Genomic DNA, 72,089 nt, shown 5'->3' on the forward strand with positions numbered 1-72,089 from the left:
TCACATATTCATACTGCTGCGGCAGAGTTTATTCGAGCATTTGCCCGTTCTCTGCCGCAGCAGTAGCCTGGCGCGCGCCCGAGAGTGACGGGCGCACGCCGAAGCAGCGGAAGAGCGCCCTCCGATCGGGGCGCTCTCCCTACCGCTGCCGGGTCCGCCGGGTCCCCCGGAACCCCCTGCCGCTGTCCCGCGATCGCGGGACACCAGGGCTCCCTCGGGGAGCCCCTGGATGCGCCTGCAGGGGGCGCACGCTCCCGAAGACGCGTGACCGCGCGTCTATGACGCGCGGCACGCCGAGGGGCGGCCACTAGCAAGCCGGGAGATTTCCCGGCTTGCGGTACCGACCACACTCGAATAAAGTGTGTCGGTACTGTACACCCCTGAAGAAGTCCGGTTGTACCCAGATGAAACGCATAGGGATATTCATTATCACCCGTGGACCATTACCATTCTAGTGTCCTGCTGAGGTGCTGGTGCAAACTGCTGTTGGATATCTTGCGAGGCTAAGGTGTCCTCCGCTTGCCTACCCGTATCCCCGCTGTCGCTGCTAAGTCCAAGGAGATCCAGCTAAAGACACTGATTGGCGGAGAGGGCCTGTGACATCACCCGCCATTGAAACGCGGAAGTGAGCGCTCTGGAGGACACGAGGACTCATCCACTACACAGCTAAGCTGCACCCTACACTACAGGACCCAGAGTGGTCAATCTGCCTGTTATAAATCGTGAACATGTGAGTGTAATGAGCTCCTTGCTCTAGAAGTGTTTTTTGTAATAAATTATGTTGCACTATATCCTTCTTCTCTCTTTTGCACATTGAAAATTGAGAATACCAGCTGTATCTGACCAGATTCCTACCTGATTGACAACATACCACATTTGAGAAGAGTTCTTGCGTTTTGTGTGGTTTTTTTTGGAAATATATATATATATATTATACGTGAAATGACTGAAACTCAGAAAAACCAGCAAACAGCTAGCAAGCAATGGATTGCAAATGGAAAAATATGCAGGGCGGCTTTTCTATGGGCTGTCACTCTCTGTTAACTGCATCACCGACACCACTGCACTTTTTATTGGGATTCTGCCACTTTATCATGTTCGGTCTGTGTAAAAACAAAGGGCTATTAACTGGTGATATCCCACTCCGTGTATCCCTTTCATTTTTATTGTGCTGCTTGTTCTGTGGATCAAATTCCTCAGGGATTTACCCTGTACAGTAGGTAAGCGCAGTATGCAGTAGCATACCAATGCTACAAACACAGCTTTGCTCCCTCTGGAGAGTTTTTCTGCAGCCTGTCTGCAATCACAGCGCGGCTCACACACCTGGGGGAGCAGGAGTTTATATAACATCATACCTGCCACTCCACTCCTCTGTGAGTTCATAGTAGTCACATAGATCAGGGGGGCGCAAACTTTTTTCCCTGCGCCCCCCTGCCGGCTGTCCCCTCACTCCCGCGCCCCCCTCCCAACCCCAACTTACCCGCGCTCCGGCGTAATGACGTCACGTTGCCATAGCAACGTGACGTCACATGACCTCGCAGCGTCATTTTGACACCGCGTTGCCATGGCGACACAGGGAGGAAGCCGCCGGAGCCACGGTAAGTTAGGTTTTCAGAGGCCCTGCAGCTCCCCCGGCACTTAATTTAAGTGCCTTCGGGAAGCGCGCGGGGCCTCTGTAAACCCCGCGCCCCCCGTCGGCAGTGTCGCGCCCCCCTGGGGGTCGCGCCCCACAGTTTGTGCACCGCTGACATAGATCATTATATGCTCGGCTCTGTTTGGCTTCCTTAGAGTTCCTTGTGTTATACCCTCTCAATGATCACTCTGAGGAGGGTGCAGCCAAGTTGAATTTCCAGTGATCAACTACCAGTATGCACTCTATAATACATGCACTGATTGTATGTGTTAGTTCTAATCGACCTTTTATTTTAATTGTCAGTAAAACCCATTAAAGGTTTTCATTTGTTTCCCTTCATTCTGTCCTATGGCATATTCCTATTACGTGTCGGGGGCCTTCCACTCATGTCGTAGCAGTAATACCATTTGTTAAACCCATCCTGGCTAACCACCAGATTATAAATCCTTACAGTAGCTCCTCACATTATTTATCAGTTAGACTAGCGAGTGCAAATAATTGGGGTTCTACTCTTTGCCTACACTCCTCCTACAAGGAGACGATCAAGTGGGATTTGTCCAGAATCGCCAGGCCTCCGATAACACCCGCAAGATCATAAACATAGTCGACCATGTCCGCATCACGGGCTCCAAGGCAGTTTTGTTAAGTCTTGATGCAGAGAAGGCGTTTGACAGAATTGCCTGGCTTTTTCTTGACAATTTGGCTTCAATTACTGAATGCAGAATTTTGGCTTCAATTACTGATTCTTAGAAGGAGTCCGAGCACTTTATCGCAGCCTCACAGCGATGGTTAAACTCCCGGGGGGGGGGCGGCAAAGGCGTTCGAGATAAAAAATGGCATCAGACAGGGTTGCCCCCTGTCTCCTCTTCTTTTTGCCTTGACAATTAAACCACTGGCGGCAAGAATACGGGACAGCGTCAATATCCAAGGCATATTAATCAGTAAAACTAACTACAAAATCTCCCTATTTGCTGATGATGTCACCCTCACACTATCTCACCCCCATACCTTCCTCCCCAACCTACAAAAGGAACTATCTGATTTCGGCAAGATATCAGGTTACAAAATGAATAGTGATAAATCAGAAGCCTTGAATCTTAATCTTTCGGAATCAGAGATACAACTGCTAAAACTGAACTTCAACTACCGATGGAGCCCTTCATACATAAAATATCTGGGAGTAAATGTATCAAAGGACTACCGCTCCCTATACCAATGTAATTATCCACCTCTTTCTGATAAAATTAGAAAAGACTTGGATAAATGGGAAGAATATAAAATTTCCTGGATCGGGAGAATGGTATCAGTTAAAATGAACATACTCCCTAGATTATTATATTTTTTTCAGACACTCCCGATCCGGGTCCCTGGGTCGGAATTAAAAGATATTCAAAACAGAATATTTAAATTAATTTGGCAAGGAAAAAGACCCAGGGTCGCAAGATCAGTACTAATATCACCAAGAGCAAAGGGGGTATGTGGGTGCCAGATATCTCAAGGTACTACCATGCAGCTCAATTAAAACAAGTGGTTGAGTGGAACTCAGACCCAGACCAGCTCTGCTGGTTAAAGATCGAGTCTCATTATGCCAAAACGTCTTCTCTGCAAGCGAGCCTATGGACAACGGATAGAAGCGACAAGGGGGTCGGCAGATTCGAACTAGGAGCCATGGACCACACATGGAATATATGGCAAAAGTCTAAAAACAAATTCCAGTTGTCGGCCCCTGGCTCACAACTCACTCCACTGTACAATAACCCAGAGTTCCCTCCCGGATGCGAGAACCCAAGTACCCCCTCTCCCCCCCTCACCCCCTCCCTTCCCCCTCCCTTCCCCCCTCCCTCCTCCTTCCCCCCTCCCTCCTCCTTCCCCCCTCCCTCCTCCTTCCCCCCTCCCCTTTTTTTCTTTTTCGGGAGTCTAATCCCTGGGTCCACTGAGTGACCCGAGTGGTCAACCGCACCTCCGGGTTGGTATTCAGTGCCCCCTCCCACCCCTTTTCCACCTTTCTGTCAACAAAAAGGAAAAAAATATTATTATTATTATGGTATTATGTTACTATTATCCTACAATGTTTGTAATGTGATGTATCAATGCCTAATAAAAATGTTTGGGGAAAAAAAAAACTAATAGTACAGTATGTCCTCTAACTCAAAGGCAACTAGTTTGGCGAATTTGGGTCCCCCACTGATCGATTGGTTTCTTTAATAACGTTTTTTTATTCAAATCATTGCTGTGGAGATGGATTTTACTTAGGAACCTTGAGATTCAGTGAAGTAGAAAGCTGGAAGAAAGAATGTGCCTGCCTGTCCATGCAGACAGAAAGCAGGATTATCATGTGAGATGTTTGACACGTTGCAGCATTGAGGTTCAGGTTCCTGCTGGCACTAACGCTTATATTTACTTAAATACTGAGATATGACCAATCTATTTTTTTTTTTAATCTATAATATATCAACCTACAGGCTTTTGTGTTAGGTCAAATTCCATGATATCTCACTGAGCAACCATCAAGCTTTATCACACTTTTTAAAAGCTATTTAAACGTACTTGCACCTGCCTCATGCTTTACTCACTCATTCAGACCCAACTTTGAAAGCTTAAAACTCCTTCTCCTCCCATCTTCTGCCATGAAGTTTCTTCTCAGTCTGGTTTGTGTCCTATCTCCATTAATATCCACAGGTAAGAACGTGTGACCAATCATGTGCTACCCATCAACTGAACAGTTTCTAGTGCTGAAGGGTAATTAATATACATGTGTAATGATACTGTATGCTTGCAGAAGATGTCTAAAGTTTTTCTAGGACTGAGACTATTGCTTTGTATAAATATACATATCTGTCTTGTACATTTTACAACAATGTCTTCAACAGACTAACCGTGGGTTAAATTCCCCTATATGAGTTTAAAATGTTCTTAACTTCATAATAATAATAATAATAATAATAATAATAATAATAATAATAGCATGTTCTTGTATAGCGCGCTAGTATTACGTAGCGCTTTACAGAGACATTTTGTAGGCGCAGGTCCCTGCCCTGTGGAACTTACAATCTATGCTTTTTTGGGAGATAAAGTGACTTGCCCAAGGCAACCAGGAGCCCACACCAGGAACTGAACCAGGTTCCCCTGCTTGAAACTCAGTGTCAGTCAGTGTCTTTACTCACTGAGCCTCTCCTTCTCCCAGGTTCCCCTGCATGAAACTCAGTGTCAGTCAGTGTCTTTACTCACTGAGCCTCTCCTTCTCCCAGGTTCCCCTGCATGAAACTCAGTGTCAGTCAGTGTCTTTACTCACTGAGCCGCTCCTTCTCCCAGGTTCCCCTGCTTGAAACTCAGCGTCAGTCAGTGTCTTTACTCACTGAGCCTCTCCTTCTCCCAGGTTCCCCTGCATGAAACTCAGTGTCAGTCAGTGTCTTTACTCACTGAGCCTCTCCTTCTCCCAGGTTCCCCTGCTTGAAACTCAGCATCAGTCAGTGTCTCTACTCACTGAGCCTCTCCTCCCAGGTTCCCCTGCTTGAAACTCAGCGTCAGTCAGTGTCTTTACTCACTGAGCCGCTCCTTCTCACATCTGTGTCTTTCTTAGCCTACATTACTATAATCCCAGAAGCATACAGGTGCTATTTTTTAGAAAATCACTAAAAGTGGGCAAGTGAAAAATGTGCCGGTGTCACACTGGGCATCTTTATATCTGAGGCAACTTCTTTCATTCATTTTTTTACTTTGGAAATCTTTTGCCCCTTTCGCCAAAACTCACAAATAGTATTTTTGGTGCAAAATTGATTAAGGGAAATCTCAAAATGAATTGTGCCTGTGTGTGCCCACTGTACTGTATGTACCGACTTTATTTTATTCAATGTGGGCCTTAATCGGGAAAAAAGTCAAATATTTTGGTGCACAGATGTTAATCGTATTTCCTAAACAAAATTGAATCTGTAAAACAAAAAAGTAGACTGTGCATTAAAATAATTTCTCACCTAATGCCAATGTGATAATGACATAATTCTACAGAATGTTTATCCTTCACTTGAATTAAAAAAGCAAGACGCTCCCAAGATAAAGTTGGGACTCCCTTGAAAGTTGACAAATGCTCAACTTCAAATGGAATTAGAAGATTTTTTGTCTGGAATTAATTTTTCTATTTAAGGAAATAAACTTATTCAAGACTACAGTATGTCTTTGAGGGAGACTTCGACACTGTGTGTGTGTGTGTGTTTGTGTGTGTATGCGTGTGAGTGTGTGCCTGTGTGCCTGTGTGCGTGTGTGCGTGTGTGCGTGTGTGCGTGTGTGTGTGTGTGTGTGTGTGTGTGTGTGTGTGTGTGTGTGTGTGTGTGTGTGTGTGTGTGTGTGTGTGTGTGTGTGTGTGTGTGGGCATGTGGAAGACTGGAACTACAGTAATGATAATGTACGGTATGTACTGTTTGATGGTAGCAGATAATGTTCCAGAGGTATTCATGAAGCCACCTAATGTCTCCACCTATTTCTCCAGTCTCATGACAGCCTACAAAAGGATAACATGATTGTATTATCACTGAGTTACAGCGAGATAAAGAGAGGTGCGGGTGGGTAAGCCTCACACTTGTGTATAGAAGGCTGACACCTTATTCACTATACAATGCCACTGTGATAAGAACAGTGCTTAGAACTAGTTGATAGTTGTAATCAGGGACAGACTAAAATGCTTAATGTGAAAAACGCTTAATGGGGATAAATGTGCCAAGACATACACATATCGCCTTCAAACTTTGCACAGTACATGCTTTGCACTCCCCCTAGCTATCCTGAAAATTGCATGGCTTTTCATAACATGCACTGCTAAGCATTTTAGTCTGCCCCTTGTAATCATGGGATAGTCACTTAGTAATGTGTACAACATCAATTGCTGTGTTTTATGTGTGATGTGGTTGGGAAAAGTAAATACAGAAGAGTAAATACTGTACAGTGTTAGCATACACTACATGTACTATGTGTTATTTAAAACAAAGGGACATCCGTCTTATGACCATTCCTTCATTATTATTATTTTTATTATTTTAGCACATTTCTGGTGATATATTAGCTTACTTTGTGATTAATATTTCCAGTTTTCAATATTGTTCCCCAAGACACAGTCTGGATTTTCTGTTTTGAGTGGTGCAAATCGCATAATTGGCAATTTAAAACCTGTTTTAGTGCTCAAACTTTCACGAGAGAGAGACAGAGGGACAGAGGGACAGAGGGACAGAGGGACAGAGAAAGAGAGAGAGAGAGAGAGAGAGAGATATGGGGAGAGAGAGAGAGATGGGGAGAGAGAGAGAGATCTGCAGGTCAATAGGCTCATAAGTATAGTGTAGCGGTGCTAGTGAGGATCTCACACATTATGAGGTTACAATACAGACGGAACAGCTGAGGAATGTAACCCTCTGACCTTGCACTTAACAGTTAGTAGTCCTATTGGTCCTAGAGAAATGTAGATTTGTTTTAGGTTGGGATAGCTGTTAGGGGACCGACATTAGATTAATCAAAAATGAAATAATAATGTACAGGGCTTTCCATACCCCATCGGTTTCTTCTGTAAACTTCCTACAGTGTTTTTCTCCAGTCTCCACGACTCCACCACTATTTACAGCACAACAATTTGGTATATTTACTCCCTTCCCACTGTGCTGCCAAAGTATGATCGAAGAAGAGCCCTATGAGGTTTTGAAAGCTCAGTCCATCGTACTTTCATTTAAGAAGAACACAAATGTTTGTACCATAACAAGTATGAAAACCTAAAAGATGCTTTTAATACTGTAAGCCGAAAGTCTTTTATTTATTCCCTCAATGTTGCTATTATGGTTACTAGAGATGTATGAAGTTACGCAAATTAGATTTACAAATTATTATTTGAACTTAAAAAAATGTTTTTAAAGTTTTCAAAAACTTTTGTCAAAGTTGTCAAATGTCACCAGAGAATTGATAGTCTAGATACATAGACAACATCCAAAACGTAATTATGGCTTGTGCTGGACAAGAAAGCTGGAAACAGAGAGAGAATCACACAGTATTTAGTAGTGCACCCAATTACTAATATACATCCAAATTGAGCCACTTATACTCTTTGAGGTGATACCCGTGAGCATATCTGAGATACATGGGAAATGTGCTAATTTATATAGATTAATAGCTTAAATAGCTTACTGACAATGTATCTCACCCTGTGCCGTATACTGTACAGAGGCGGCACACTTTATTTGCACTGGGCTCGAGCCGCAAGCCGGGAGGTTTCCCGGCTTGCTCGTTTCTTTCCTTCGGCGTGCTGCACATCATCGATGCGCGGTCACGCTTCATCGGGAGCGTGCGCGCATGGCGCGCGTGCCCAGGGCTCCCCGAGGGAGCCCTGGGTTGCTGTAATGTGGGGGATGGCGGTGGGGGGCTCCGGGGGACCCGGCGGACCCGGAGAGGGGATTGGGAAGCCCCGATCGGAGGACCGATCCTCCGAGGCTCCGGCGCACCACGGGACACCTCGGCGCGCGCCCGGTTTCTGTCGCGGCCGAGACCGGGTAAAGGTTAGAATAAACTCGGCCGCGACAGTACGTGGCTCTATTTGGTGGTTCCTGCATATAAGTAAAGTATGTCTACTAAGAGAACACTATACTTATATACCTTCAAATAGACTTACCTATATGCCACCTGTAAAGGAAATTGAGATACATGTGAAAAAAAATAATTAATAAATGTCAAATTAGCATATCCCAGGTTTCTCAGGTTTTCTCACAGGTATTTCTCTATGTGACAATTTTGAATATATATATATATATATATATATATATATATATATATATATATATATATGTTAATGTGCCCCATCTCTTTCTCCCTCCGCTATCTCTTTCACGTTAAACTAACTGATGCTCACAGGGTCATCCTGAATAACATTCAAGTATCTTACTAATTTTGACCCCTGTTTCTTTGCTTGTGATATATTTTGGGAGTACCAGCGAGGCGTTAGTGAGTAGTTAACAAAGACATATACAGTATTGTCCTGTCATGTGGTACCTCACTGCCAGAGATCCCCAATCTGTGCCAAGACCAGTTAACATCTACTGTAGCTTCCACCAGAGCCTGTAGAGTATGTTCAACCCTTCTTTATTCTCTATGGGCTACCCCAAGACATAGGTCAAAATGAGCCAGACACAGAGAGCTAATAAATATTTGGTTTAATTGCAAGATGCAATAACAGGTTAATACAGCACCCCATGAATAAGAAAATCCTCACAAAACAAGATGGTCACCTTCCGCCAGGATGCTTGGCAATACTTTGCACTACAGTCTAAGTGGCTCCAACGAGCCCAAGTTATAGTCCAGAATAACAAGTAATCTGCTGTCCCTTTCCCCAGACTTCCATGGGGACAGTAGTTACTGTGACCAGTAGCCTCCTGGCTATTCAACCCAGTGTGGAGATGGATCACCATCGAGCAAAGCGCGATGCCCCAAGTCAATTGAAATCCTGAGGTTTTGAGCTCCAGGTTACTCTCTGCAGAGCCTTACCCCCAGCCGTTGTCACTTAGGGGGTCACCAACAAACTCTCCACATATGGACTCTCAAACATTCCCCCATCAGCTCTCTATAGTCCATCAGGTCTGGCCTGGTTATATTAGCTGGAGTTCCAAATCCCAAAATGGGAACACCAGGTGTAGCACTATCCATGGTGAGCTAATCACGGACAGGGGCAGAGTCCTCTCAGCAGGGAATCGACCCCACCTCAGGTCCCCAACAAAGTGCAGATAAAAACACACAGATAACAGGCCCATACCATGAGATTTGAACACAATGACATTCCCATACAATGGGTTTTCCTTCCCTGGCATACAACAATAAATGCTAATTACTGCTCCTTTTGTAAGAGCTATACATCACTGTCTCAAACACTTTACATATATACATTACATATGCATCGCCCCTGTGCCCAATCGTTACCGTTGGTTGCCTACTGGTGAGAATGGCCATCAAGTAACGGCTTCACATTTCGTTTGGGAACCCTGCTGCCCATATCGTCACAAGTATTATAACGTTTTTATTCAATGATCAGGTCTACGCACTGTCATGATGTCGTGTTTTTTGTATCAGAATGTAGTATTAAGTGTAGTTACAACCTTTAATCTAACCTTGCTAAATTGTATTTCGCAATTTATTACATGATGCGTAGCCTGGTGCCCGAAATCACGTCTGATACATTGTGTCATGTCCCATTCCTGCTCGACACATAGCTTAGTTTTACATAAACTGCTGAGGCAATTTGTCAATTAAAATACATTTAATTATAACTAGTAAATGACACGCAGATTGAGTGAACATTGTAATTAACACAATTATCTTTACTGTTATTTATATTTGATTATATTTCACAGCCCTTTCTCCATTACATATTTTAAATACATGCTATTTAGATTCAAAATAAATTAAAATTATTACAGTCAATATATTTTATTGTGGCTGTCATGATGTCTTTACATTTTATTTGTACTTCGTTTATAGTTAACTTTACAATAGAAAATCATTATTTAAACAGCATTTGAAAATGTCTAACGTAATGTGTATTTTTCGATGAGTGCGCAAACAAAGGGAAGACTTCCACTAGATTTTCTGGCCAATTTGGGTCTGTGCTTGTCTGGGTTTTTTGTTCATGTTTTCTCTCTCCACAGTTCAAACTCATTGACCCATTCTGATGAAATGTTGGGGGTACCCTTCTGCCGTTCTAACTTAGATACAGTATGCCAGAAGTTTCACCCAAACTGGTGCTGCTCCCATCTTGGAATGATTGTTTTGTTTTTTAAGCGATAAAAAAAAAAATGCTACATCCCACAGGTTGGATTCTTGATACAAAACATTAAATGTATTTATTTTCAACCAGTAGTACATTTTCAGACAATATATTGAACCATTTAAGGGAAATTAAATATTTAAAATGAGAATAAATTGGTAACCATGGTAACAAACCACACTGTTCAACAATAACTTGTAGCTTTACTGTGACATCAAGATAATTATTCATTGCCTATTTGTGATTTGTGATTGATTTTCACAATACAGTAGGCATGATGTCAGACCTTATCTTGCAATAAACAGGGAATGGATGGAAGGGAAGTAAACATCATAATGCCCCTCTGTAAAGCATTAGTAAGACCACATCTTGAATATGTAGTACAGGTTTGGGCACCACTCAATGAAAAAGACAGTATAAAGTAGAAAAAGTGCAGAGAAGAGCCACCAAATTAATGAAGGGAAAGGCAAATCTGATTTATGAGGATAGGCTAGCTAAATTATATTTGTTTACATTTAAAAAGTGGCATCTAAGAGGGGATATGATAACTATATACAGTATAAATATATTCAGGGTTAATACAAGGAGCTTTTAAATTAACTATTCCTCCCAAGGACAGTACAAAGGACTCGGGGCCATCCCTTAAAGTCGGAGGAAAGGAGATTTCACCAGTAACAAATAAAAGGGTTCTTTACAGTAAGGGCAGTTAAAACAGGGGCATTCATTACCCATGAGACTGTTATCGCAGATAAAAGTTAGACATCTTTTAGAAAGGAAAGATATAAAGGGAAATACCAAATAAGTAAACATGGAAAGGATATCGATCAAGGGTGAAATCTCATTGCCATTATCGGTGTAAGGAATTAATTTCTCCCCTTATGAAACATTGGATAATGTTTAATTTTTTTATAATTTTTTTTGGCTTTCTCTAGAACAATATATTGTACATACTGTAAACACAAATATAGGATTAATATCTTTTGTCTAAATTTAACATTAACATTACATATTCGTATTTCTGAACATATAAGACTAATTAAGAGAAGGGACCTACTACACCCGGTCTCCAAACATTTTACTATGTGTCCAAATGGTGGCTTGGAAAATTTCAGCTTTTTTGGCATTGCACATATTCCCACACATATTAGAGGGGGCAATCGATTAAACAAGTTAAATAAAACAGAGATGCAGTGCATTTTCCAATTAGATACCCTGCACCCCCGCGGTCTCAATGTGGATTGGGAATTGCAACATTTTTTGCATGAATGACCAATATGCATATTCATTTGTCCCCCTTCCCTCCCCTTCTTCCCTCCCCCCTCCCCCCCTCTTTCCCCTCCCCCCCTCCCCCCCCTACCCTTCCCCTCCCCCCCCCCCTCCTCATTCTCTTTCCCCTCTTTCCCTCCCCTTTTTCCCTCCCCCATTCCCATCCCCCCCTTCGTCCCTCTCCCCCCCCTTTCCCCTCCCCTTTCCCCATCCCCTTCCCCCTCCCTTTCCTTCCCCCCCACCCCTCCCCCCCCCCCCATCCCCCCCTTCCCTCCCATCCCCCCCCTTCCCTCCCATCCCCCACCATTCATTAATTTTCCTTGTCATTTTTCTTGTCCATTCTACTACTACTCGGTCAGTGTTCTAGTTATACTCATTTGCATAATAATTTCAATGGAGATGCATTTATCTTATAATATTGTGTTTTAATTATTTCTAACAGACCTATGTATCTTATATGTTGTTATCCAATAATGTGCCCGATTTTCATTATGTTTACATGTATCTCTTTTCATGCATTACATGTTCACTAAGCCCCATTATCATCTATTGTTGGCACGTTTTTTAATTGTTTTTTAGCTTAGAGTGATGTTAGGCGTATTACCCACCTTACCTGATTTGTTTCAGGGACAGGTGTTTTGTGTTAATGCTTGCCTATATATCTCTGTACCTCACAGCTGATAGATCACTCTTTGACGAAGGCCTGAGGGCTGAAACGCGTCAGAGGATCCACCAGCTACCTATGTCTGTTTAATAAACTCTTTTTTAAGTCACCACCTTTGTTTATACCCTGTGTTCATGGCTGTGCAGCGCCACTCCTTCGGCTCTGCTGAATGATTTTTCCTAAATTTAACATAGGTTGAACTCGACAGACATGTATTTTTGCAATGAAAAGTGAGAAAGGAGCACCTACTTTGAAATCAAAATGCCCTCTAATTATTGGTATCTCTTACATGTATCTAAAATGACACAACAATACATTTAAACTAATTTAGGATCAGTGAACTCTGAGCAGGTTTTTTTCTCTTTATTTTTGTTACATCTTTTTTCAATCTCATCTACTATGTAACTGTGTAACTATGTAATGCTTTATTAGTCATCTATGAACCTCTCATCCCATTTTCTGCAGGATATTCACTCTCCTGCATAGAATGTTCAAACACCACTGGACCTTCCTGCACAGGAGAAGCAATCACCTGCCCGTCAGCAGCTGACTTCTGTGCTACTATTACTACACTGACCACAAGTATGTTTAACCCTAGTGTTCTATTATGTAATATTGTATGATCAGTAAGCAGCTTGAAGAGTGAAATATCGGCATTAACATTTTTTAAAGAAATATCTGATTGATTCTTTGGGGGGTGGGGGGGGGGATCACAATTCCTCAGCCAAATACATAATCTTTTTCTAGAGCATTTTACTTTCACACAGTCATTTTTTTTTCCGGGGAGGTGTTGAACCTTTATACAGTAGCTATATATGTATAATACATTAAACCTAATACGCTTTATGACGGCTCACCAATGTTTAATTCACAGTCCCTACGTGAAGTGCCAATCAATATGGAGAATGTATTAAATAGTTACACCTGAGTTGACTCTATAGTACAACAACACTCTATGGTGCAGACACCTTTAATAGTTCAGTTAAAATGTTAAATACAAAAATGCTATCACAAGTCTAGTGCTAACAATCAAGTACATAGATACAGTGTTTTATATCCTCGGGATATCCCTCCTTCTGCCACCTCTCTGCTCTCCATGATGCAGTGTCCTCTCATTCTGCCATGTAATGCAGTGGATGTCTCTCATAGCTGTCACACGTGATTATTTCCGGGTGAAGAGAGATAATGTCTCATTTTTATGGAGATGCCCTGGCGTTCTTGGAGCTCACAATGGAACAGCCTTCAAGCTATGACGTTCAACGCGTTTCACAAACGTTCATTCGCTTCCGCAGGGGACGGCAGTATGTGTTAACATGACTCCTTATTGCTCTTATATACTAAGCCCAGGACATTATATTAACTCTTTACTGTCTACAGGGAGGAGTAATCAACAAAGGCTTCAATGCAAGGGATGTGGAGAAATAAAAAGGACATTCCTAGACATTGTATCCTTTTTTAGATGCTACTTATAGGGACAACAGATAGAAAATAGTACCTAACATAATTTTTGATATACTGTACAGATTGATCCAATAGCAGAGAACATAATATAAAAGAGACGGTTATAAATAAACATCATTTATTAAATACAACTCTTAGATTAAAGCAAGTGAAAAGCATAACAAATTTCAATTAGATACAAATACGTTATACTTTAATCCACTGGCATGTGTTCAAATATTACTCCTAATAAATCATTAATAAAACAGTGAGACAATGTACATTATTTCATTAATAGTTGAAAACGCAATTGGCTCACATTGGGTTTAGCTTCTAAGAAGTGTTTAGCCACTGTTGAATCTGTGGGGATAAAATCAGGGGTCCAATATGCCTGTCTAATGCAAAATGTATGCTCTTTAATTGTTTTCTAATTTACTCTAATTGTTTGGCCAACATAGATCTTAGCAGAGGGACACCACAAACCATAGATAACATAATTAGATTCACACGTTAAAAAAAAGGCTTAATCGCATCATTCTTCCCTGTCCTAGGGTTTTTATAAGTAGCACCTCTTATCACTGAATTGCAATGAATGCCGTTTAAACACGTTTTTTGTGGTAAAAATGCTGTGTGTACTCCCACTCGTCTGTGTCTTCTCTATCTAAATGGTCCCTCCTATTCCTCCCTCTATTATAAGCAAATAGAGGACGTTCCTTAAATAATTTGGACAATGTACACATGAATGTACGTTGAATATACGTTAGAAGCAGATTGGCATGCTTTGCTATTCTCTAAGCCCTTATCACATGTCCAAACCGCGTCCAAACGGATTTTTTTGAAGTGATTTCACTCTTGCTCTGACGATCCGATCGTTTCATCAAAAAAGCCTGAAACTAAATTTTTTTTACCTAAAACTGCTATTCTAGTAGCTCCGTTATGTAAACCGTTTCTAAAAACTCCATTTTTTTTAAACTCAACCTAAACACTGACACAATTGTTATTGCAAGATACACCCAGAGCCTGAAATATGGGTTTGGCTGTGTGAGCAAAACCAATAAGTCAGACTGGAAATGAGGTATCTCCACCTCACGTCATTCCACTTCTAAAGCAAGTACAAACTGGGCAATTTGCACGTTAAGCCAGACAGGATTTCTGCTAAACATCTGATCCCATCTACACCAAGCACATCCTAATCAATAAGTATGTCAACAACCCCAACAAGGTACAGGTACTTGTTTTGTGAATTTTAAAAATACACTGGAACAGACAGCGAGCTACACATACCTCGGTCTAACAATCAGCTGATTAAGAAGAATCACCCTGGCCATAAATACACTGAAGGTGAAGGCCCGCAGAGCCTTCTATGCAATAAGGAAACAGCTCTACCACCTCAAACAACCAATAAATGTCTGGATGAAAATCTTCAACAGCATCATCACACCCATCCTTCTGTATGGCAGCAAGGTGTGGGGCCCTGTGACATACCCAGATGCCACAAAATAGGAGACCAGCCCAACCGAACTACTGCATCTGGAATTCTGCAAGCACCTTCTCCAAGTACATGGGAGTACATAAAACAATGCATGCCGGGCTGAGCTGGGCCGCTTTCCTCTTCTGCTCACTGTACAGAAGAGAGCACTGACATTCTGGGTGACCACTTCAGGAAACTCACAGCACTTATCCAGAACATTAGTAGTATAGAAGAGAACCAAAATATAGCAATCCTCCTAGGAAATGACACCACAGTAGAACTGGCTGGACACTATATCAGTACCTGACACAAGCTGAGAGACGCCGAACTAAAATCCACATCCCTGTGTTTAACTGTTACCCATGTACTGTGTACACATTATACCATATACAGTGTTCTTCATGCTGGCGAGAGAGAACGCATATGGTATCTCACAGGTATCTCAGGTGTGCTCCACAAGGCACTATCAACCATGTTAAGTGTCCACTGGTCAGTTTTTACAGGAAGTCAGGGGGAGGAAGCTACTACAGGTATGAACACTTATTTGGTGCTACAGTACATGATGGATATGCACAAGGGTGACTACGGACTGGTGTAACAGAACATGGACAAACATGTTCACGGTGTCATCTGCCAGACACACAATGAATTTGAAAAAAATATATTTAAAATAAATAAAACATACTGCAGAAAGTGATTCTAGTTATTCCACAGCACCCAAAGTGTTATTGGGTTTATAAGTCTAAGGCACCTTTTGAGGAATGGGGTTTGGTTACAGACGCAACAGGATCAGAAGTTAAACCCACATAACCTCTGTTATTCAGAACAACAGCTCTAGCAGTGTGAGAAAACCACCTGATAACTGGCACCACTGTCACATAATACTTGTGAACTCTATTTCTCACTGAGTGCTCATACCTTTACAAAGCACTTTATCCTCTTCTGTGATATAATTTCTTTTTTATTTGTGAAGGGCCACCATATTCCGCAGCATTTTACAATGGGGTGCAAAAACATAAACTGTTACATACAACTGAGGAGAAACAAGCACAGACATATACAAAGATGTGACTCGAACCCTGCGCATAAGAGCTTACACTATAGAGGAAAAAAGGGACAGTGTTGAAATAAGAAGGTAAGGTGGATTCTCATTGTAGGATAAGGTGTGGCGAAGCCATGAAGGTTTTTTGGGGGAGGATGTTACATAGGGTAAAGATTGGTCTAGCCACACAGCTGGTCCCATTGGGGTTGGATGTTAGAGGTATGACAAGTAAGATTCCTCGAAAAGGTGAATTTTTAGAGAGTTTTGAAACATTTGAAAGCTGGGGAAGATTCTGATGGTATGTGGTAGGAAATTCCAAAGAGAGGGGGCAGCACAGGAGAAGCCTTGCAGGCGGGAGTGAGAGGAGTTAATGAGGTGGGAAAAAACTACGAGAAAGTTACAGTAATTGAGGCGGGACAGGATGAGTGAGTGGATTAGTTGCATCATACGTGAGAAAATTGGTTATATTTTGTAAGTGGAGATAGCAGGACTTTGTGAGGGACTGAATGTGAGGAATGAATGAGACATCAGAGTCAAAGATGGCCCATAGACAGTGGGCTTGAGATGTTGAAGAGATTGTAGTGTTATTGACAGTGAGGGAGAGTGTTGGAGTAGCAGTCGCAGTGGAAAGGAGAAAGATAAAGAAAGTAAAAAATTCTGTTTTGGATATGTTAAGCTTCAGGTTGCGGTGAGACATCCAGGAGAAAATTGCAGAGATACAGTTGCAGACATGGGACAGGAGAGAGGTGGAGAGATCAGGGGATGAGAGATAGATTTGGTGTCATCAGCATAAAGATAAAACTGAAAGACAAAGGATTGTATTACTTCCTCAAGAGAAGATGTCTAGAGTGAATGGAGCAGAAAGCCGAGGACAGATTCTTGTGGGACTCCAACAGAAAGAGGGAGTGAGGAGGAGAAGACAAAGAAAAGAAAAAACTGAAGGAGCGATTGGAAAGGTAGGACGTGAGCAAAGACAAGGCTGCATCACGGAAGCCAATGGAGTGGAGAATGTTTAGGAGCAGGAGTGATCAACAGTGTCGAAGGCAGCAGATAGGTCAAGGAAAATTAGTATGGAGAAGTGACCATTAGATTTAGATTTGAGGTAATTGATCCCTTTTGTTAGTGCTGTCTCGTGGAGTGTAGAGGATGGAAACCAGATTGCAAAGAATCAATCAGGGAGTTGGAGGAGAGACAGTGAGTCAGACGGTTGTATACAAGTCCCTCAAGTAGCTTGGATGCAAAGGCGAGAAGAGAGATCGGGCGATAGTTAGTGGGAGAAGATGAATCAAGTGAGGGTTTCTTGAGAATGGGCGTGATGAGTGCATGTTTGAAAGTAGATTCTTTCTTGAGAGAGAGGTTAAAAAGGTGACTATGGATAGGGCTTAGTGTGCCAGAGAGATTGTGCAGAAGAGATGTGAGGGAATAGGATCAAGGGAGCAGGATGTAGGGTCAGATGAGGGGAGGAGACCTCATCCACGGTCACAGGTGAAAATGAGCTGAGAGGGATTTAGGTGTGCAAGGGGAGATAGTTGTTGCGTGTGGAGCTGTACATGAAGAGATGTCATGTCTAATAGACTTAATCTTGTCTATAAAGTATGTAGTAAGGTCTCGGGAAATAAGGGTAGAACCATATCTAATAAGCAGTCTTCTGCCATGAGACACCTTTGGTCAGGGATGTCCCTAATGGGTAACTGTGCCTGGAGTTCTCCCAGTTTGCCACCGAGATTGCTCTTTTATCGACTGCTTTTCCTGCATAAAACGGTCTGTGTGATTACCAAAGACTCTGCACCTTTCCCTTAGCCTCCGCCAGGCCGTTATAAGTCTCCACTTCTTGCTTCCTGTGCCTGTTTATTTTGGTTCTCCCTTTGGACAAGCTCACTGTCTTTTCATGCCTTTGCTGTTTGCTGTGTATCAGACACTTTCGAACTTCACCTGGCTTGCCTCTCTCCATTGCAACCTGTTTGAGGTCAGCCTGTATCCCGACCATTGCTACACACCTGCTAGCCTGTCTCAGCCACTGAACTCCAGCTCTACAGTCACTCCCCTTGACACCTTCTGGCATGGGAAGAAGTCACAGTCCAGTTATTTGAATAGGCTGCAATGTATTCCAGCAATGAAGGTGCCTTATGGCAGAACACTGCTTAGTAAATATGCCCCCATGTTGTTATCCTTTATAAGATTAGAAGTACAAACTCACATCACCGGGTTACTTTGTTATCTTACTTTCACTCTGAAACTGCTTTATTTGCTGTGCTTCACCTTGTTTTTACGTGTGTGTGCCAGAAAACCTGTTTGTTATTTAATCTGACCTGGTCCCAGTAACTCGCAGCCCTCAGTACATATGTCATTACATTTCCCTGAAGTCCTTTCAAGGTTACAATCAACACAGTAGATATCCCTTGGAGATCTGCTAGCAGACGGGTACAGTGGCGCACTGCTAGATATCATCTGGTTTAGCTCATGCTTCTTGAGATGCTGGATTCTAGTCCTGTTGGGTCTGACAACAGTGCACCTGTCAAGTCACTAGGTTGGTGCCTTGGGCTAATTATCAAATCTCTATAGTTGGTAAGGAAATCCTTTTAGGAAGTGTGTGATGGGACTCATTTAAAAATATGTTGTATATATTTACACACACACACACACACACACACACACACACACACACACACACACACACACACACACACACACACACACACACACACACACACACACACACACACACACACACAACTGGACATACTACTCAATTGAACCCCTCCCCCTAAATTAATAAGTACCACATTTTTAACTACTATTAATTAAATATAGTACTCAATTTTTTTTTAAATTATCTATTAGGAGTAATAGCCAGTGAATTAAAGTACAACATATTTATATCTAATTGCCTTTCAGGGTCTTTCACTTGCTTTAATCTACTGTAAGAGTTTTATTTATTTTTTTCATCTAAAATTATGTTGGTTTATAACTGCACCTTTTACATTATGTTCTCTGGTATAGAATCAGCCTATATATAAAAATTACGCTATGTACTATAATAGAAAATATAGGAAATGAATCCGAGAATGGGTGCTTCCAACGCCTATGGGGAGTATGTAAACCTTGAAAATGAATACACTTCAATGATTGAGTGTTTGCGGAACAGCCCGTGAAACCTGATGGATAGAGTTCTTTTAGTTATATAAATAATAAGCCCAGTGACGTGTGGTATTTAAAAGATACGGCATCTTGCTTGAAACTCACTTAGAGCAATGTAGGGAGAGAGCGATGTCTACCCCCCGTAGCCCAGGAAGAGGTCCCGCTTAAACGGAGCCCCTCCAGGTCACAAGCAGGTGTCTACCCGTAGCCCCAAATCAAGAGGATTATTCGCCGTAAGCCACACTGGCTAGTGAAGAAAATGATGACGGATGAAAGGGAAGGAGTACACTCACGGCTCCTTGGTTTCCATACAGTATCTGTTCCAGTGCCGTGCTGCAGTCCGGTAAGATACAGGAACAACAAGACAAGGGCGGCTGCGCACAGCGTAGAGACTTGGCTGGAGGCAAAAAGTTAGAAAATAAAGCATGTGCTGATGACATTATCCTGACGCTCGCCAACCCCTTGACTTCACTCCCGAATTTACACTCACAATTAGATAAATTCAGCAAAATATCGGGATACAAAATTAACATGGATAAGTCGGAAGCATTAAACCTAACTCTATCAGATCCCGAAGCTAAATTATTACAAGCAAATTTTAAATATAAGTGGAATTCCACAAAGATCAAATACCTAGGAATCCAAATAACAAGGGAGTATACTACGCTGTATAAACATACAGTAACTACCCACCCCTATTTGAGAGGTTAAAAAAGGACCTCCAGAGCTGGAATGAATACCAGATATCTTGGCTAGGCAGAATAGCCACGGTCAAAATGAATATCCTACCAAGGCTTCTGTATTACTTCCAGACTCTTCCAATAAATATCCCGATGTCAGAGCTTAAAAATATGCAAAACAGAATTTTTCAATTCATCTGGCAGAACAAAAGACCCAGGGTAGCTAGATCTATTTTGCTAGCTCCAAAAGATAGTGGAGGCTTGGCAGTCCCGGATATCATTAAATACTTTTTGGCGGCCCAACTCAAACAAGCAATAATGTGGAATAACGATCCACATACAAGTTGCTGGGTGGGAATAGAGTCTACCTACACGAGACCTCTCTCTCTCCCGGCAGCCATGTGGACCAAGAGGGGAAGAGAGACCTTCTCAGAAACATTAAAACTGGGAGCAATGAGATGTACATGGCGAGTGTGGTCTAGAAATAAAGATAAATATGGTCTGACAGCCAGTCCAACACTACTGACTCCCATATTCAACAACCCTGAATTTCCCCCAGGCTGGCTCCCACAGAGACTCAATAAATTCATGACGTTAAAGCTGATGGTAGCTGACGACTTTGTAGACAATGGTAGAATCTTACCTCTCCCAGAGCTGGAGAAAAAACACCAAATAGTTAAAGTACCAGTGTTTGGTTTCCTCCAAATCAAACACTACCTTACAATCAGTCTCCAAATATTCGACATTCCTAACTCTAACAAATTTTGAAAGACTGTGTAGGAAAGGATATTACTGTAAAGGGCTGATCTCGGAAATATATTTGGGCCTGGCACGATCAGGGGGTTGTTCCAAACACAGCTATATGATTAAATGGGCAGAAGATTTGAATGCAGAGATCGATAGAGAAGATTGGGAGGATGTCTGGGAAGCAGCTTCAAAAACATCAATCTGTAGCACTATTAAGGAGAATATTTATAAAATTTTGTTTCATTGGTACCTAACCCCAAGCAGGCTGAGCCAGATTTTCCCCGGGTCCACGGATTTGTGCTGGAGGGGATGCGGGCAAAAAGGAGATATGGCTCATATTTGGTGGAATTGTCCAAACATTCAGGTATTCTGGGTGATGATTCAAACATTGATCCGAGAGTACCTGGGGGTGGAGGTGGAGGTGGAACCGCTGATCATGGTGCTGACCAAACCAATCGAAGATCTGGAAACGGCGGAAAGAAAAATGACAATTCACGTGTTTACGGCAGCCCGCTGTGCTATTGCAGCGGCCTGGAAAAAGGTGAACGCGCCCTCTAGACAGACGGTGTTACGGAGACTAAGGGAAATAAAAATGATGGAGCTCCTTTCAGCGCAATTGAGCCAAAAACTTGACAAATTTCACAAAATCTGGGAAATTTGGCCTGGCAATTATGAACACATAGACATAACTACAGAGAAATTAGATAAAATGGGCTTCTCCCCCCTCCCCCCCCCCTTTCTTTCTCTTCTTTTCTCTGTTCTTCTCTCTTCTTTTCTAAATTCTACGAGAGTCACGCAAGGAAGCGGCTGCTTCCCTAGCACAGCCTAAGATGTGGAAACAGATCATATTAACACAAAAACTATGTTAAAACGAATATTTTACTTAAGCACTGATAACGAATTGTAGAGGTTTTTTTTTGTTTTAAACACAACTGGTAATACTTGAACAATATATGTGTACCAATGTTGAATATTTGTTGTGTCTCTCCAAAACAATAAAAAAATTGAAACAAAAAAAAAGAAAATAAAGCATGTATTGCAGCATGGCAGCCAAAAGACTAAGAAAAAGAAAAAATGGGTCCTCTGATGCGTTTCCCACCTCGGGGGCGCTTTTCCAAAGAGAGGTACTATTATATACCTCTTATCCGTATAAGTAGCATACACTCAACTACGAAAAAAGGATACAATGTCTAGCAATGTCGGTTTATTTGTCCATGTCGCTTCCATTGAAGCACTTGTTGATTACTCCTCCTCTGTAGGGTGTAAAGGGTTAATTGAATTGTCTTGGACTTGGTATATAAGAGAAATACAGAGCCGTGGTTAACCCTTTCTGTTATCTCGTGAGGAAGTGAATGAAGGTTTGTGACATGCGTAGGGTGTGTTCCACTGGGGGCTCCGAGAACGCCAAGGCATCTCCATAACAACGGGACGTCATCTCTCTGCACCCGGAAATAATTGCGTGCCACGGCTACGAGTGGCATCAACCTTGTACATTAGACTGTAAGCTCTTCGGGGCAGGGACTCCTTTTCCTAAATGTCATTTTTATGTCTGAAGCGCTTCTTCCCATTAAGTGTTATTTGTTATTTATATGATTATGTCACGTGTATTACTGCTGTGACGCGCTATGTACATTAATGGCGCTATATAAACAAAGACATACTGTACATACACCGGACAAGGAGAGGAGATGCATCATGGGAAGCGACGGAGGCTGAAGCAGGGATTTCCCACGGATAGAAAACGCTGTGTTTATGTGCTTTATTGTGAGCACTAGGCTTATGAGTGCATATTTAAAGGTGTCTGCATCATAGCGTAGTGTTTTATGCTTTTTCTATCCCCAAACAGTATAGCAACAAATGAAGAGTTTGGGAACTACTCTTGCAGAAAAGGGGCCCTGACATATGAGTTTTAAGGCATCCTCTCAGTGAAGAAAGTAATCAGCGGGCACTGCTTAGAAAAAATGGCAAAAAGGCTGGACTGTGCAAAAAATATATATAAGCCTTTATTGATTCATGGCAAACATGGATAAAAAGGGGGAAAAGGCGTCCCCCCTCAGCGCTCTAACGCGTTTCGCCCCTTTTTTAACAATTTTAGCTATATTCTAGAATTTTTGGCTAAAAAAAATCAAGTATAAAGATAAACAAAATTAGATTGCTTTTAGGGCAAATATTTATTATTTCTATATTCTTCTAATGCAATGTACTGTTTTTTTCTGCTGTTCTGAACTCCTTATAGTTTTGTAAGTCTGGACAGGGCACTACAATAGAGTTTACATGTAATCCTGTTTCTTTCGCTAGTGATTACCTATGGAACAAAAACCCACGTAATGGCGAGGGGATGTGGCTACTCAGCGGAATGTGACCAGCCAAGGAAAGGCTACGGCAACCAGTACATAACGGTACAAATATCCACTGGCTGCTGCACAGGTGATAGCTGCACCCCCACCGTACCCACAGGTATGTACATTTTGTTATTTAAGAATAAATGGTAACCGAAACACAAAACACACACGCTCCATCAAGACAAACGTTTTCTCCAATGAGCACATATCTCAATAAATCTGTCATATACATACAGGACTGAAATGCTTCTGGAGTTGTGCTCTCGGACGAGGTAGTGTTGAAAACAGAAATACATGACGCCATCGGGTTTAACCCTCTGCTCTCTTTCAGTATAGAAAGGTGACGTTAGTGACCCATTCGCTTCTTGCGATGCCCGTTCTACATCTGTCTACTTTTTCTTTCAGTTCCACCTAGCATCCCAGAGATAAACGGACTGAGGTGCCCTTCTTGCTTTTCCATTACCTCCGACCAGTGCGATCCAATGAACAATACCGAGTGCAAAGGGACGGAGAACAAATGCATTTCATATACACTGAGTAACACTGGAGGTAATGTCCTGGAATCCCTTCTCTTACAGGTCTACATCCAATTCTTTTCTTGTTTTAATAGGACTGGAAATAAAAAAAATCCCTAATTTTATAGAGTTACGTGGGACTGAGAAGAGCAAATACAAAGAACGCTAGATATGTACAGTATGATGAAACACCTCGTCAGTGGCAGGGAATCTATTGCAATGTAGGGTATTGCTGCCCAGGGAGGGTTACACATGCAGACAGATACTGATGTAGTGAGACTTGCTGTCTCCGGTGGAGATGCCACACGCGGTCGGTCACGGCAGAAGGATTAACACAACGGGGTGTCTCATTCCTGCACCTGCACCGCGGCAGACACTGTCCCCAACGCTGCGGATTCTGCTTGTTCTTCTGCATCGCCGAGGACAGTAAGGCTGCGGCCATAGAGGGTGAGGAGTTCCGAGCCGCGCTGACGCTGAGGCTCGCCTGCTGAAATCTGCGCGATTTCATGCCCATGCAGGCGAGCCAGCGGGCACGATCGGGAGGCGGGGGGAGACTGAGGGAGGCGGGGCAGTGACGCACCGACGTCAACGTCACGGCGCCGACGTCACGGCGCCGTGACGTTGACGCTGCTCCGCGCTGATTGGATTGTTTTCAGCCGACAGCGCTCTGAAAAACAGTTTGGCTGTCGGCTGAAAAATCCAGCGCCTCAGCACGCCTGCGGACGCTCGCGTGAGCCCCCTCTAAAGACATCCTCACAGGATGCAGGGGCTCAGCGCGGAGCGTCCGCACGGCTCAGCGCGGCTTGTCCTTCTATGGACTCAGCCTTAGTCTTGCTACAGCTGTATAGTGCGACTAACTCCCCCGGGCGATGTGTGGCAGGGAAAAAGTGCACTGGTGGCTTCCCTCGGCCACAGGAAAAGCTTCAGTCGGGATAATATTGCGACACAAAATTGACTTTCTTCCCACAACTCCGTGGAAGATTATGTGCAAGTGTGACACGTAGTGCTACTGTATGTAGTGAATATGACCATTTGGGGTTTTGTTTGGGAGAATATCCATTTGTAATATTCAACTGTCTATATTGGGTTTAGTGCTAGTGTTTTAAAAGCTATGCTGCATAGACCTTTAAATCATATACATCAGGGGCGCTCAACTCCCATCCTCCAGCCCCCCCAACAGGTCAAGTGTTCTGGATATCCCAGCTTCAGCACAGGTAGCTCAATCAGAGACTCGGTCGAAGACCGAGTCTCTGATTGAGCCACCTGTGCTGAAGCAGGGACTGATTGAGCCACCTGTGCTTAAGCAGAGATATTCTGGAAACCTGACCTGTTGAGGGGGCCTGAGGACTGGATTTGGGCATCCGTGATAAACATAATTTTGAATGTAAGGTTATTATTCTCCAGCAACACCAGCACAATGGGGAAATGAAAATGTTATTGCCGCCTCTCCTATGTGGGACATCTCCAAATGACGTGATAGACAGATCCTTCTCCGTGATCCAACAACAGACAAACATACCCAGTGCCACATCCAATATGACAACGAATACAGAGTTACATTCCTTAAATGTTTGTATTCTCATAAGAAAGGGTCATTAAGTTAAACTCTTTGGCCTAAACGTTATACGGCTGCAGCCACGTCACAGCACGACCAGTATGCAGCCACGTCACAGCATGAGCAGTATGCAGCCACGTCACGGCATGACCAGTATGCAGCCACGTCACAGCATGACAAGTATGCAGCCACGTCACGGCATGACCAGTATGCAGCCACATCACGGCATGACCAGTATGCAGCCACGTCACGGCACGACCAGTATGCAGCCACGTCACGGCATGACCAGTATGCAGCCACGTCACGGCATGACCAGTACGCAGCCACGTCACGGCATGACCAGTATGCAGCCACGTCACGGCATGACCAGTATGCAGCCACGTCACGGCACGACCAGTATGCAGCCACGTCACGGCATGACCAGTATGCAGCCACGTCACGGCATGACCAGTATGCAGCCACGTCACAGCATGACCAGTATGCAGCCACGTCACGGCATGACCAGTATGCAGCCACGTCACGGCATGACCAGTATGCAGCCACGTCACGGCATGACCAGTATGCAGCCACGTCACGGCATGACCAGTATGCAGCCACGTCACGGCATGACCAGTATGCAGCCACGTCACGGCATGACCAGTATGCAGCCACGTCACGGCATGACCAGTATGCAGCCACGTCACGGCATGACCAGTCTGCAGCCACGTCACGGCATGACCAGTCTGCAGCCACGTCACGGCATGACCAGTATGCAGCCACGTCACGGCATGACCAGTATGCAGCCACGTCACGGCATGACCAGTATGCAGCCACGTCACGGCATGACCAGTATGCAGCCACGTCACGGCATGACCAATATGCAGCCACGTCACGGCATGACCAGTATGCAGCCACGTCACGGCATGACCAGTATGCAGGTCCCAACACTACCTGTGAATATCCTCATTTACCTCTGCAGGGGAAGGAGAAAGGTCTCGGGGGACCTGTCCTGCACAGGTACATGGAGAGAAAAACCTGCCGCTTAAACGGTGGGGAGCAGTGAGCTGAAACCCTGGGGGGAGGGGCCACCAACCTCCAAAAAACTGTTACCATTTGAAAATTAACAAACACTGTCAAACGAACATTTGTGGCAAAAGGAGTGCTCCCGAATGTATGCAACAAGAGACAAACATATCCAAAGTTACATCCAGTATGTGGTCGTGCATCGACGTGGCTGCAGGTTATAACACGTTGGCCAAAGGGTTTAACTAAATTACCCTTTCTTATGAGAATACAAACATTTAAGTATTCAACCGTGTATTTTTGTCATAATGGATGTAGCACTGGGTATTTTTGTGTTGTGTTGCATACATTTGGTGATATCCAGTAGCACTCCTTTTGATATAAATATATATATATATATAAATATATATATATATATATATATATATATATATATATATATATATATATATTTATATATATATATATATATATAATGATGTGGTGGGTGCTGGGGTTAGAGCTTGCAGGGATCTGTGTGTTTCTCTATGATCCTACTAAAATGCTATTAACTGCTTTAAATGTACCTTTCCCTATTCTTCTTCAGGACAAAAGACAGCAATGGCTATTTATGGATGTACCACGGAAAACCTCTGTTCTAATTTTAATGGCAATATTACATCAACTGTTGCCGGGACAGAAAAGATATCCATTGCATGCACCAATGCCACTGTCATTCCTAACATTGGCACCAGTTCCAGCAGCCCAACCAGTACAGAGCATAATGGCACTGTTAGCACCAAGGTTGTCACTGCTAGCGGACCTGCAATTACAAAGGAAAATAGCAACAAGACAGGGGGAACCGACACTAGCAGTTCCAAGAACAGCCCAATCATTCATGGAAAGTTCAGCACAAAGACCCCTCCCGGCAGAAAAAGTACCAGCGGCTGTGTGAGCTTCTCCTGCAGCCTCCCTGTAATGGTCATTATTACCCTCCCTCTAGTTTATTACTTCCGGTGAAGAGAAAAGTAGCACAATGTGTTTAAAAACTAGCTTCACTATGTGCACACATATCCATCTCAGCTATTAAATACCACCACGTCCAAAATAATATGCCCAAAAGTGATTAAATGGGTCATATGCAAAACAATATATAGAATATTTATTACTGACCCAGGCATAAAACAAAAGTAACAACAGGAAATACTCCAGCTCCCCACTGCCTCGATTTGTGCACATTGCTGCATTTCTATCATTCATTTCCCACTCCAGATAATAAGGAATGGGACTTTTTTTTTAACACACCTCTTCCCCTTGGCTGTAATGTAATCAAGATATTCAGTATCAAAATGAACAATTAGATATTGTGGTGAATACATGTGAGTGCTTTAGCAATACATAATAGATCATTCTCTTTAAACTACCGTATACTGATTATTCATATTTTTCATGAGATTCTTTCATTTTTAATCAATCCCAGGTTTATTCACATATCTTTTTTTTTTAATTGTATTCATTCCTAAAGAAAAGTAATTTTAACAGTATAGTGTTTATTCTTAAGTATTTTTTTAAATCAGATTAACCAACTTTCTAGTTGTTTGTTACTACTAATATATTTGTACTTCCTAAACATTCCTCCTTTTTCATTTTTATTTTCTGTAAACTGTAGAGAGCTTTATGATCTCACTGTTTTACCCCAAAGAGTTAATAACATACTGTACTCATTTATCTGGGATTATAATTAGTCCAAGGGGTAGATTAATTATATACCCCTGATGATGCAGAGGTAATCTCTGCAAAACACGAATTGGCATTGCTGATTGGGCTACAGTACACCACTGTGTAATGTCACACTATACACCGCTCTGTGACATCACACCGTACAGCACTCTCTGATGTCACACTCACTAAAGCCAGAGGCACTGCCACTCTGCACTCTGGGGACGGGCGAGGAGTGGAGGAGCAGAGGGAGAAGGTGCCACTATACATGATTATTTTAGATTATTTGTTGTTATTTTGGGACCCAGCAGCCTTTTCATGGGCTAAACACCAAATAAAGGCTAGTAAACCACAGACGAATCCCCTTTCCGATTTGTATTTCCACAAGGGGATCTAGCGTTCAGCTACATGTCTCTGTGTGGTGCGTACCTGTTGTTCATCTGAGGTTGTATTTACCTAATTTTAAGACCTGCTAAGACACAGCTGATTGTTATTATGTCCTGATATGTAAAACCATAGAAATCAAAGAGGGTGTACTTTCTTTTTCACACAGCTGTATACATATATATCTATTATACGTAATAACTCATAATATCTGTCAATAATATGGTGAATACCAGGTATAAAATGATTTAATCTATATACACCTTGAATTTAACCCATTGTATTCAAGGATAGTTAATTTTTTCATCACACTTCTGCGATGACTCACTTGTCTAAATAATTATGTAGGAGTCACCAAGAATAGGCATAAATATATTATAATATATACCCTCAAAGACTCCATAACGAATGGAAACCCAACGAGGCATTGCTAACAGCCCTATATCTAGTCTTAGCCAGCATTATATTCAAGTCATTTCATGCTTATTTCTTGTGTTTGTTATAAAATAAGTAACAACACCTACCATTAGTTATACTCGCATAAACTGACGACAGTAACCTATATTAAACACAAGATGGCGCTCAAGGATCATAAATGTAAATGTTACTGTGATAATAATAATAACACAAATAGAGATTAAGTTAAGCAGACCTCATGGACAAGATTTGGCAAGTAAAGACAAAGTGTGTATGTAACGGTGTTTCCCCCACCCGGTTGCAGATAGGTGCCATTACAGGGTATATGGTGCATACACCTGCTGGCAACATTAGGGCTGGGTCGGCTGCCGGTGGTCGTGGGGACACAGGAACAGGCTTCTGGGGTTCATACCCTAAATATCTCTTTAGCAGAGCAACGCCTCCATCTGCTGTAGGCTCCAGGGAACTGAAGGAGATCTCCCACGGTAGAACTTATTCCCTCTACCCCCAGTAAGGTCACGCACCAGGCAGGAGGTATAACAACAGGAACGGGTTAATTACTGTAACACAGTTTCACCCCCCCCCCCAATCACAGATAGAGTGCATGTGAGGAGAATCTATATGTATTACCAGGTGTGTGTTGCTTTTACCTGTCAGGTTCACAGGAGGCCTGAACCTCTGCCAGTGAGAATCTGGGGTGTATCCTCTGGAACGATACTCATATACTGCTGCGGTCGCCTTTATCCTCCTACTTACCTGGATAAATGTGGGGTTTTTCTCAGTTTCTCCCGGAGTTTCCCGCACGCGGCCGCTTCATCAGATAAGCGCTAATGGCGCTTATCATTGAAAGCGCCCGCAGCGCGGGAAACCTGGCGGAAAAAAGCAGCGCGCCTCCGCGTTTTTAAAATTCCCGCGGTGGCGGCCGCAGGAGGATAAAGGCGGCCGCCACTGTATAGACAGCGCCTCCACCTGTGTAGGATTCTAAGGGCAGAATGACCCTGACACAGTACCCACATACATTAACCACATACACCAATGGTATATATAAAACAGGTTTACTATAGGGGCAGATAAACACAATAAAGCCTACATCAACAATAAGACAGTGTCCCTCTATAACACTAATAGGCACAACTACCCGGTCACCTTGCAGGGCTCTAACCCACACGCCCTGTGTACTCAGGAGTCCCCAACAGTCACAAATAGTCCTGCACCCCCACCCAAGTGTGGAACAGTGCTGCCCTCATCGTGTCTGCGCATGTGCGAGCCTATCGCCAACCTCAAGATGGCCACCGTGTCGCTTCTGCGCATGCGCGAACCTCCGGGAATGTGCTGGCACAACAAAGATGGTGGCGCCCTGTCACTGATGTTGCCGGTAGCCTCCGGAGACGCACTCGCCCCCGCAGCATCCCCTAACGGAGTGAGGGTGAGTGAGGGAGAAAGGAGAAACTGGGGAGCCAGAGGGGACCTAGCTAAATTCTACGCCTGGTGGAAATACCAACGACCCCGCTTAGAGGACAGCGTCACACCGCATAATAAAGTTATATAATGAAAATGCAGGGCATAGTACAGTATGTGTAAAGATTGAACTGGACTATCATCACTGTATTATTTGTTTGTGTGGTCTTTTGAGCGGATTCTAGATTTACATTAATCCTACCCACAAATTGTATTAGAAAGTAGCCTGTCACACCTATGTACACTGTGCGTAAGTGCTGATGTCATATGCACAAAGAATCTATTGCACACCTGCAGGTACAGGTCTGCTCCCTGATTGCCACATTCCTCCATGACCTGTCGTCCATCGTTACTTGTTACCACCCTTTATTCTCAAATCCTACTGCTTTTCTCAAGTGACTTTGCTAAAAATAAAAGCACCCAATGAATAAAGAAAAGACACGACAAGTCTTGCTGGTATTTTCCTAAGCTACTTTTTTGCAGCCAGGAGTCTTTCATAAACCATTAAGGATTAAGAGATTTAAATTACATTAAGAAGCCAACAATTAAGATAGATAGTCTCTCTGTCTCCCCCTCTCTCCCCCTCTCTGCCCCTCTCTCCCCCTCTCTCCCCCTCTCTCCCCCTCTCTTCCCCTCTCGTCCCCTCTCGTCCCCTCTCGTCCCCTCTCTTCCCCTCTCTTCCCCTCTCTCCCCCTCTCTCCCCCTCTCTCCCCCTCTCTCCCCCTCTCTCCCCCTCTCTCCCCCTCTCTCCCCCTCTCTCATAATCTCACAACAAAGCAAGCAATTAATCGGCATGTGTCAAAAAAATGCCAGGCCATAAAATAATTATGATATATATATATATATATATATATATATATATATATATATATATATATTCCTCCAGCGTTATTCACCTTAACTTTGGTTCAAATGGCCTTTTATTAAGAATAACAATTAACCATATACAACATCCTGGACCTGGTCGGCACGTAGCCCCAAATTTAGGAACCTGACCATGCACACTACTCTTGGTTCAAAAAACCCTGTGGTCCCTTTTAGAAGGAAACTCTCAGGTCCACCGCTCCTGGCCCAGACATGAGACCGCCACCTTCAAACCTCATCACCATAACACCTCCTTTCCTTTCCCCACCTCCAAAAGGGGGCCGTTGGTTAGGAACCGTCTTGGAGGTGTGGATGAAGGGAAAGAGGTAGGCATGAGGCAAACTGCCTGGCAAATAACCTGACCTATCCCTGCTCCTAATCCTCCATCCTACCTCTCTAAACCCCTCCACCTCCAGGGCCCCCTCGGGTCAACGTTCATGTCACCCCACCCCTACGGGTCAGGGTTCGCTCTACAGCTTTCCGAACTTTATTCAAGCATCCCTCGCATGCATATCGAGCCATCTAAAGTCATTTTAGTTTAGCTCAAGTTAAAATAATCTGCTATAATGTTAGAGTTTCTGTTGTTAATTGTAATTATTTACAGAACTACAGTTCTCGGAAGCAGTGAAAGAGTTAAAGTGACAGAGCGTTTGTTACTTTTAGAAAAAGACTCTGTGAAATTGTGACATGCATCTGCAGAGATGCCACATTCACCAAGAATTTCAGCTGCTTACACACCTTGAAATTCAGCTTTGCTCTCTGTACAGTACACCTTCCTAACCTTTCACATGGACGCTCCCCATTTAGGGGGTGGCGGGGAGGGGGCATAAAAACCCCAGAGCTAGATATGTGCGGATTCCTTTACAGAAGATATAGTGTAGCTCCTGAGATCGGCAGTGCCGTCCTGTTTCATTGACCATGAGCTGTGTCCCTGTTTTTCTATGTGTCCTCCTGTCTGTGTTCGTAGCTACAGGTAAGTGCTTCAAATTATTAAAAGATGGAAAGGTATTCACCAGGAAATAAGCTAAACTCATGCAAACTTTGATCGTCATGGCAGGAAAAATATCTGACAACTCCCAAACGTACATGAAATCATCAGGGGGGAAAGCGCGTTGATATTGTTCATGTTTTGTATGTGCTTTATGAATAAATCATGAAATACTATGACATGTCAACTTGATGGCGTTGCAATGTGTATAGTCGTCCTGCACCCCTACAAATGGTTACTGCATAGAAAATATAATCAATGCCAATGTTCTGACATCATTGACTATCTAGATACTTATTAGCATTGGACGTTCCAGACATAAATACACTATAACAATTCTGCGATATACTGTACATTCTTTGCATCAGTAGTTTATTGTCTACCGCATCATAAGATAACATAGTTGGCACTATGCAATCATTTTAAAACTAAGATGGCAGACTATCGCTGGCCCAAAAGTGTCCCCAAAAACCACTTAACGTCCACTTCGGACTGGGAGGGGTTATGTAATATCTATTAAAGGGTTGATAGCACTGTAACCTCTATGTAATGCTCCTATTTTTAGGAAAGCAGAATGGGAATTTCTCTTTTTTATTCTATGATACATTTGGTGTTCTTTTCACACCCTTTTTTACCCACATTGTGCAGCTGTGAGACTTTGATAAACACAGTACTTCCAATAAGGGAGGTTAAGGAATGCAATTAAGATAAAAGTTACTGTGCGTAAAACTCCACTCCAACCTGGCTTCGTTATCTTTATTCCTGTCGTTATTAGGGTTGCTATTCAGTGCTCCGGAGGGGGGGGGGACCACATTTTCCAACCTTTCCAGGTAGTTGAGTTTGTTGGGGTTAAAATGAGCTCATTCTTTACCCCTCATTATTAGTAGTTTGGGCCCTCCCATTTTCACACCCATCTGCCCAATGCTTTCAGTGTTATGAATGTCTGCTTCAGACTTTGGCAAGCCTGTCCTGCAGGTTCTCTTGCCCCCGGGGCTAGTTTCCAGATTTAGGTCCTTGGCCCTTATTCTCTAAGGAGAGATAAGCGCAGATGACGTGCTATTGCATGAAAAGCCCTATTCAAGTCATTGAGGCTGTGGATGTGATAACATGTCATTTGCGCTATCACACCTTACAGAATGTCATTGTGACATTTAGACAATATCATGAGATAATTAATGATGCAAAAAACTGTCAGCATATTAATAAAAAAAATGTCATTCAGTTGAAACCAAGTTTTCCTTTGATAAACATTTAACAATAATGTTGTACTTTTATTGCCAGTTTTGCAGACGCGAGACGTTTGTTAATTTCCCCTCCTACTAATTACTGGCCTGGCTTTGCACCAGGGAATATCTGATGAATAAGTCTCATGTTACATGGTTATGGGCAGTTTTCCGAGTGTAACCCTCCCTGCATTCTCCCTATGGAGGTTATATCGAGGTAGTGATGTACTGGACACCCACAGTGTAAATTCTCTCTGGGGGCTGTCTGTGGTCGGCTGAGGGGTGGAAAAGACGGGCGCCAGGAGATTTTATAGTACAGCTTCAATCTTTATTAATGTTCCTAGGCTTGGGGACACTGCAGTCATAGAACATGGAGCGTGACATAGCTGCACTTCAATTTCATTCATACCGCTATCACTTTTGATACAGTCTTCTCTGGGTGCCCACTCAACACACATGGGAGGTGCATTTACTTGTTACTTTACTGACTTCATATTACGGATCCCCCCCCCCCCTTCTTACTAATATCCTTAGTGTCCCTTTTACTGCAGACCCTGCTGAGATCCGGCCTGTTCTGTGTAACGTTACTGCCACTTCCCTGGGGGTACTGAATACTGTGGATGGGGATCTGCTTGTAGGGCTGACCCCCAGACATCCTGGGGGCTTTTTTGCTTGGCCCACTGAGGCATGTCTGCATTCCCGTTACTGGGACACGCTTGTCATGGGAGACCCCGTTATTTAAACCTTTTTACCAGGATCATTCATTGAGCAAAACAAGGTAATTAAATAAATTGTCATTTATTCGGTATAAATTCGCTTACACACAATGATACACAAAATATAGACAAAAAGATACACTTACTTTGGGACTGGAGTTCAAACCTAGGCTGTCCTAGGTGCAGGGAACCCTATGGGAGAGTTTTACCGTGACCAAGACTTAGCCCAGAATCTCCTGGAACCCAAATCGGCATAATAAAGTTCCATACGCCACTGCTACGTTCTGTTCTGAGAACTTGGTCCCTCCTGACTGTGCGTTACTCCAAATCTCCTGGAACTCAAATCGGCGCAAAATCCCAGCCGCGTCCGCAACGTTCGATTCCGAGAACTTGGGCAAAAAAGTCGGGTAAGTCTCTGGCGGGCAGGCTTTCCTGGCTTGAATTGAAGCCGGTTGCCCTGAAAACCCCGCACTCTTACTACTGGAGACTACGAATCTGATTGGCACACAGATTCTTATAGTATTTTCAGTTTCAGTCACAAAACTGAGCAGCCAATCAACGAGTGGGAACTTTCCCAAGCAGCCAATCAGAGCCAAGCCGGCTAGAAAAGCCGAGTCAGCGGGAAATTCGAAATAGCCAAGAGACATGCGCAAGCCTGCCACCTCTCTCCCTGCCACCTCTCTCCCTGCCACCTCTCTCCCTGCCACCTCTCTCCCTGCCACCTCTCTCCCTGCCACCTCTCTCCCTGCCACCTCTCTCCCTGCCACCTCTCTCCCTGCCACCTCTCTCCCTGCCACCTCTCTCCCTGCCACCTCTGTCCCTGCCACCTCTCTCCCTGCCACCTCTCTCCCTGCCACCTCTGTCCCTGCCACCTCTCTCCCTGCCACCTCTGTCCCTGCCACCTCTCTCCCTGTCACCTCTCTCCCTGCCACCTCTGTCCCTGCCACCTCTCTCCCTGCCACCTCTCTCCCTGCCACCTCTCTCCCTGCCACCTCTCTCCCTGCCACCTCTCTCCCTGCCACCTCTCTCCCTGCCACCTCTCTCCCTGCCACCTCTCTCCCTGCCACCTCTGTCCCTGCCACCTCTCTCCCTGCCACCTCTCTCCCTGCCACCTCTCTCCCTGCCACCTCTCTCCCTGCCACCTCTCTCCCTGCCACCTCTCTCCCTGCCACCTCTCTCCCTGCCACCTCTGTCCCTGCCACCTCTCTCCCTGCCACCTCTCTCCCTGCCACCTCTCTCCCTGCCACCTCTCTCCCTGCCACCACTCTCCCTGCCACCTCTCTCCCTGCCACCTCTCTCCCTGCCACCTTTCTCACTGCCACCTCTCTCCCTGCCACCTCTCTCCCTGCCACCTCTCTCCCTGCCACCTCTCTCCCTGCCACCTCTCTCCCTGCCACCTCTCTCCCTGCCACCTCTCTCACTGCCACCTCTCTCCCTGCCACCTCTCTCCCTGCCACCTCTCTCCCTGCCACCTCTCTCCCTGCCACCTCTCTCCCTGCCACCTCTCTCCCTGCCACCTCTCTCCCTGCCACCTCTGTCCCTGCCACCTCTCTCCCTGCCACCTCTCTCCCTGCCACCTCTCTCCCTGCCACCTCTCTCCCTGGCTATCTCAATGCCACCTTCTGGGCAGGCTCCACCAGGTCTGGCAGAACAAGTGGACTGCCATTTATCTCCGGACCTGGTACTCTACCTTTCCCCGCTGACCAAATGCTATTCACACCTCTGGTGTCCAGCAGACATACCGGCGCCTATGGGTTTGCACTGGCTGCCTGTTTGGACATCGGTTCCGAATGTAAAAAGCACATTACATTATATTAAAGTATATTTTAATACACTTCTGAGTCTCTGGGTACAGGGGACAGAAAAGGAAAAATATTGCAGTTTTATTTCTACCTGCCTTATTCCCCACACACTTTCCCTTGGACTCAGTTTGGACTCTCAGAGTCCCCCCTCAGCCTTATATACAGTTTGGGCGCCCACAAACCCTATACCTGGGCACTAGCTGGGGTACCCCCCTTAACCTAGGGATTCCCTCAGCTACAGGAATACATGTGTATCCCTGTGCCTCATTCTCCTTTTTGGGCTGTGCTGAAGCAGGGAACAATAGCGGTGAGTCGCGCTTGTGTTTTCAAGGGGAGGTATTGCCAGGACAATGTGCTAATGTATCTGAGAACCAGCCATGATTCCCGGGTACATTTATAGGAAAATCGGTAACTCCGGACCCCAACCTAATAGGCACATTCTGTCAACGATTCCGCCGCAAAACCCCCCTTGAAACTCATATCCTAGCAATTCCTGCTCTATTGCGTGCCCGGAAAGGGAAAAACACAAAAAATGCTTTTAATTCATTCAGTATAACACCGGGATACAATGTGACTGGGTCCAAGAGCTGACTCTCTGGGACCCTTATACACGGGTAACCAAAATGGGCTTGACCCTTATTGTATAGCCTGGTTACCGCCTCCCGTCACAATGCACTTCTCTCTTTTGGCCATACTGTCGATCTTATCTCAGGAGGCACTGACCCTAAATGAAACATAATAAAAGGGGGGGGGGCTGATCTATACTATGCTTTGGGGAACATAACCCCTTTCCCTTTCTTTCATGCTTCAACTCCCTCCCAGAAACCTCTGCTCCTGTTCATTATACCTCCTATGGCACAGGCACAGTACTGCTGTGTCGCCACCAGGTGGAGCTTAACATCTACTCTCACTGTTAACTCCTTGTTTACTTTAGCAACTAACACCAGGAAGGAGGGGGGAGGGGGGCGGTGGGGTTACACTAATTGTCTGGTGTTTTTTAAGATAAGTAATGCTTCAATGCTCTATATGAGCGTCTTTTAACAAAACCAAAACGAGAGATGTAAGATACAGTCTAGGGAGGACAGGAAGTGAGGCGCCAACTGAATTAACGCCTAAATACTAGGTCCGCTGATATTCTAGGAATATAAATGCAAGATAACAAAACATTAATCTGTGTAACAACAATTAGCACTGTTCCACTAAAAGGACCTGCAGGGCGTTGCAAGATTGCCTACAAGCAAATAGGGTAATTCCTCGTTATTGTTCTCTAAAGTAGAAAAAAGAGGTTTTAATAACACAGAAATGTGAGACTAAATCTAAGGTAATATGATAAGCCGGATAATAACGGCCGACTCTTGTGCTCGTGGTTAACAATGGCTGGAGAGTGGGTAAAGGTAATCGGATACATATGACTTGCTCTTGTCTTGCAGGGAACGCTTTGCTCTGCGTTACCTGCAGCAGTTTCAATGACAGTGTCTGCACTGGGAATTCTCAGAGCTGCTCGACTGGTGTGTGTGGGTCCACCAAGATCCGCAATGCAGGTAGGTCGTCCCTCTCCCCCCCACGGAGAGACTGCTATCAGTTTTACAAACCAACAGTTATTTACAGGGTGTGAGTACGATGAGCCCAAGTGTCAGAGATATACAGGAATGGATGTTCCTACCAAACTAGAACGTAGAGAAATAGTGACAAGAGGGACACACGAGTTTGTAAAGATGTATACAAAGATAAAAAGGTGTGCTTTATCCCCACATTAATGCTCAGGATGTATTTTGCAAAGGGAATAATGTATTAAAAACAAATACTGTACATATTTCCTGCGCTCCTCCCTTTGTGAAGTATGCAGCGGGTAAAAGGATCGGCCTTACATATATGGGAAACAAAGAACAGTCTGAGCGCTCCTACCAACTGGGCTACAATATACTAGTGACCTGTTTACATTTAGACCCCAAGACTGTGTAACAAAGGAGCCGTTTGGTTGCATCTTTTGATCAAAATATTATTCAAGCCGCCGACCTCGTCAGGGTAACCTCCGTTTAGCAGGAACCTACACTGAATATGTCTCATTTCTTAGTGTCCCTTGAACTAAACTTTGTGAAATATGTGAAAGTGCCCTGGAAGGGTTAAATAAATGAATATATGCGTACTTGTGATTTAGTGCAATTAAAAGCTGGCCAAAGCCAGTAACAACGTTCAATTATTATAGAAGGTAAACTGTGGTTGCACAAATTTCCTAGTGTGACATATTTAAACTTCTTTCTGTCAGCCATAAACACTCACCTACTCTTCAGTGGAGGGTGATGTGCACACTGACAGTGAGGGGTATAATACCTTTATGCCAATTGGAGAATTGGTAAGGAGCTCTATCCTGAAGGGAAGAGCCGGACACCTCCAAGGAACTGCTCTGTAAAGCAGAAGCCAGGTGTGCTAACCCTCCCCCTGTGCTAAACCTCCCCCTGTGCTAAACCTCCCCCTGTGCTAAACCTCCCCCTGTGCTAAACCTACCCCTGTGCTAAACCTCCCCCTGTGCTAAACCTCCCCCTGTGCTAAACCTCCCCCTGTGCTAAACCTCCCCCTGTGCTAAACCTCCCCCTGTGCTAAACCTCCCCCTGTGACGGAATGTAACGGTAACACTATCATTAGATGCCCTCATGGAGAATGCAGCATGGAAATCATTCATATATTAAAGAGGCAATCTAAGCCTTCCATTTTTTTTTTTATTGCAAAGTTTTCTATTTTTTTATAGCATTGAATAAGCGGGGGGTCTTCGGAGTTGTACCCCGTTAATTTCAGCTCCAGGGACCCCTGCTTCAGGAGATACTCACCTCCGTAGTAAGTGCCGGTAGCCGCTCTGCCCGGATACTATAATGGATTTGTTTCAATGGTTCCGTGCCCTGTAGTCCAATAGGAAGCTGTGATGTCATCGGTGCGTCTTCCTATTGGCCCATGTGACGCGGGAGCTTTAAACGTTAGAGCCCCGTTACCTCAGCCAGAGCGGCTACTGGGATCTACTACAGAGATAAGTATCTCTGGAAGGGGGTGGGGGGGTGTCCCGGACCTGAAATTAATGGGGTTCAGCTTCGGGGACCCTTGTTTCAATCTTTTGTAACAAAAACAAATCACAGGCTTGGATTTCCTCTTTAAGAATAGTTAAGTGCTATATTAGATTAAAAAAAATTAGTTTGGATCCCAAATGCAAAGAAATACTATTGATGTCAAAACTGTAGTAAATAATCCAGCTTTCAATACTGACATTTTACAGATAAAAGCTGTAATTATTCCCACCCCCTTCCCAATAACTTTACCTGTATAAATCCCACAAATAGAGGCCCGCAGCTCAGACCCTGCTAGTCCCCCAACAAAAATAGTCCTGATTATGGGATTGATCTTGATCGAGTAAACTTCTTATAACTGGACCAGTAAAACCAGGGGCAGAGAAAGCCTCTGGCCATCAAACAACTATAAATAATACTGAATCCTCCAAGTCACAGCAAAGTGTATCCCGGTATTCTCACCATCACTCAGTGCCCAGGACATGCGTGGAAACGAGGGGTAACTCTCAGTGTATTACTTCCTGGTGCAGTAATACATGTATCCCGGTATTCTCACCATCACTCAGTGCCCAGGACATGCGTGGAAACGAGGGGTAACTCTCAGTGTATTACTTCCTGGTGCAGTAATACATGTATCGGGTATTCTCACCATCACTCAGTGCCCAGGACATGCGTGGAAACGAGGGGTAACTCTCAGTGTATTACTTCCTGGTGCAGTAATACATGTATCCCGGTATTCTCACCATCACTCAGTGCCCAGGACATGCGTGGAAACGAGGGGTAACTCTCAATGTATTACTTCCTGGTGCAGTAATACATGTGTAGCGGTCATGTAAAATGCCTACAGTCATCTCTCCTGCTGGCAGTAAGGCCTGGTAAGTATGGGCATGCCAGTATTAATCATGGAGGTTTTCCCTCACACCCTGGTGGGGTGCCCTGTGTATGGCTGGAACTGGTCACATGCTCTGACTCCATGGTTAGTGATGTCAGAGGTGTGTCAGCTTCAGAAGCTTACATAAGGCACAGCACTGTGTTGCAAAGTTAGTTGCTGTCTAGTTCAAGTCCAGTTGAGGAAGAGTTCTGTCAGTTATGATATAGTAACTCCATGGGAGGCTGTGTCCAGGGACCTGGCACAGGACAGTGATTCCTGCGGGAATAGTGAATCCCTGATCTAGGTGATATACCTATCTAAAGGTAGCACTGGCGAGATGAGCGGCTGAAGATACTCCTTGTGGAGGGCAGCTGCCCTGCCGTGTCAATAAAGATGAGTTCAGCCAGAAACCCTCTCGTGTATCTATCTGGAATGCGTGTACAGAGAGGAGCACCACGGAGGAGTTCCTCGCCAGGATCATCCCCTTGCGGACGCAGGGACCCTGGTGAGGTGGAGGCGCTGCACTGGAACTAGGTGAGACTCAGCACACTACCTCAGCTGCCTGTCTGGACGGGTCCTCCCCACACACCATCATGCGGGAGACTCAGGAGTCCTGTAGCCAACAGGTGCACCATCAGACATACCTACACTGTAATGGGGACCGGTTAGACCACAGGGGCCAATGTGAGATTGGGTGGGTCAGGCCGGGCCAGAAAAACCGTTACATTTGGAGGCGAGCTGCTGAGATCAGATCTGTCATCAGGACAGGCTCTAGCTAGGCACACTGGGAAACAGGGAGAGCGTCTGCTGCCACTCTGTGCTGCGTAGGGAAGGACCTAGGGGTAGTCAGGGGACTGACGGGATATTGTCAGTTCGCAGGGACAACCTAGGGGCCTGAAGGGAGTGAGGGGTCTGGAGCCGGGCTATAGCTGACCGAGTCACCTTGAGGCAGCGCTAGTTGGTAGGATGCCAGAAGGGATAGCCTGTTAACGTGGTCAGGAGTCCTGGAGAGGGTCTGCGCTAGGCTGACCAAGACAGGTAGACGCCCAAGTACTGCATGGCAGAGCCAGAGTACCTAGCCATTCCAGACACTCACCGTAGGGAGCACAGACTGGGAGGAAGGAGTCACAGCAGACACTGAGAGAGTGAGCCTAGCCTGAGGTAGTGCAACACTGAGTCACACCTAGATAAGGTACACATGTGGTGGTGCATCTGAAGCTAATCTTTATTGTACCGGTGTGGTGGCTGCCCCGCAGAACGGAGCCCCATGTACGATAATTGGTGCGAGAAAATGGCGACCGCAAGAATGAAGGATCCGCGCGGTGCGGATAGTCCAAATTGGCGGACGGAGGCTAATGGAGAGAGCGCACATGGTGTGTGTGCGTGTAAAAAGAACATGGGACAATTGATGAAGCGGTACTTCAGTCTTTATCAGGAAGACGGAGAGGATCTATCTGGGTTCCTCCTGCGGATTGGAGCCGTCTTACAGGAGATGCGAAAGGGGGATTGTATTAAGGCCACTGAGGTGGAGGTGTACTTTTGTGATCGAATTCTGAGAGGAGCGTCACCTGACCATCCTGTCGTGGCTAGGATGCTGTGCTCCTGGATACGGGGTGATCCCCTGTCCTTAGGGAGGCTAGTGGATGAGATAGAGGAATATGAAGTTGCAGCTGCTGTGAATATGGATTGCAGAGCGATCCAAAATGGCGGTTCCCGCTACCCGGGGAGACCGCGTGGGCCAGTTGCAGAAAATGCTGCAAATGCAAAACTTGCAGAAAGTTGTCCGGGATTGGCGCCAAAAGAAAAATTCCACCCTGCGGGGAGGTATGGCGCGAAACCTGAAGCCGCGCCCCCCAGGACTGTGAACAGTTCAGCCCCTGTGCCGGGGCATCCAATTAACTTGTGGGACCCTCCCCAAATATTCACCAGGGGGAGTGGTCTCTATCTCTGCCAGCCAAGACCCGAGTTGTCTGAGGGAGGAGCTGGGTGTGAGCTTCCTGTCCAACAGTTGCGAGCTGGTGAACAGGAGAGACCATTGTGCAAAGTGTCTCCCGTAACCAGCACAACAAAGAGTGAGGTGGACATTGGGGTATATCCCTATTTATTGCCAGGAGGCTCCCTGGTAGTAAAGGCGGGGGTGGACACAGCCATGCTGACGGCTGAAGCCCCGCGTGCGGCCTGCACCGAACCAGTTGATCCCGAAGAATGGGGATCGCTCCTAATGATCAGAACGGAGCCTGAAGAGAGAGGGGTCTACAACCGCGGAGAGAACCCGGAACCTCACCTTCGGTCCCCTGCGGGAGTGCCACTCCCCGAGTCGGAGTTCGGCCCCTCGAAAGAGGAACAAGCGACCCTAACGACGGTGGTGATGCGCCTACCGGCGGACCACTACAGCGGTGCTGGAAAAGAACCGGCACTTACCTGTGTCGCGGCGGAGTGGAGTCTCGTGTCGCCGGTGCAGAACCAACCAGAGAGGCGGAGTCCCACGGCCGTGGTGACTTACAGCGCGGAAGGAGGAGAAGATTCCATCCCGAGCCGACGGAGCGGTGAGATACATCCTTACCCTCCCCAGGCGCCGGTGGTGGCAACGGCGGAGGAAGGCCTAGCCCAGGCCCGAGCGGAGCGGAGAGCAGAACCATCACTTCCGGCGGCGGATGTCGTTGTGGAGGAAGAGATCCCGCATGGGGGTCCCACGCAAGATGGCGACGCTTCCGGTTCCGGGGAGGACGTCACTTCCGGTGGCGGCGGCGGAACCCAGGAAGGGGCAGCAGCGACGCTTCGGCGATTGGGGGAAGGTCCCCGATCACTTGTAAGGCCCAGAAAATGGAGAGACGGTTTCAGGACTGATGAGGGCGAGGAGACATCTTCCTTGGACCGGTCCACGGACAGTCAAGAGCGGGTGATAACCCCGTGGGGTCCTGTTCCATGCCCCTATGCCCAACCCCATGCCCTAGGTAATGCCCCTACCCCTATCACACGGTCACCGGGTTCACCGCCCAGCTTGGAACTTGTGGACATACCTTTGGGGCGGGAGGAAGAACGGACTGGGGAGAGGCAGCTCAGTGGAGCTACGGAAGGTGATTCACGGGGAGGGGGAGAATTGAGGGTGGCGGATACAGCACCCCAACCAGTGGTAAAGGCCCCGGGCGCTTCGAGGTGGTTCACATCACGATCCACAAGGTCTTCAGGGGTATTTTCATTTGACGACGACCGGGAACCAGGGCCTAATCCCTTTAAGGAGACCCGGTGGTGGGCTCCACTATTTGAGGGGTACTCCGCATGGATGGACCGTACTCGGTTCCTCATCCGGCGGGAGGACGTGGTGGATTTCTGGTGGAGAGAGGGAGAGTTCACACCCGAGCAGAGGGATAGGGAATTACAGGAGAGGTGGTTCCAACTGGAGCGTAGAGACATAGCGCCCATGGGTCCTGACACTCTGTCAGACCCAGTAGATTCTGATGAGCCCCTATCATGGGTGTTACCTGGAAGGGCAGGTAGTGCTGATCTGACCAGGGTCAGTAGGGCGGAGAGGGCTATAATAGTCAAGTATAAAAAATCCCATGGGTTGGAGTATCCCTATGTTCCAAAGCCCCTGATGGATGAAATTGAGGACAATAGGGAAAAGTGGCTCCAAGAGACTATAGAGCTGTACTTAGTCAATAGGGGGAGCGCCATTGTAGGTAAGAAGGCGGAGGAAAGGATAGACACCCTGATGCGAGTGTGGAGCATAGGGAGGAATATCCACAAACATAGGGTGACCTATAGGCCAGAGAGGGGATCACCTAGGCATTACTATGTCACGGTCCTGGATATGGGTAACCGGGAAGTGAGGAAACCTGACCCATATCACTATTATTAAGGGGGTACTGAGACATTACGCGGGTTCGTGGCTGCTGGTCGGGGCGGGCTTGGCGGAATGTACTGAAGTCATGTTTACAATATGCTGAAAATTTGTATGGATGTTAACCTACACTGGCGACACACTTTATTCGAGCTTGGCTAGTCCCACGAATTCGGGTATACCCGGGTGTATTGAGGTTTGTGACTGTTTTCTGCCCGAGTGCATTGAGTTATTTTCCAAGCAGGGATTGAAGCATTTTATTCCCTCTGGCTGCAATACTGCACAGTATATATATATATACTGCATTACAATTCAGGAATTTATGCCATCTGGTAGACACGCGAAGCATTGCAGCCTATTAAATCCTAATCATTATCATTTAACAGATCAGCCGCCCGTCAGCCAGGCATGAACCCAGGCTGGGAAGGCAAATGCAACGGGGCTTGTCAGAGGTGAGGAGTGGCGCATTCCAGGTATCTGCCAGGTACATACCAGGTATTTGCTCGAATAAAGTGTGTCGGTGCAGTAATTATGTTCTGTTGCAGTGCTTCCTGGCAAGAGGTATCTAAATTTAGGTCCCAGCGGGGTCGATGGGATTCACCAGGGGGAGAATGTAGCGGTAATGTAAAATGCCTACAGTCATCTCTCCTGCTGGCAGTAAGGCCTGGTAAGTATGGGCATGCCAGTATTAATCATGGAGGTTTTCCCTCACACCCTGGTGGGGTGCCCTGTGTATGGCTGGAACTGGTCACATGCTCTGACTCCATGGTTAGTGATGTCAGAGGTGTGTCAGCTTCAGAAGCTTACATAAGGCACAGCACTGTGTTGCAAAGTTAGTTGCTGTCTAGTTCAAGTCCAGTTGAGGAAGAGTTCTGTCAGTTATGATATAGTAACTCCATGGGAGGCTGTGTCCAGGGACCTGGCACAGGACAGTGATTCCTGCGGGAATAGTGAATCCCTGATCTAGGTGATATACCTATCTAAAGGGAGCACTGGCGAGATGAGCGGCTGAAGATACTCCTTGTGGAGGGCAGCTGCCCTGCCGTGTCAATAAAGATGAGTTCAGCCAGAAACCCTCTCGTGTATCTATCTGGAATGAGTGTACAGAGAGGAGCACCACGGAGGAGTTCCTCGCCAGGATCATCCCCTTGCGGACGCAGGGACCCTGGTGAGGTGGAGGCGCTGCACTGGAACTAGGTGAGACTCAGCACACTACCTCAGCTGCCTGTCTGGACGGGTCCTCCCCACACACCATCATGCGGGAGACTCAGGAGTCCTGTAGCCAACAGGTGCACCATCAGACATACCTACACTGTAATGGGGACTGGTTAGACCACAGGGGCCAATGTGAGATTGGGTGGGTCAGGCCGGGCCAGAAAAACCGTTACACATGTATCCCGGTATTCTCACCATCACTCAGTGCCCAGGACATGCGTGGAAACGAGGGGTAACTCTCAGTGTATTACTTCCTGGTGCAGTAATACATGTATCCCGGTATTCTCACCATCACTCAGTGCCCAGGACATGCGTGGAAACGAGGGGTAACTCTCAGTATATTACTTCCTGGTGCAGTAATACATGTATCGGGGTATTCTCAGCATCACTCAGTGCCCAGGACATGCGTGGAAACGAGGGGTAACTCTCAGTGTATTACTTCCTGGTGCAGTAATACATGTATCACGGTATTCTCACCATCACTCTGTGCCCAGGACATGCGTGGAAACGAGGGGTAACTCTCAATGTATTACTTCCTGGTGCAGTAATACATTTATCCCGGTATTCTCACCATCACTCAGTGCCCAGGACATGCGTGGAAATGAGGGGTAACTCTCAGTGTATTACTTCCTGGTGCAGTAATACATGTATCGGGGTATTCTCACCATCACTCTGTGCCCAGGACATGCGTGGAAACGAGGGGTAACTCTCAGTGTTTTACTTCCTGGTGCAGTAATACATGTATCGGGGTATTCTCACCATCACTCAGTGCCCAGGACATGCGTGGAAACGAGGGGTAACTCTCAATGTATTACTTCCTGGTAACACATCTTATAAATAAATAGATTCCTTTACCAGCGGCTCAGTGGCAGATCCTTACCTGTATCATCTGTACCTTGCTTTGACTTTTTACTCCTTGTCCAAGACGCTTCGCTGTGAACAATATGTACAATCCATAAAGGAGCTAATTGACAGTATTATTATTATTATTATTATTATTATTATTATTATTATTATTATTATTATTATTATTATCATCATCATCATTTATAATGTGAAATAGCATGTTTCCTTGAGAAATATATCAGTTCTCATTTCCAAGCTGTGAAGTGTACAAACATCGAATTCACCCCTTTCACAAAAGACTGTTCATGGTCCCGAGGCTCAACAAAGTATCCGGCCGCTCCTCCTTCTCTTACCGTGCACCCCAAAACTGGAATAGTATACCGGAGACTCTCACATCCACCACCAGTTTAAGTTCTTTCAAAACTAAGGCTGTCTCACATTTTAATCTGGTCTGCAACTGTTACATACGCCTATAAAATATATTATCTGTAACTGTTACATACGCCCATAATATACATCTTCTCTAACTGTGCATGCAATGTCTTGTATATAATGTATACCCTGTCCATTTATGTAAATGTATTTGTAACCATGTATTATTTGTCTTTAGTCTGTGCCCAGGACATACTTGAAAACGAGAGTTAACTCTCAATGTATTACTTCCTGGAAAGATAATAGAGAGAAATGCTGCACACCTCAAAAGAGAAAAGAATTGATACAGTTACCGTTGCTCCAGTGTTAGAACGAAAGCCTGCAATCAGTCCTGGATATATGAACAAAGGAACATAGAGCACAACGGATTTAGCATATCCAAACTCATTTATTGAGCCAACACTGTGTTGGCTCAATAAATGAGTTTGGATATGCTAAATCTGTTGTGCCCTATGTTCCTTTGTTCTTACTTCCTGGAAAAACATTTTATAAATAAATTAATTAATTAACTAACTACAGACGAGACCACGAGTATTCTAAGCTTGCCTTAAACTAGCCCGGTTACATGCTGGGTACATGCTGGGTGTAACCTGGCTAGTTTAAGGCAAGTTTAAGGCATTTCTGCATTGACTAATGACCCATCGTATTAACACAGCAGGGTCCCTGACAGTCCCATTCAGTTAGAATGGGACTGCCAGGAACCCCCGCTATTAATCTGATGGGCCATTAATCAATGCAGAAATGCTGGGTCTAGTTTAAGGCAGGTTTAAGGCATGTATCCAGCATGTACCTGGGTGTCCCAGGGTCTTTTTGGCGATTGCCACTGGTTTGTGTTAGAATAACCGTGGGCACTACAGTAGGTAAATAAGGTCTATTTTCTTTGTATATAGCACTACCAGTTTATATAGACACAGCTAAGCGATTCCCGGCCATGTAAAGCTTACAATTTAATTTCTGAAGCGTGAGGTTGAGGGAGACATCGGGGCTTATTCTGGTAGCTCCAAAGGGGTCTGTGCCAAACCGCACGGTTTGGGATGTTCAGAATCAGCGGAATGAAATATGAGAAAAAACCCCTATTCTCTATTGCAATCCGCTTCTTCTAAACCGCTCCTAATAAAAGTGACAAGCCGCCCTGATTGTACGTGCTTTAGAAGCGGAATAACGTGAGATGGGGCTAACCCCATCCGCAGTCTGATTTATGGGTTTGGCTCTCTCAGTCAAACCCATATTTCAGCCTCTGGAGGTAACTCGCAAAGCCAATCTCAACACCCTTTTGTAGGTGTATTTGGATCTGCAGTGGACCGGACGGTTCCTTTGGTCATCGGATTTCAGCGGATGAATCTCAGAAAGGGGCGATTCACGTTTAGGGTATTTTTGTTTATTACCAATGCACTCTGTGGATTTCACAATCCGTGGACGGATTTGTAGTATTCCAATCTGCGGATTCAGCAATTCGGTGGCGTATTACTAAATATCCGCCAAATCCGTCCACGTAATGTATTTAATAGCAGATTTTTATTAATCCGTGCGGATTAAAACTTACCAAATCCGTTTGCGGATTTTCTAGCACAAAACCGATTTGAGGGAACATGCAAGAACATTTGGGTGGATTCTTCTTCAGAGAATAGCCAATCCCATCGGAAAGGGCTCCTTAGAAGCAGATTATCACACTTCGGAACTTCTAGGATTGGCCCCTACAGAATGTGACTTGTCCAAGGTCACAAGGAGCTAATACAGGGGTCAGAACTAGGACTCCTTCTGTGTGCTGCAAAATCCATGTTTACAGCACCCAGATTATCCATATTATTCCCCAATATTTTTGACAGAATTATTATATGCAGTCAAATTATATGGATTTTCTTAGTCCCCGTAAATCCTTACGTAAAACTAGCAGTGCTATACAAGAACAAACTATTATTATTATTATTATTATTATTATTATTATTATTATTATTTTCTTGTGCAGAATGTGATCTCAGAAACTCATACACACTCTCATCCGGATATTATTTTCTATATGGTTCTGTAGGAGTGATCCGTTCCAGAGATGGACTCACAAGAAGAGTTTGTTTGTTTTTTTGCAGGATAATGAAAGCTGGATTCCCAGTGTTTTGTTATTCTTCCTAGCAGAAAATTCACAATTTTTCTTTTACTTTTGTTAAACATTTGGTTTCCAGGGAGGGATTGCCTCTGGCAGTGAAGGGGTTAAGAGCATTGCAAGCAAGTAGGGCTACAGTTCCTGTGAATAACGACAACATTGTAAACTCCGGCAAACGTATCCACAAATAATAATCACTATGGTAAAAAGTTCAGTTGTTTGTTTGTTTTGAGAATGGTACCATTTTTGGGACTTTTTCACAAATAACAAACATGTGCTGCTTCTCTGCCCAATGCCCAGATGTTTCACACATTTGCACTCAAATTACAATAGTGTCTTCTCAGCCAGGCCACTGAATTACTACTTGCTTTCCTTTTCCCTTCCAGGTCCTTATTGGCATAGCTCTATCTTCTTGAGGTCGTGCCTCAATGTCACGGAGTGCGATAAACAGGGCACATTGTCAAATCAGTATATGAAAACCACATCCAGCTCGACCTGCTGTGACACGGACAGCTGCACTCCCTCAACACCATCTCGTAAGTATATACTGTTCTGTGATTGGCATCAATATGTATCTCTTGTACATACCGAGGCTTGATCCCTACCCTACACAAATATCTTATCTGCTTGAGCCAAATACAATGCACCTAGAGAATGTAGACATGGGGTTGGCATCTCCCGTCCTTAAGGGTCACAAACAGATTGGCATTTCAGGTTATCCCTGCTTCGAAGAATGAGACACTTATTGAGCCACCTGTGCTGAAGCAGGGATGTCCTGGCTTGTTGGTGGCCCTTGAGGACTGGAGTTGCCCACCCCAGGTGTAGAGAGTGTCACTGAAAGTGACGCACAGAAGAGTAACAAATGAAAGCCAGTACATGAAACTGATTGTGATGTGTGGTGCGATAAAATAAAATGATGGCGGAGGACGGAGTAGAAGGGGACATTTGGATGTTGTCAGTGACACAAATTTGCACATGATGTGTAGAAGAAGAAGTCTGCAAGGATACACCACCGTTTGTGTGCCAACAATGGGTCAAGATTGTCTGTCCACTTTTTCATGGCTCGGAAGAAAAATGCAAGAACATACAAACAATTGTTAGTGTATAAATATGACACACCGTACACAGTACAGGGAAATGTGCGACAGATGTCAGAACATGAACAACACATACCTACATATGCCGGTAACGATTTTGTGTGTGGGGGGAGGGGAGGGAGGGGTAACGCAAAAGCTTCAGTTCTTTTTCAACAAGCAATTATGTATACCTAGCCCACAATGGGTTTTACTGCACAGTGATTAATTACCACAATACATTATGGAGACACCCCCATTTCTCCCCCCAATGGATTCCCAGATGCTTCCTCATTTTCCTTTGTCTTCTGATGGATCCATTAGTGTGTGTGCATCTGGGAGGTCATATTGACAGTAAACCAAAACAAAGCAGAGAAACTGCACTGTTTAATTCTGTACAGCTATGGATAAGTTAGATCTATACACACTACATACAGTATAAGACAATCGGAAATACAAATAAAAGGGAAGGAGGGGATAAACAGAGACCATAGCAATATCAATGGGTAATCCTTACTGTCATGCGCAAAACTAATTCACCAGCATATGGTTCAGATGCTCCAAAGTTATCATCTAATGAAGAGATACTGTTTATACAAAGACAGCAAATAAAAATAGAACGTGTGAGCACATTCACATGTCTCAGACAGGAGTCAGGTCTGCAACCCTGTGCTTCCCCATTATCTCTTAGCATAGTGTTTTCACTGCAGCCAGGGATTCTGGGGAATGACATGCAAACGAGCACTCACCGTGATATACACAGACAAACAGTAATATCGGAGATTACCCTGATCTGCTTCCCTATCGCTGTCAAATGACAAGAGCAAAGTGAAGACACAATGCTCCAGGACTGCCCGTGTCTTGGTTAATGTTATTACAATATCGCCCCATAGAAATGTTGTGTCTATAGTCATATTTCCTTTTTGTTAAACACGTGGGACTTTTAAATCTTAATGTCCTTATGTATGTATCTGTAAGTCATTTACAGAGACATTTAGCCACCAGGACCAGGATACACATAAACAGATCTGAAAATAAGCACAGCTGCAGCAAACCGAACTGTCCCCGGTGCTACGGCCACCGTGGTGGTCATAGAACAGAGGATGAATGCTTCGGGGGCTTCCCATTCAGAAGCAGCAGACACTGTCTTGGGCGCCATAGAATTTAACCTCTTCGACCACGACGCCGGGGACAGGGAGTCTGGCTCCATCTACAATATATTGTTACTTTCATGCTCCCCGTTCCATGTTTTGTATGATGAATGGAACATTAGAATGATCACAGTTGGAGATTATCCATTACTCATGTCCGGATCCACCGTTTCTAACATTATCTTTATGTTTTATTTGTATGTTCCTTTAGTGCCAATAGAAAACAACATTGAGAATGGACTGACATGCCCCTCCTACATTGACCCAATAATAGAACCCTGTTCTATCACCAGCCGAACTAGATGCACAGGAGACCAGATCCGTTGCATGCGGTATTCCACCAGCACAACGTTAGGTATTAACATAGTTCCTTATCCTACTGTCCAGGCACTGCGCATGCGCAAATGTGAATTCACTGTGCAGGCAACGCTTTCCGACTCACTCGTTGTGTAATTCAGCCCCTGACACTGCCTCATTATGGCATGCTAGCTACTGTAACTATGCTACAGGTTATTCTCAAACACTGTGTTTGTAAAACTGTTATATGTGACATGTGAAATGGGGTAATGAGTACAGTAGATATTTGATATTTCTACAGCATTTGTCTCTATTTTTATTATTAAACTCTCTGGTCTGAGTTTCCCAAAGAATGCATTCATTGTGAATTTGACCAAAAATAACCATGTGTTATAGTATATGCAGACAGAATGCATACAATAATCACTCACATGTCTAAAAAAAAAATGTAAACTTATTTTGTTAAAAATGTAAGTTAGTTTTGTCTTTTAGATCATCATATTTACATTCCACTATAATTGTACATTTCAAAAATAATAGTATTTAACTTTATATGGTGGAATTGAATGATGTTTCATAAGAAATCAAACTTAGTTGAGGTTTAAAGCTAGTTTGAAGTTAGAAATTATTGAACATGTTGATATCTTGTAAGATACTAACTCTCGTCATGTTAAAGACCAGAATTATTAATCATTAATTATTAATAAAATGTCTAATTACTATTTTAGCATGTGTACTTTACTTAAAGAATCAGAACTTCGGACTGGGAGAATGAAATGGTGAATTTAACCATTAGATTTCGGAAATAAAGTAAAGGACATAGACAGATTCATTAAACTGGGATAATGCTGATAGGGATAGCGCTATCTCACGGAAATACCCGCTGCCATCAAGGGGCGTCCTGTGAGATATTGCCTGGATGGGTATTATTGCAGTTTAATAGATAGCCCTCAGTACTTGGTACATTTGAGAAAACGTCAATGTTTTTACTGAATGCAGATGTAGCCAGGGGAGTCGCGTTACCTCTGTCACGTTATGGGGAGATATATAGTGATATTCTGCATGATTACTTATTCCTATAAAAACTCTGGGATATTCTGCGTTATAAAGTGATATTCTGCGTTATACAGTGATATTCTGCGTTATAAAGTGATATTCTGCGTTATAAAGTGATATTCTGCGTTATAAAGTGATATTCTGTGTTATAAAGTGATATTCTGCGTTATAAAATGATATTCTGCGTTATACAGTGATATTCTGGGTTATAAAGTGATATTCTGCATTATAAAGTGATATTTTGCGTTATAAAGTGATATTTTGCGTGGCTACACCAGTACGATGCGTTCCTTGTGTTAGGATCTAGAACCTAATCAGCTGTTTGTTTTATGCTTTTCTGAAACATCATGTAAAGAAGGATTAGGATTCTGCAAATGATTTATCCGTATCAATAAAGTCACGCATTGCCCTTAGAAACATGGTCCCATAGTTAGTGTTAGCTTCGTGGCATTGGCAGCGCTAAAATACTGTATGGGATTCGTCTCTGGTACCAATATTATCTGGCGGCTAAAAGTAGCATCAGGATGTTATATTCTGTACTTTCTAATATAAATATATTTATGGCAAATTACACCACTAAAGGGATGTTAATCTGTGATGTTAACGTGATGTTAGCATGTGATGTTAGAGGATATTAATCTGTGATGTTAACGTGATGTTAGCATGTGATGTTAGGGGATGTTAATCTGTGATGTTAACGTGATGTTAGCATGTGATGTTAGGGGATATTAATCTGTGATGTTAACGTGATGTTAGCATGTGATGTTAGGGGATATTAATCTGTGATGTTAACGTGATGTTAGCATGTGATGTTAGGGGATATTAATCTGTGATATTAACGTGATGTTAGCATGTGATGTTAGGGGATATTAATCTGTGAAATTAATCAGGGATGTTAGCATGTGATGTTAGGGGATGTTAATCTGTGATGTTAGGGGATGTTAATCTGTGATGTTAACATGTGATGTTAGGTTATGTTAAATTATGTTAATCTGTGATGTTAATCTGGGATGTTGGGTGATGTTAATCTGTGATGTTAGGTGATATTAATCTGCAATGTTAGGTGATATTAATCTGCGATATTAGGTGATGTTAATCTGTGATATTAGGGTATGTTAATCTGTGATGTTAGGGGATGTTAATCTGTGATGTTAACATGTGATGTTAGGTTATGTTAATCTGTGATGTTAATCTGGGATGTTGGGTGATGTTAATCTGCAATGTTAGGTGATATTAATCTGCAATGTTAGGTGATATTAATCTGCGATATTAGGTGATGTTAATCTGTGATATTAGGGTATGTTAATCTGTGATGTTAGGGTATGTTGATCTTTGATGTTAGGGGATGTTAATCTGTGATGTTACGGGATGTTAATCTGTGATGTTAGGTGATATTAATCTGCGATATTAGGGGATGTTAATTTGTAATAGGGTAAATTTATCTGTGAAATTAGGGGATATTAATCTGTGATGTTAGGGGATGTTAATCAGTGATGTTAGGGGATGTTAATCTGTGATGTTAGGGGATGTTAATCTGTGATGTTAATCTGTGATATTAGGGGATGTTAATCTGTGATGTTAGGGGATGTTAATCTGTGATGTTAGGGGATGTTAATCTGTGATGTTAGGGGATGTTAATCTGTGATGTTAGGGGATGTTAATCAGTGATGTTAGGGGATGTTAATCAGTGATGTTATGGGATGTTAATCAGTGATGTTAATCTGTGATATTAGGGGATGTTAATCTGTGATGTTAGGGGATGTTAATCTGTGATGTTAGGGGATGTTAATCTGTGATGTTAGGGGATGTTAATCTGTGATGTTAATCTGTGATATTAGGGGATATTAATCCGTGATGTTAGGGGATGTTAATCAGTGATGTTAGGGGATGTTAATCTGTGATGTTAATCTGTGATATTAGGGGATATTAATCCGTGATGTTAGGGGATGTTAATCTGTGATGTTAGGGGATGTTAATCTGTGATGTTAGGGGATGTTAATCTGTGATGTTAGGGGATGTTAATCTGTGATGTTAGGGGATGTTAATCTGTGATGTTAGGGGATGTTAATCTGTGATGTTAGGGGATGTTAATCTGTGATGTTAGGGGATGTTAATCAGTGATGTTAATCTGTGATATTAGGGGATATTAATCCGTGATGTTAGGGGATGTTAATCTGTGATGTTAGGGGATGTTAATCTGTGATGTTAGGGGATGTTAATCAGTGATGTTAGGTGATATTAATCAGTGATGTTGGGGGATGTTAACCTGTGATGTTAGGGGATGTTAATCAGTGATGTTAGGTGATATTAATCAGTGATGTTAGGGGATGTTAATCTGTGATTTTAGGGGATGTTAATCTGTGATGTTCGGTGATATTAATCAGTGATGTTAGGGGATGTTAATCTGTGATGTTAGGGGATGTTAATCTGTGATGTTAGGGGATGTTAATCTGTGATGTTAGGGTATGTTAATCTGTGATGTTAGGAGATATTAATCAATGATGTTAGGGGATATTAATCTGTGATGTTAACATGTGATGTTAGGTTATGTTAATCTGTGATGTTAATCTGTGATGTTAATCTGTGATGTTAGGGGATGTTAATCTGTGATGTTAGGGGATGTTAATCTGTGATGTTAGGGGATGTTAATCTGTGATGTTAGGGGATGTTAATCTGTGATGTTAGGGGATGTTAATCTGTGATGTTAGGGGATGTTAATCTGTGATGTTAGGGTATGTTAATCTGTGATGTTAGGGGATGTTAATCTGTGATGTTAGGGGATGTTAATCTGTGATGTTAGGGGATGTTAATCTGTGATGTTAGGGGATCTTAATCAGTGATGTTAGGGGATGTTAATCTGTGATAATTAAACTGTTGTATAATAATACCAATGTATTTCCTTTTATTTCCTGCAGGTTCCTCCAATTCGAAGCTTTTCATTGGTGGCTGCGCCTCCGAGAGCCTGTGTGATAGAACAAGCAGTTACATATCTGCTCCTGGTGTGACTCTGGATGTAAACAAATTGTGTACCAACAACTCAAACCGTCTTTATCACAGCCTCTCTGTCCTTTCTCTCCCTATTCTCCTGGTATTGTCCTGCCTCTTCCTCCATCCTTATCCCTCAATGTGATAAGTACAGCTACCCGTTACTCATGTATGCCTGCCACACATTGTGACCTGGACAGTTTCACCCTCTGTTGGACTGAACAAACTTCCCTGTTTTCTATGTTCCCGCTGCCATATCTACATGTTAGTTCTGTTCTGCCTCTCGTTCTCCTCTCCTCTCTGCAAAGCTAAAAACATACCTCAGTGTGACACATATAGGGATACCGAAATAATAACGACCAACATGTTGAATCATTTTGCAAATAAAATGATGAATGAAGCTGTGATTGGTTTGGACTCATAAACCCCTATTCACTATTCAGCAACCCTTCCCCCCTTTGCTTAATTGAAGCTGAAATATTCCCCAACAAAGGGGAATATACAGTTTCAACATATTGAATCAGGGCCTCGTTCTTCTCAGTGAATAGCATCAGATATTTGCTCCCTTAAGACGTTTTTCACAAAAACATCAGCCATTGCAAGAAAGAAAATGCAGGTACAGTATGTATGTCTTTATTTATATAGCGCCAAAAGTGGACTCAGCGCTCCACAAAGAATACAGTACAGGGAATTATAATAATACAATAAGCGCAGTAAAATCAGACAATAGGAAAGGAAATCCAGAAGTGTAACACTGTCAAGCGCTCAGGCGTGTTACTGGGTAAATAAACTTGTGATGGTGTTAATGGCTGTAAGGGAAACAAAACGGAGCACGGAGGAAACCACTATAAAGGTCAGGGCTCCGGGGTAGTAAGCTTACCCCTGTCAGCTCATCCTTCTTGGGTCTTGTTGCTCCTTTGCTTCGGTTCCCGCAGCGTGCATCCGGCAAGGAAAGCATATGAAGAGAGGGAGAGGTAATCCGGTGCCACAGCAAACAGCAAGTCTAACTCCAACTCCGGTAGCACAAAAAAGCTTTATTGAACACACTAAGAACAGCAGACTGCAACACAGCCTCCTCTACTACGCGTTTCACGCTGTGATAGCTCTTCGTCTATCGTAGCGTGAAACGCGTAGAGGAGGCTGTGTTGCAGTCTGCTGTTTTTAGTGTGTGTTCAATAAAGCTTTTTTGTACTACCGGAGTTGGAGTTAGACTTGCTGTTTGCTGTTGCACCGGATTACCTCTCCCTCTCTTAATAGGAAAGGAAATCCCTGCCCCGAAGAGCTTCCAATCTATGTGGTATGATAGGAGAGTTACAGAGACAGCAGGTGAGGAAATAAGGGCAGTAGATGGCAGTGCTTGGCCATAATGGTTGGTAGGAGTGACTGTGTAGTACAGAAATCGCAAATTAAACCAGAAAGTATTTGAATGATCCAATCAATGTCCTTTGTGGAGCCTGATTCATTGACCCCTTTGATGCTCTAGTTGATAGTATTATACACGTTTGTTAGTCCACACAGTATTTAAGAAATCACCGTAATAAAGAAACTTGATGTTCCCAATTACTGGGGTATTGATCTCCCAAAAATCTCTTGAATACTTTTGTCCGTGCTTTACTCCCGTATAATAGTTATGAAACTGGCCGTTTCTTAATTGTACCTTTAGGAGAGAAGCTCCTCCAATTGCAATACCCAGTGGAGTCCACCTTGTGTGTGTTTTGCAGTCACTCACAGTTTGTAAGGCTTCAATATTCCAATTTTCTGGTCAGTTGAACACTTAATGCCTGGAACCTCTCCACGTTTAGAGTCACAGCCACGAGGGTCAGCGAGTCCAAGCTGACATAACTGCTTCTCTGCTTTTGCCAAGGCGCCTCGGTTGGCAGAGCTTCAGGTCTCTAGTATTCCCAGCGGTTATACACTTGATATCCTAAGTATTTCTCAGCATCTGACGTCACGGCCACATAACAGGATCCAAAACAATAGAGCTGTTTGTCTTTGCTCCTCCGTTACTAGAATGATAGTGCCACCATGTGGACCCAACTAGTTTCGCCTTAATCCAGGCTTCATCAGGGGTTGAAGGCTGTGCTTTGGTCCGTATATTTATACCTCCTGGTCCCAATCAATTAATTGGCAGCAGCTAGATCTCATGCATAATAAATTGCAACGTTTTAACAAAGTGCATATACTTCTTAAAGTGCAATTGCAACCTAACATTGAGAATACTTTATACATCCATAAAGATCTATTCTAATAATAAATATACAGATACATACTTGCATATACAATATTCATAATAAAAAAGAGTTTATTGAGACTGTATTTAAAAACAATTAAACTAAACAAACTAGTACTAAATACTACAGAAATGGGGCTTTGTCTACGTGTTCATTTAATCCATTGGGAACTTTAGTATGCAAATTGTAAATCCATTCCTGTTCTTTTTGCATTAATAATTTATTGCGATCTCCCCCTCTAATATTGGGGGGTACCTCTCTGTTGGTGGATAGTGTCTCCCCCATCCTGTCGCCCATTTCAATGGAGGGGGGGGCAGGAGGTGATGGAGGGCGAAAATCCTGATGTGTTCTGGATAATACTTCATATTAAATAGACCAACTATCCTTCTTTTATCCTTTTTCAAACTTTAATTTTTTAGTTTTGTTATTAGATACTTTTTCCTCTCTCTTTTCTTGTTGTTCTTCACTTTTTTCACTTAATACTATATTTGTATCACTCCTTAATTCCTGTTTTTGATCTTAAGGTAAAGTTTTCTCTTTTTGATCCCTCACACCACTATTTGATCTATTCCTTTCATGTCGTACCACAGAAGTCTCTCTTTTGTTCCAATCTCTCTGTCTTTTCAATTTATAATCTGTTTTGTCTCTCAAGAACTTTTTTTGTTTTATTTCAATAACTCCCTGTTCATATTTGGTCATATTATGGTCCAAAGTCTCATCTAATGCTTTCATTTTAACTACCTCATCTTTATAATCTGCTATAACTAATTATTTTAAAACATCTATTTCTTTCTTAAGAAGTTCTATTTCCTTTCTTCTCCCCTGTATTAACAGTCTCATCAGTTGGAAAGAGCAATTATCGTGTATTCTGTGCCATTCTTGCAGAAACAATGTATTGTCAGTGCCATACAGTATGTAGGCTCCTTCAGTATCCTCAAACCTCTTGGGATTCTTTCTGTTTTTAAATAATTTTCAATACTGACCATATCGCACCATGCTCGTGTCTCTGCTTTTAATACCTTTTCCAACTGATTGAACCTGGTATCTAAATCTACTTCTCCAATTTCTACAGGGGATTCTGAGTCTTCATTGAAAACAATCCTAATTCAATCTTCCCCTTTAACTCTATTCTGTAAAATTAAATATTGTCCCAATTTCTGAGTATTGTCTGCACACTCCATGTTGAATCTAAAGATATTAGAATTGCTTAAATATTGCAACACAATTAGAGAATCACTGATTGGATCCCACTGGAAAAACCCCTTTTAGTTAACACAAAAAACAATACAGATCCCCGTGCTCTACCAATCGTGTACTCTATTTGTAAAAAGGAGATCTAGATATATTGTCTTCTTGGGGCTGGGTAATAACCCTCCAAGGTTCTACCAGGGAACCTCTTAAAATATAATACACATAAAAGACAAAAAACAAGTGTGTATGCGACTCGGTGCAGGATTAGGGGAGATATCCCAGGAACAGGAAGGAGTAGATAGGGAGAGGGGGTGAATAGAGGATTTGTGGGGGTGCTTTCTATTGAGGGATAAATAAGTTGTTGGGAAAGATGTGTATAAATAATGGTGCAGCATATGGGGACAGGCATAAGTGGAGGGGAGGCGAGGTGAAGAAAAGTGCATAGGAGGGGAGTGGGGAAGTTGGAGAGAACAGAAAAGTTTACAAAGGAGTGAGGAAACAGCAAATAGAAAAAGCAGTAGGGAGGGCACAGTGAGATGCAGGAGGAGAGACTTCCCAGGTACTGGAGGATAGGTAGAGTACACATTATCCCAGCATTTAGAAAGTAAGGTTCTCACAGCTGCAGGGTTGTTGGTGTAGTGCAGGGTCCAGATCTTCTTGTATTCTTCACCTCCAATTCTAACTCCAGTATTTCTGTAACTCCACAGACACTTACATGTGACCCGTAAGGTGTTACACAGCCACAGCCAAACTGACCACTTACCACTCGGAATTTGTGCATAAAATGGGTAACAAATGATCACCCACCTCTAATGCGCTTATTCACAGTGCATCTTATTTAATGTATATCATACAGGACCCCTTTAAGCTCATATTGAATCCCCAAAATAACCACAACACATATATGCGTATAAGTGTCAAAGAGGAGTGCTACTGAGCATGGCAATACATATTTAAAACCAGAGACAGAACATGAAACACAGACAGAGCTCAGTGCTACATCCAAAGACACCAATACACGGTACAGTGCCTAAATATATAGAACTATGCAAGTAATTTTGAAAGATTTATTATAAATCATTCTTCCTGGTAATACACAGGTTATTAAGAATCTATTTTAGTGTTAGGGCCATTGAGATGTGGTCTGCCTTGGAGGGGCTCAAGGGCTTACAACACTTTGGCCAAAGGGTTAAACTAAAAGATTATTTTATTCAAAAGATATATATATATATATATATATATATATATATATATATATATATATATATATATATATATTGTGACAGAAACCAGGGGATGGTAATAAATTCCATATATAGAGCTCCCAGGATACTGAACAGTTTCTATCCTGTCTGGCCTGGGAGTGCAGCCTTATAATACATGCACTCCATCCCACAGTTTTGGGCAAGCGCTGGAACTGAGGGATTTCTGTCACCTGTCATGCTAATTAGAAATCAGGTATGTAAGACTGATTTCCTGTTTGCTCTTGTCTCTTCTCCAGAGCCTGGAAGGCTGCTGAACACAGTGGGGAGAAGCCCCTTCCCCACACAGGTTCAATTGTTCTATTCATTTGGCTAACTCTGCAAAAGTACCTTGTTTTGTTGTTGGAAAGTGGAAAAGCCACTTCCACCCTGAGTTAGGGAAATCTAAGTTAAGTTATCGCTCAGGTGAGCAGCTTTTGTTTTGATGTGTTTTGTTGTATGCACTGTGGCAGTCTCAGTGCCTGGGACTGAATAAACCAGGCACAGCCTGTTTAAAGGAACAGTACGTGACGCCTCCTCATTTAACCTACCCCAAAAGACCGTGTTCTAACCGTCCCGGACAAGCAGCGGAGCCCCGGAGTAAGCTGTTTGTCACATATGGTGGAGAATGCAAGCAGAACACTAAAAGGTCTGGGGGTTAAAGAACTTTAAAAAAAAAAAAAAAAAGTTTTTTTTCTCTCTCTCCAAACAAGATGGAAGACGTGGTGAGTGCGCTGGTACGCAATGTCGCTGTCCAGAAAGACGCGAATGAAGCCCTACAACAGGCGAATGCAAACCAGCAAGAGACAAACCGCTTGCTGAGAGAGGAGCAACAGCGGTTCGCTCAGGGCTTACAGCAGGAACTCGAGATCCTGAGGGGGACTATCAGTAACCTTCCACTGGCAGCGGCAGCCCCAGTTCCGAAAATGACCAGGGCAAGCCACTACCTTCAGAAGATGGGACCCTCGGATGATGTGGAAGCCTATCTTCTCACGTTTGAACGCACGGCACAGAGAGAGGGATGGCCAGAAGCTGAGTGGGCTGGTCTAATCGCACCCTTCCTAAGCGGCGAACCCCAGAAGGCTTACTTTGATCTAGAGCCAGCCGAAGCTAACGTCTATGCAAAATTGAAGTTCGAGATCCTCGCCCGCCTCGGCGTAACCACGGCTGTTCGCGCCCAAAGGTTTCACGCATGGTCCTTCACGATGGATAAAGCCACCCGAAGCCAGATGTATGACCTCATCCACCTCGCCCGGAAGTGGCTACAACCCGAGATCAACTCAGCAAGCCACATCGTGGAACGGTTGGTCATGGACCAGTTCTTGAGGAAACTTCCCTCTGCCTTACGCCATTGGGTCAGTCGGAGTGACCCCCACAATGCGGATGAGCTTGTGGCCCTCGTAGAAAGGTACAATGCAGCAGGAGAGCACCCGCAAGCCACAGTCGTGGAGCAACCCCACTACCCGAGGTTCCAGGACTCTTCCAGAGACGGTAAAAGGGTACCGGGGTTAAGGGGAGCTGAAGAGCGGCGACCACCTTCACGCAGCACCAGCAACAGTGGTTCGCACACTAAGGGCAATAGCCAACATGGGGAGCCGGGAAAAGGCTCTAAGTGGGACACAGACTATGTACCTAAATGTGTAAATTGTCATGAGAGGGGCCACACAGCAAAAATCTGCCCACTAAATGATGAGCCCATGCAATGCAACAGCGTGGAACCTTATTCGCTGTTGTCCCAATGTATGGGCCCTAGCCCAGAGGACCCCTTGAATAACCATCTGTGGGCATTTGTAAAGGTTAATGGTAAGAGGGTTCGGGCACTTCTTGACTCTGGGAGCATGGTCACACTAGTGTCCGAATACCTCTTGCCCATTAAGAAGAAACAGGGAAACAGTTCACAAAGAATGGCAATTTGTTGTATACATGGGGATAATCATGAATATTCCACTGTTGATGTTTTTTTTGAAACAGAGTTTGGTTCTATAGATTTCAAGGTGGGTATTGTACCCAAACTGGCACATGATGTGTTAATAGGGACCGACTTTCCCCATTTTCTAAAAATGTGGTCCCCCGCTCAGAATAGCGCCCAGAGTTCAATAGCGGACCATAACGAAGTATTAGAAGAAATAAATCCTTTCCCGTTTTCAGAAATGGAGGTTGACGAGGGCCCAAATAAGAAGGAGGAGTGCTGTAAAATTCCCTTCCCCATCACTACTTTGGTAGGGAATACCCCAAATCAGGATGTTGATCAGACACTTACCACCCCAGAACCGGATAAGACCCTCGCTGACCTAGAGGTCAGTCCTGGGAGTTTTAAGAAGGCCCAGTGGGAGGACCCCACATTAGAGGTAGCAAGGGGAAATATACGGGACCTGAATAGTACTCTTGGCCAACCAGATAGGTCGCTTGCTTACCCCTACTTCGAGGTAGAGAACGACCTAGTATATCGGGTTGATAAAAGAAAATCAGTTACAACTAAACAATTGTTGGTACCACGGACATTCCGTAATGTAGTGTTACACCTCGCACATAGTCATCCATTGGGGGGACACCTAGGGGTGGAAAAGACAAAAGAAAAGGTTCTCCGAAGCTTCTATTGGCCTGGGGTTCTGGCAGAAATTACGAATTATTGTTCCTCATGCCCAGCATGTCAGATCACCGCCCCGTTCAAGGCGTACCGCAGCCCATTGGTACCCCTTCCCATAATAGAGGTACCATTTGACCGGATTGCTATGGATCTAGTAGGACCCCTAATAAAGTCTGCTAGGGGACATCAGCATATATTGGTAATATTAGATTATGCCACCCGATATCCGGAGGCAGTTCCCCTACGTAGCACCTCTGCCAAAAACATAGCAAAAGAGTTAGTAGTTCTGTTTTCCCGGGTTGGAATTCCTAAAGAGATTCTATCTGACCAGGGAACACCGTTTATGTCCCAAGTAACAAAAGAGTTATGTAAACTCCTAAAAATCAAGCACCTCAGAACCTCAGTCTATCATCCACAAACAGATGGTTTAGTGGAAAGGTTCAATAAAACCTTAAAGAGCATGTTACGGCGGGCGGTCGATAAAGATGGGAAAAACTGGGATTGTTTGTTACCGTACCTGTTATTTGCCATTAGGGAAGTTCCCCAATCATCCACAGGCTTCTCCCCGTTTGAACTATTGTATGGCCGACACCCAAGGGGCTTACTGGATATAGCCAAAGAGACTTGGGAACACGAGGTTACCCCTTACAGAAGTGTAATAGAGCATGTTGCCCAGATGCAGGACCGCATTGCTGCAGTCCTACCCATAGTGAGGGAACACATGGAGAAAGCTCAAGAAGCACAGAGGAATACGTATAATAAGGGTGCTAGGGTCAGAATTTTTTTTCCAGGTGATAGGGTACTAGTTCTGGTTCCCACCGTGGAAAGTAAATTCCTTGCTAAATGGCATGGGCCATATGAGGTCTTGGAAAGAGTGGGAGAAGTAAATTATAAGGTAAGACAGCCAGGTAGGAGGAAACCTGAGCAAATTTACCATATAAACCTACTCAAGCCCTGGAAAGATAGAGAAGTCTTGTCAACCCTAGTAACCCCAGGTCCGTCAGAGAGTCAAGAAACTGACCCAGAGGTTAGCATAGCTGAAACCCTGTCCGTTCATCAGAAACAAGAGGTTCAGAATTTAGTGAGCAGAAACAAAGAAATCTTCTCTACACAGCCAGGTAGAACTAGCGTAATTGAACATGACCTAGTCTCTGAACCGGGGGTCCGAGTTAACCTTAAACCGTACCGAATCCCAGAGGCCAAAAGAGAGGCTATAAGTTTAGAGGTTAAAAAAATGCTAAAACTAGGCGTAATTGAGGAATCCCAAAGTGGGTGGAACAGCCCTATAGTCTTAGTCCCAAAGCCAGATGGTACAACAAGGTTTTGTAATGACTACCGGAAACTAAACGCGGTGTCAAAATTTGATACTTACCCTATGCCCAGGGTAGATGAACTTGTAGAGAGACTGGGTAAAGCCCGATATCTCACAACCCTAGACCTAACAAAAGGGTACTGGCAGGTTCCCCTCACAGAAAGGGCATAAGAAAAGACAGCCTTCTCAACCCCAGACGGCCTCTTTCAGTATAGGGTGCTGCCTTTTGGCTTACATGGAGCTCCCGCCACATTCCAAAGAATGATGGATAAAATTTTAAAACCACATGCTCGGTATGCTGCTGCCTACCTGGATGATGTGGTAATCCATAGTGAAGATTGGCAATCCCACCTTCCAAAGGTCCAAGCTGTGCTCGACGCAGTTCGGTCTGCTGGACTAACTGCTAACCCCGCTAAATGCACCATTGGTCTGGAGGAGGCCAAGTATCTGGGGTATTCTATTGGCAGAGGTTTACTCAAACCCCAAACACTCAAAGTGGAGGCGATACAAGGTTGGCCAAGGCCAGTTACAAAAAAACAAGTAAGGACCTTTTTGGGGTTAATTGGGTACTATAGAAGGTTTATTCCCAATTTTGCGACTAAGGCAACCCCACTAACCGACCTCACAAAAGCAAGAGGACCACTTATGGTAAAGTGGTCCCCCGAAACCGAACAGGCCTTTAGAAGCCTGAAAGAAGCTCTCTGTGCCCAACCAGTGTTGGTCACACCTGACTTCTCCAAAGAGTTCGTAGTCCAAACCGACGCATCTGAGGTAGGGCTGGGGGCGGTACTCTCCCAGGAGTCTCAAGGTGAGGAACACCCCATCCTTTATTTAAGTAGGAAACTAAATCCCCAGGAGAAAAATTACTCCATAGTAGAGAAAGAGTGTCTCGCAATAAAGTGGGCTGTAGAGACGCTCAAATACTACCTGTTGGGGAGAAAATTCCGGTTGGTCACAGATCATGCACCCCTTACCTGGATGTGTCAAAACAGGGAAAAGAATGCTAGAGTGACCAGGTGGTTCCTAAGCCTACAACCCTTTAAATTTTCTGTGGAACACAGGTCAGGGCACAAACATGGCAATGCTGACGGGTTGTCAAGGATGCACTCCCTAATATCCATGGTCGCTCATCCCTCAGGGTCTGAGCTGGGGGGGAGGATATGTGACAGAAACCAGGGGATGGTAATAAATTCCATATATAGAGCTCCCAGGATACTGAACAGTTTCTATCCTGTCTGGCCTGGGAGTGCAGCCTTATAATACATGCACTCCATCCCACAGTTTTGGGCAAGCGCTGGAACTGAGGGATTTCTGTCACCTGTCATGCTAATTAGAAATCAGGTATGTAAGACTGATTTCCTGTTTGCTCTTGTCTCTTCTCCAGAGCCTGGAAGGCTGCTGAACTACAGAGGGGAGAAGCCCCTTCCCCACACAGGTTCAATTGTTCTATTCATTTGGCTAACTCTGCAAAAGTACCTTGTTTTGTTGTTGGAAAGTGGAAAAGCCACTTCCACCCTGAGTTAGGGAAATCTAAGTTAAGTTATCGCTCAGGTGAGCAGCTTTTGTTTTGATGTGTTTTGTTGTATGCACTGTGGCAGTCTCAGTGCCTGGGACTGAATAAACCAGGCACAGCCTGTTTAAAGGAACAGTACGTGACGCCTCCTCATTTAACCTACCCCAAAAGACCGTGTTCTAACCGTCCCGGACAAGCAGCGGAGCCCCGGAGTAAGCTGTTTGTCACAATATATATATAAAAATATATATATATATATATATATAGATATATTTCGGCACTGTACCGTGTATTGGTGTCTTTGGATGTAGCACTGAGCTCTGTCTGTGTTTCATGTTCTGTCTCTGCATCTTATTTAATGGTCAGTTTTCTGGATTTAGGTGACCTGCAAAATGTTTGTGCAACTTTGGAATATGTGCCTCTGTGTTTAACGCCAATTTTATATATTAATTTTTATTTATCAACCTGTATTCCCTAAAACTCTATCAGCTGCATTAAAACAGAGATTAGGGACTTTTATTGTAGCTATCGGTCACCTTTATTTTCATATGCAAATTACCTATAGCACTCCAGCCTGACCTTTGACCTACCTGCTCTATTTCTTATCTACAGTATTTACCCCAATTCCTAGTGAATATAGCGACCACTTCAAAGAATATTGTCACAATCCAATTTTTGAATAATGCTAAACGTTAAAACAGCTATATTGAGCTATACTGAAGTTGATCTTGACTTGGCTAAAGTCTGTCTTAGTTTTACAGTATCCACTGCTTTCTCTATCAGTAACCCCTTCAGTGCCCTAGTACAAATCTGGGAAGTGTATAAGGGGCAGCACGCTCATGGTCCAGTTTACGTTGCCAGGATGATCCACCCATGTGTTGCTTGGGAGAATGGATTTCAGTGGATAAAAATTACATCTCTTTCTGAAGTACTTTACCTTATATTAGCGAGGAGACCAAAGGTCATATTATCCGTCACGGAAAGAGTTAAGAGCCAAATTGTAGGGGAACGGGAAATACTAAAGAAGTTTAATTAAGATAAATAAATCTACATGTCCCTGTTTATTTTCTTCCCTCGTCGTTCTGATCAGATCTTTTTTTATTTGGTCAAAATAATTTGTAGAGCAGTTCTTCCTGACCTGAGGAAGAGCGCTCTTGAAAGGTATGTCTGCACAGTACATTCTGTTTATCAAAATAAATATGGTCTAGTCTGCTAACGCAGCACTCACAGATTTTTTTGAACAGATATATAGTTACATAGTTACATAGTTACATAGTAGATGAGGTTGAAAAAAGACGTAGGTCCATCAAATTCAACCTATGCTAAATTTAGACAACAGATACTTTATTCTATGTCAATACTTATTTATTGATCCAGAGGAAGGCAAACACAAAAAACCATATTAAGGGGAAAAATTAATTCCTTCCTGACTCCAAGAATCGGCAATCGGATTAATCCCTGGATCAACATCCTTCCCATGTATACTTATTTGGTATATCCCTGTATACCTTTCCCATCTAAAAAGATGTCCAACCTTTTTTTGAACAAATCTATTGTATCTGCCATCACAGTCTCCATGGGTAATGAATTCCACATTTTAACTGCCCTTACTGTAAAGAACCCTTTCCTTTGTTGCTGGTGAAATTTCCTTTCCTCCAACCTTAAGGGATGGCTTGAGTCCTTTGTACTGCCCGTGGGATGAATAGTTCTTTTGAAAGCTCCTTGTATTGTCCCTGAATATATTTGTATATAGTTATCATATCCCCTCTTAGATGCCTCTTTTCTAATGTAAATAAATCTAATTTAGCTAGCCTCTCCTCATAAGTTAGAATGTCCATCCCCTTTATTAATTTGGTGGCTCTTCTCTGCACTCTCTCTAGTTCCAGAATGTATTTTCTTAGGATTGATGCCCAAAATTGTACTCCATATTCAAGGTGTGGTCTTACTAATGCTTTGTAAAGGGGCATAATTATGTTTATTTCCCTTACATCCATTGCCCGTTTGATGCAAGATAAGATCTTGTTTGCCTTTGCAGCTACTGCATGACATTGGGCACTATTGCTAAGCCTGCTGTCTACAAGCACTCCTAAATCCTTCTCCATCAAGGATTCCCCCTATATATCTCCATTTAATTTGTAAATCGCCTTTTTATTCTTGCATCCCAAATGCATAACCTTACATTTATCTGTATTAAACCTCATCTGCCATTTACCTGCCCACGTTTCCAGTCTCCCCAAGTTTTCTGAAGAGAAATTACATCCTGCTCTGATTCTATTACCTTACACAATTTAGTATCATCAGCAAAGATGGAGACTTTGCTCTCGATCCCAACCTCAATGTCATTAATAAACAAGTTAAAAAGCAGAGGTCCCAGTAACGATCCCTGAGGTACTCCACTCACGACTTTAGCCCAACCTGAAAAAGTTCCATTTATGACAACCCTCTCTTGTCTGTCCTTTAACCAGTTTTCAATCCAGGTGCATATATTATTACCGAGTCCAATTTTCTTTATTTTGTACACCAACCTCTTGTGTGAAACCGTATCAAAAGCATTTGCAAAATCTAAGTAGACCACATCAACTGCATTTCCCTGGTCTAAATTCCTACTTACCTCCTCAAAGAAACAAATAAGGTTAGTTTGGCAAGATCTATCCTTCATAAATCCATGCTGACTATTAATAATAATTTTGTTTTCCATTAGGTATTCCTGAATATTATCCCGTATTAAACCTTCAAGTAGTTTCCCTACTATTGAAGCCAGGCTTACAGGTCTGTAATTTCCCGGTTGTGATCTAGCTCCCTTTTTAAATATAGGCACCACATCTGCTTTACGCCAATCTTGTGGTTCTGAGCCTGTGGAAATGGAGTCCTTGAATATTATATATAATGGTTTTGCTATTACTGAGCTTAACTCTTGGATGTATGCCATCGGGGCCAGGTGCATTATTTACTTTAATTTTTTCAAGTCGCTTATGAATTTCTTCCTCAGTTAACCAATTGATCATTAATATGGAGGTTGTGGCTTCCTCCTGCAGCACTACTATTGAACTTGATTCTTCCCTGGTAAACACAGAGGCAAAGAATTTGTTTAATTCCTCAGCTTTTTCCTTATCTCCAATAATCTGCCTACCCATCTCACACTGAAAGGGTCCTATATGTTCTTTTCTCATTTATTTGTTATTATGGTACTTAAAGAACTTTTTTGGGTTGACCTTACATTCTATTGCAATCCTTTTTCATTATCCATTTTTGCTAATTTGATTGCCCTTTTGAAATTTTTGTTACATTCCTTATAATTCTGATACGATGTCTCCGTCCCTTCTGACTTAAAGAATCTAAACGCCTTCCTCTTCTTGTCCATTTCCTCCCTTACCTGTTTATTTAGCCACATTGGTTTTGACTTATTTCTTTTATACTTATTACCCAAGGGTATACACTGATAAGTGTGCTTTTCTAACAATGTTTTAAAGACTGCCCATTTATCTTCTACATTTTTCCTTGCAAAAACATCATCCCATTATATTACTACTAGATTAGACCTCAGTTTAATACAATCTGCCTTTCTAAAGTTTAACGTCTTTGTTGAACCCAAGTAATCTGTTTTTTGATCATTTATTTCAAATGAGACCATGTTATGATCACTGTTACCCAAATGTTCCAGGTCTTGAATATTTGTTATTACTTCTACATTGTTTGATATGACCAAATCCAGAACTGCCCCTCTCCTGGTAGGTTCCTCAATAATTTGGGTCATATAATTGTCTTTAAGCACCCCCAAAAACCTGTTTCCTTTTGTTGTAACGCTAATCTCATTGCCCCAGTCTATGTCTAGATAATTAAAATCCCCCATTATGCAAACATGACCCAGTTTTGATGCCTTCTCCATTTGCAAAAGTATTTTAGCTTCCTCAATCTCACAGATATTTGGTGGTTTATAGCATATTCCCACAAACATTTTCTTTATACTTTTACCTCCACTGCTGATTTCTATCCACAAAGTCTCTACATTTTCATAATTCCCTTCATAGACATCATCCCTTATAATAGGTTTTAGATCCGTTTAACATATAAACATACTCCACCTCCCCTTCTATTTGTTCGATCCTTCCGAAAAAGAGAATAACCCTCTAAATTAACTGTCCAGTCATGAGTTTCATCCCATCATGTTTCAGTAATGCCTATGATATAATAGCTCCCTTGCAGCGATTAATTCAAGTTCCCCCATTTGATCTGTCAGGCTTTTTGCATTAGCAAGCATGCATTTAACTTTTTTTCAGCCTGTACTATTATCTTATGTGCTCCTTCCTTTCTGCTCCCAATTGGTTTAGTCTTTAGAAGTTTTCTAGTATTATCTGTATTTACTATGGGTGTCTCACTGCTTGTCAAACGTGCACTTGCCCCCATTCTACCTCCATAACGCCTTGTATCCTCATCTATTCCATTTAGTTATTATCTGTTTCATTCCCCTCCCCCCTCCATCCTAGTTTTAAATCTCCTCCTTTTCAGCATTCTCCCCCCTAGCACAGAAGATCCCTCTTCATTGAGATGCAATCCGTCCCTAGAATATAGATGGCACCTCTCAGAAAAGGAGTCCCAGTGCTCTAAAACCCAAACCCCTCCTTCCTGCACCACTTTCTTAGCCATGCATTAACCTCCCTGACCTCTGACTGTCTCCCTGCGGTAGCTCATGGCACTGGTAGTATTTCAGAATATACTACCTTGGAGGTCCTTGCCTTAAGCTTTTGGCCTAGATCCCTGTAATCATTTTTAGGACCCTCCAACTTTCTCTAACTTTGTCATTATTTTGATTCTTTTTTTTAGGAGCAATGATTTGCCCATCTTTGCCACTGGGGGACTAAAAATGTTGGGGTAACGCTATTCCAAGGTAGTACTCAGCGGCATTATAGCGGGAAGGATCAACAGCCGTTCACTTGACTAGGAGTTACATTAACTGTGTGTTACCCCACTCCTCGCTGTATCAAACAGGGGATTAGGGACAGAGACTTGGTAGATCCTTATATGTTGGATCAATACAACACTTAAATATCTTGCAAGAAAAATAGTACTGATATCTTACCCTAATACTAAGAATTCAGCCTAGGTCAGAAGTGGATATGGAGGAGAACTTGTGTCAGTAATAAGATTTCCGGTCACATTCCTTATTTGTACATTTTCTTACTATTTAGGCAGTTGTTGTTGTTTGTCATCTCTTTTCTTTACATGCAATGACTATCTAAGTGTCTTGAGAATCCCATGATTATCTAAGCTTGTCCCATGAGTATGCAACTTGCCATTGGGTTGTGCTGTTCTCTCTAGTGTATGATAAAGACGTTTGAACATGCCTTTGCACACAAACTTATAACTCAGAAATGCAAGATTTAATTATCACTCCTAAGCATAACACCGTTTGGTTTGCAAATAATATATATACTAGCTGATATACCTGGCGTTGGCCGTGAAGTAATTTTCCCGCTCCCCCTCTGTCTCCGCTCCCCTCTCTCTCTGCTCCCCTCTCTTTCTCCCCATTCACCTCTCTCTCTCCCCCTTCCCCTCTCTGCCCCCTCTCTCCTTCTCCCCCGTTCACCCTTGCATCTCACATCACTCTTCGCACCTGCACCTCACATCACTCTCCCCCCCTTCACCTCATATCACTCTCCCCCCTGCACCTCACATCACTCTCCCCCTGCACCTCACATCACTCTCCCCCCCTGCACCTCACATCACTCTCCCCCCTTCACCTCAAATCACTCTCCCCCTGCACCTCACATCACTCTCCCCCACTGCACCTCACTCCCCCCCTGCATCTCACATCACTCTCCCCCATGCACCTCACATCACTCTCCCCCTTCACCTCACATCACTCTCCCCCCCCTGCACCTCACATCACTCTCATAGAGGGTGTGAGTCGGCGGGGTGGGTGGAGGGTGTGAGGCTGTGTTATAAGGCAGGTGGAGGGCGCATGAGGCAGCGGTTGGAGGGTGTGAGGCTACGCGGCAGGTGAGGGTGTGAGGCAGCTGGCCGGATGGATTGTGTGAGGCGGCGGTTCTCTCGTTAGGGTGGGAGGGTGGAGGGCGCATGAGGCGGCGGGGCGGGTGGAGGGTGTGAGGCATGGTGGGTGGAGGTGAGGTGCAGCAGGTGGAAGGTTTAAGGCAGTGGCTCTCCCGCTAGGGTGGGAGGGTGGACGACGCCTGAGGCGGCGGGTGGAGGGTGTGAGGCTATGCGGCAGGTGGAGGGTGTGAGGCGGTAGGCCGGTGGGGTGGGAGCCTGGAGGGCGTGTGAGGCAGCGGTTGTCCCGCTGGTGTGTTATGCAGCAGGTGGAGAGCGCGTGAGGCAGCTTTTTTTCCGCTCGTTTGTTATGCGGCGGGTGGAGGGTGTGAGGTGGCGTGGCGGGTGGAGGGAGTGAGGCGCGGCGGGTGGAGTGTGTGAGTGAGGCGGGATGGTACCTGGCATCCGCGGTGTGAGGAGGCTGTGAGGGTGAGGGCGTGCGTAGCCCGGTTCGTGACATCACCCCACCCTGCAGGCCAATCAGCAACCGCACAAACCCACACACAAACAATTTTTCAGTTTTATATATGTAACGGGTATTCCACCCCACCCAATCGCATATATAGTGTGGGTGAGTAGAACATGCAGTGTTACCGGTGTGGTGCGTATACCTGTAGGCTCACAGGAGGGCTGAGCTTCCGCCACTGGGAACCTGGGGCAATTATACTAGGGGTAACCACTTACTCAATAGGTGCAGCGCCTCCACCTGCGATGGCTCCCACCAGAGAGGGAGTGGATCCTCGCAGGACAAACTCAATGATCACATACACAATGGGGTATAATAACTAAGGACTTTACTAACATGTAATACGACACATCACATTCATAATATAACCTGTGTCCCTCTCAGGAGGAGACACTAACCGTGACGTCTCGCAGGACGATTCCCCAACACGAGGTGATCCCACCCAGTGTCCAAAGAACCCCACCCAATGTCCCGCACTCTTGCAGAGAGTCAATGGGTGACTGCGCAGTCACTATTAAGCTAAGGGCCCGGTGGTGCACTTAGAACTGTAGATACCTGCCGAGCACTCCAGTGCTCGGATCAGCAACGCTTCACAAAGGGTCAGACGCGTGATGAATCCGTCTGATCCTATCCTGGCGATATTCTCTGTGACCCCAACGTGGGTCCGAACTCCTTCACTGGAACCGCAGCATCCGCTGAGTCCCTCACTAACGATACAGCAACGTGACACACCCTGCACTACAGGCCGTCCCTATAGCACA

The 72,089-nt window shown here is 44.0% G+C and overlaps 2 protein-coding genes across 2 annotated transcripts; both read left to right on the top strand.

Annotated features, from left to right (window-relative positions):
• Window positions 1-4,155: 4,155 nt before the first annotated feature.
• LOC142497951 (phospholipase A2 inhibitor gamma subunit B-like) lies at window positions 4,156-30,631 on the top strand. The gene is made up of 5 exons (XM_075606423.1): window positions 4,156-4,312; window positions 12,808-12,924; window positions 23,159-23,317; window positions 23,608-23,751; window positions 26,861-30,631. The coding sequence occupies exons 1-5, from the start codon at window positions 4,261-4,263 to the stop codon at window positions 27,271-27,273; spliced, it is 885 nt and encodes a 294-aa protein (XP_075462538.1). The 5' UTR covers window positions 4,156-4,260; the 3' UTR covers window positions 27,274-30,631.
• Window positions 30,632-31,828: 1,197 nt separating this feature from the next.
• Window positions 31,829-55,142, top strand: LOC142496611 (phospholipase A2 inhibitor and Ly6/PLAUR domain-containing protein-like). Its single transcript, XM_075603275.1, has 5 exons — window positions 31,829-32,068; window positions 37,255-37,365; window positions 48,567-48,716; window positions 50,616-50,759; window positions 54,673-55,142. The coding sequence occupies exons 1-5, from the start codon at window positions 32,014-32,016 to the stop codon at window positions 54,885-54,887; spliced, it is 675 nt and encodes a 224-aa protein (XP_075459390.1). The 5' UTR covers window positions 31,829-32,013; the 3' UTR covers window positions 54,888-55,142.
• The last annotated feature ends 16,947 nt before the right edge of the window (window positions 55,143-72,089 follow it).

Source organism: Ascaphus truei, chromosome 6 (assembly GCF_040206685.1).
Source record: "Ascaphus truei isolate aAscTru1 chromosome 6, aAscTru1.hap1, whole genome shotgun sequence".
Taxonomy (NCBI): domain Eukaryota; kingdom Metazoa; phylum Chordata; class Amphibia; order Anura; family Ascaphidae; genus Ascaphus; species Ascaphus truei.

Coding starts and splice junctions, on each gene's coding strand:
- LOC142497951 (XM_075606423.1), top strand. CDS start 4,261: ATGAAGTTTCTTCTCAGTCTGGTTTGTGTCCTATCTCCATTAATATCC. Junction 12,925..23,158: donor TATTACTACACTGACCACAA/GTATGTTTAACC, acceptor TTCTTTCGCTAG/TGATTACCTATGGAACAAAA. Junction 23,752..26,860: donor TACACTGAGTAACACTGGAG/GTAATGTCCTGG, acceptor ATTCTTCTTCAG/GACAAAAGACAGCAATGGCT.
- LOC142496611 (XM_075603275.1), top strand. CDS start 32,014: ATGAGCTGTGTCCCTGTTTTTCTATGTGTCCTCCTGTCTGTGTTCGTA. Junction 37,366..48,566: donor CACCAAGATCCGCAATGCAG/GTAGGTCGTCCC, acceptor TTTCCCTTCCAG/GTCCTTATTGGCATAGCTCT. Junction 48,717..50,615: donor CACTCCCTCAACACCATCTC/GTAAGTATATAC, acceptor ATGTTCCTTTAG/TGCCAATAGAAAACAACATT.